We start from the raw sequence: 53,628 nt of genomic DNA on the forward strand, positions 1-53,628 counted from the left end.
TGCCAAGCTCCCAGAGCTTGGTACAGTCGTATAGATCAACAATTTCAACAAATGGGGTTTGTTCGAAGCAACAATGAACCCACTGTCTACAAGAAAGTAAGAAGAAATTCAGATACTTTGCTCCTTTGTTAAATTAATCACCTAATGGGGTGGTCCTCACATGTAGTGCCTTGTCTTCATCTTGGTCACCTGCATTATTTAGAATGGATTCATGGCTTCGAAGTGAGCCACAAAGAGCATCAACAGTAAGGGTGTTAAGGTCCTTGGCCTCAACAATAGAAGATACGACATTTGTGAATCTTGGGGCCAAGCTTCTGAGGATCTTTGTTACAACCGTCTTGTCCGGGACCTCTTCTCCAAGCATCTTGTCTGGTAGACAACATCAAGAACTCTAGTGATATAATCTTCAATCTTCTCTCCATGCTTCATCTTTGTCGCATCTAGTTTTCTGTGCAACGAGTGAAGTCTTACACTAATGTTGTTGGTGTCTCCTTGATAATGAGTCTTCAGCATGTCCCACGCCTGCTTCGTTGTTTTTGCTTCAGTGATTCGCAGAAGAACACGATCGTCCAAGTTTTGTTGAATCAAACATATAGCTTTTGCATATTTCTTCATGATTTCTGTAAGACGATTGTTGTCAGGTTCTTCGGCTATCCCCTTCTCAACAATACTCCATAGATATTTGGATCTGAAGACAGCCTTGATCTTCAAACTCCATAGATTATAGTTCTCTCCCTTGAAGAGTAGAACATTCTGTTGAGAAGAACTTGAGGAACTAGCAGACATTGTCACCAGTTTCTCTGATACCACTGATAATACAAGGTGGATGAACACAGGATCTCTTCTAACAATCCTGCATTACACACAACAACACAAATGAAGAAAGGAACAACACTCAAGTGGAGTCAACTACCTCAATGTTGATACTACCTTACTGATTAACTTAGAACAACTGAATATAAAGAGAAACATAGCTAGCTTTACAGCAAGGATGCTGACAAGCTTTACAAAAAGGCAAACGGTGAACAATAGTGTCCAATCAGCTTCTCAGACTAGATATGCTCTAGTCCAATCCGCATACAAAACTTAATGACCCGGTACACATAGCTGACTCTACTACAAGGTCAACCAAGCATAGCTAACAAGACAGGCCTGGCATTCTTCTGAGTAGAATCACCATCATCTTCAACATCCTCCCCATACTCAGAAGAAGGTTGTGACTCCCAGAGCATGTTGGAAGAACTCAAACTTGTGGTTCGGTAGGGCCTTAGTGAACACATCTGCTACTTGCTCGTTAGTGTGGCAGTAAACAACATTAATTTCACCATTGCTCACCAAGTCCCTGATAAAATGAAATCTAGTGTCAATATGCCTCGATCGACCATGCATGGATGGGTTTCGTGTGATAGAGATAGCTGATTTGTTATCACACTGAATGATAGTTGGTCTTGAAAGCTCAACTCCAAAATCAGTTAACAAACGCCGGAGCCAAACAGCCTCACATGCAGCAGAGGTAGCAGAAATGTACACAGCTTCTGTGCTTGATAAAGCTGTGATCAATTGTTTTTTGGAGCACCAAGCTACAGCAACAGAGCCAAGTGAAAAACACCATCCCGTCGTGCTTCTTCGATCGTCCGGTGAGCCAACCCAATCGCTGTCAGTAAAGCCTTGAAGGCACAGTTCATCAGAATGAGAATACATTAGGCCATGGCTCATAGTTCCGGACAGATAATGCAGAATTCTCTTCACAGCTCCCATGTGATGGGAGGTTGGGGATTGCATGAAGCGAGACACTATCCCAACAGCATACACCAAGGCTGGTCTAGTGTGGGTAAGATATAAGAGACTGCCAACCAACCTTCTATAGCGAGTGGGATCAGTATTCTCTGATCCATCATCCTGAGAGAGCTTTTCATTGCTGTTCACAGGAGTTGATATTGCTCTACATTTTAGCATTCCAGATCTTTTGAGCAGGTCTTCACAATATTTCTGCTGAGAGACAAACAAGGTTCCATTAGATTGTTTTACCTCCAAACGAAGGAAGTATTTGATCGGTCCCATATTAGACATCTCAAAGGTCTTCAACATTTCTTCCTTGAAGTCAGATAACATGTCTTGAGACGAGCCCATATAGATGATGTCATCTACATAGATGCAAAGGAGCAAATTATCTGAATTTCTTCTTACTTTCTTGTAGACAGTGGGTTCATTGTTGCTTCGAACAAACCCCATTTGTTGAAATTGTTGATCTATACGACTGTACCAAGCTCTGGGAGCTTGGCATAGACCATAGAGGGCCTTTCGAAGCTTGTATACATATTGTTCCTTCCCATTGACTATAAACCCTTCTGGTTGCCTTACATAAACTTCTTTAGTTAATTCTCCGTTTAGAAACGCTGTCTTGACATCTAACTGGAAAATATACCAGTTTCTTTGTGCACCGATAGCGAAGAATACACTGATGGTCTCCATCCGAGCCACCGGTGAGTAAACTTCAGAAAAATCAATACTCTCTTGTTGTGCAAACCCTTTGGCAATAATCCTAGCCTTCTTCCTGAGAACTGACCCATCTGGATTGAATTTTGTCTCGTAAATCCATTTGAGACCAATGGCATTCTTCCCTTCTGGTAATTGAGTGAGTTCCCAGGTTTGGTTTTTATGAACAACCTCCATCTCTTCTTTCATGGCTACCAGCCACTCTTCATGTTTTGATGCTTCTTCAAATCGGCCGGTTGGATCTGCAGCAGTTGAGGCAAAAGAGCAATTATAAATGTCTGTGAGTTCTCTATACCTCACTGGAGTCGAAGACGAAGGTGGGGATGGAAATACTCTCTGGCTAGCATTGACCGGAGAATGATATAAGTCATGTGAATCTTTTGTCCGTTCATCAGGAGAAATGGACCGTTGAGAAAGAATGGGTTCATTTATAACTGAAAAGCCATCTAACTCAGCAGGGGGCGCAAAGTTCTGCACATCCCAGTCAGCATCTTTCGTCAAATCCCATTTCATTTTTTCAAAAAAGGTGATCTCCCTACTTACGTGGACCTTTCTCGTCACAGGATCAAGGCATCTATACGCCTTCGAATCTTCGCAATAGCTAATGAAAACTCGTTTAGTTGACTTGGCATCCATCTTCTTCCTTTGCTGCTGATCAACTAGGACAAAACAGGCACACCCAAAAACTCTGAGATGTTCAACACTGGGTTTTCGGCCAGTCAACGCCTCGTACGAGGTCATCATCTTCAAAGCGCTCGTCGGCGACCAATTGAGAACATGAACCGCAGTGGCCATAGCATCTGCCCAGAGCTCTGTGGGTAAGCTCATCTCTTTTAGCATTGTCCTGGCCATCTCCGTCACTATTTTGTTTCTCCGTTCGGCGATGCCATTCTGCTGCGGCGTCCGTGGTGCGGTGAGCTGATGTTTGATGCCCTTAGCTTCACAGAAGATCTTGAAGGCCTTGGAGGTGAACTCTCCCCCTCGATCTGACCGGAAGGCCTTCACATGTAATGAGTACTGCTTCTCAACAGGAACTTTGAAAGTCTTGAATTGATATAGAGCTTCATGTTTGTTCTGAATGAGATAAACCCAACTATATCTTGAATAATCATCTCGTTAGAAGAAAAAAATACAAGTTACCTCCAAGAGATGGGGTTTGCATTGGGCCAACCAAATCTCCATGAATAAGTTCTAATGGAGATGAAGCTCTGAGTGCTTGACCTTTAGGAAACGCCAAGTGAGTTTGTTTCCCCATGGTGCAAGCTTCGCGAGGGTTGTATTTGAGTAATAATAGGAAGACCATTGACGAGACTATGCTCAGATAATTGCTTCAAACTTCGCAGGTTAAGGTGGCCATATCTTTTATGCCAGATCTTTGATGATGTAAGGCAACCTGAAGGGTTTATAGTCAATGGGAAGGAACAATATGTATACAAGCTTCGAAAGGCCCTCTATGGTCTACCCCAAGCTCCTAGAGCTTGGTACAGTCGTATAGATCAACAATTTCAACAAATGGGGTTTGATCAAAGCAACAATGAACCCACTGTCTACAAGAAAGTAAGAAGAAATTCAGATAATTTGCTCCTTTGCATCTATGTAGATGACATCATCTATATGGGCTCGTCTCAAGACATGTTATCTGACTTCAAGGAAGAAATGTTGAAGACCTTTGAGATGTCTAATATGGGACCGATCAAATACTTCCTTCGTTTGGAGGTAAAACAATCTAATGGAACCTTGTTTGTCTCTCAGCAGAAATATTGTGAAGACCTGCTCAAAAGATCTGGAATGCTAAAATGTAGAGCAATATCAACTCCTGTGAACAGCAATGAAAAGCTCTCTCAGGATGATGGATCAGAGAATACTGATCCCACTCGCTATAGAAGGTTGGTTGGCAGTCTCTTATATCTTACCCACACTAGACCAGCCTTGGTGTATGCTGTTGGGATAGTGTCTCGCTTCATGCAATCCCCAACCTCCCATCACATGGGAGCTGTGAAGAGAATTCTGCATTATCTGTCCGGAACTATGAGCCATGGCCTAATGTATTCTCATTCTGATGAACTGTGCCTTCAAGGCTTTACTGACAGCGATTGGGTTGGCTCACCGGACGATCGAAGAAGCACGACGGGATGGTGTTTTTCACTTGGCTCTGTTGCTGTAGCTTGGTGCTCCAAAAAACAATTGATCACAGCTTTATCAAGCACAGAAGCTGTGTACATTTCTGCTACCTCTGCTGCATGTGAGGCTGTTTGGCTCCGGCGTTTGTTAACTGATTTTGGAGTTGAGCTTTCAAGACCAACTATCATTCAGTGTGATAACAAATCAGCTATCTCTATCACACGAAACCCATCCATGCATGGTCGATCGAGGCATATTGACACTAGATTTCATTTTATCAGGGACTTGGTGAGCAATGGTGAAATTAATGTTGTTTACTGCCACACTAACGAGCAAGTAGCAGATGTGTTCACTAAGGCCCTACCGAACCACAAGTTTGAGTTCTTCCAACATGCTCTGGGAGTCACAACCTTCTTCTGAGTATGGGGAGGATGTTGAAGATGATGGTGATTCTACTCAGAAGAATGCCAGGCCTGTCTTGTTAGCTATGCTTGGTTGACCTTGTAGTAGAGTCAGCTATGTGTACCGGGTCATTAAGTTTTGTATGCGGATTGGACTAGAGCATATCTAGTCTGAGAAGCTGATTGGACACTGTTGTTCATCGTTTGCCTTTTTGTAAAGCTTGTCAGCATCCTTGTTGTAAAGCTAGCTATGTTTCTCTTTATATTCAGTTGTTCTAAGTTAATCAGTAAGGTAGTATCAACATTGAGGTAGTTGACTCCACTTGAGTGTTGTTCCTTTCTTCATTTGTGTTGTTGTGTGTAATGCAGGATTGTTAGAAGAGATCTTGTGTTCATCCACCTTGTATTATCAGTTTTGAGAAGTTGAACCTCAAATTAAACCTCTTGCATAATAGTAAAATTACTTACCACTTGCCTATCAATGATTCATCCATAAAAATTGTCACAAACAGTTTCATTGTCATATTATATTTTTTTTAATAATATAGATAATTTTAGAAGGGTTCATCCTTTATTATTATTATTTATAGAAGAGAATTGGTATTTTATTTTATATTTCACATTTTAGGTTGTATATAAAATAAAATTTGAGCTTTTAATAATAAAAATTAAAAATTATGTTTGTATTGCTAAATAGATATATAATTCCATCGGACATAAGTTTACTATTATAGCATGTGACTCATTTAATTAAAAGCAATAATTTAAAAACCGGACTGGGCAGGCAGGTTAAACCAATTCAACTGAGAACCGGCTGATAAACCGGTCCGATTAGTCATATAAAACACTAAAAAACTGGACCGAACCGCTAATGTATTAATTTAAATTATTTAATTGGTTTGTTTATTTTATAATTAAAAACTTAAATAAAGTTAATAAATTCATTAACTCATTCCAAATTAGTAGTAGAGTGTATACTTGTATTTTATTTTATTTCTCATTTGTTGTTGTTGTTGTTGTTGTTACTTGTATACTTATATTTTATTTAATTCTTTATTTTTCAATATTTGTTGTATACTTATATCCTTGTATATTTGTATTTTGAAAATTTTAATTTTATGTAAAGTTGAGACTTTTATAAAGGTAATTTAACTTTGCAATATGTAATTTTGTATTTTTTTTATTATTTTTTCTTATTTTTTTACTTATTTTTTCTATTTTTTAAGTTTTAAATATTTATTTATTTGAAAAATTAAATCCGATTGAACCGGCTAGTTCAACTGATTCAACCGATTGGACCAAAACCAATTACCTAACCGGGTCAACAACCGGTCTGGTTATTAAAACATTGATTAAAAAAATAAATATTAATAATATTTTCAAGTGTGGGATTCCATCCTTATTGTTCGTTATATTCTGATTTTAGTAGAGATTTACTCGGATGTTGTCTGCGTGTCTATTGCCGATGTAAAGATTCTTACGTTATCTTTGATCTTCTGATTACTCTTTTGATCTTCAAGCGGCGGGAGAAGTTTTTACGTTATCTTTTGTTTTGCTGTGATAAGATATGTCCATTTTTAATGGATATTTTATATATTTTTTTAACGTATGTGATTTATCTAATTCTTTTTAATAAAAAATTGACATATACGTAAAAGGCAATCCTAAAATTGATTTTGATTCCTCTTTGCACGGATTCCATTGTCCATTAATTGTTAAGGTGTAACTAATTTAGGTCTGAAATCTCTATTTAATATTTCTCTTGAAAAAGAGTTGTGTAGGTGGGTCGAGCTTGAAGACTTCGGTTAGATTAATTTCATCCAGTAAAACTAATGACAATGTTTAGTATAGAAAAGCACACCTTAATTAGGAGGTCAAACGATTTATTCTAAGAAAGATAAAGGACATACATAAGTATGTGAACTTTTTGTCTATTATCCAATAAAAGATTATTTTTGCTAGGTTTGGATTTAAATGAATCTGGGTCCAACCTAGCTTTAGCAATTGGCCTAGGCTAGCCCAGTTGTAACAAAATTAATTACTAACTTTTAAATTTTTTATTAAAAAAATCAATACTATTAATAAAATTTGTATTTTAAAGAGGTTATTGATTTTTTATGTTTTTTAAACTAAAAATCATTTGCTACGACTTTTTTTTTTAATCATTTATTTGTATAACTATGATGACATATATAGAAACTCTAGAGGGGTTTTGAGATTTTAAATATATAGGTATGTATATATAAATACATATAAGATAGTATATATGTTGATTGCAATTTTGTGAAAATCATTTATTTACAAGGTAAACTGGGTGAGAAATTTTTGTGGGTGTGGGTGTGTGTGTGTGTGTGTGTGTGTGTGTGTGAATTTAACAAGTTGTCTATGGTTTGAGAAATTTGAAGGTGTTTTTAAAGCATTTAAAACAACTCCACTGGGGCAAAGCATGCTTGCTTTTGATATTATATATATATATATATATATATATATATATAATTCATAAACTATCATTAATTCAAATATCTATATGTATAGCTCAAAAAAAAAAATTTCTTGTATAAATCTAACATGCATAAATTCATATAAAATATCTAATGTTTAGAAACATACATGTATACATATATATATATATATATATATATATACTAAAAATATTCACCTCTTTCAGACTTTTTTCAAGGCTACATATGTAAAAATTTAAAATAAAAAAAATCCTAATATTCATATGTGCATTGAAGGTCAGCAACATATTAACCAATAACTCATCACATCAACAATTTTTTTTAAAAAAAAATATCATTAAACCTAAATAAAATTATATAAAATATTAAATGTTTAGAGACATATAAAACCAAAGTGATAAAAAAAATTTCATATATGGAGAATTTTATAAGGGTAAATATGTAATTCTAGATTTTGTAAAGGCTACACATGTAAAAAGCTATCAGTAGTAATAAAAAAAAAAAATCTAGTATTCTTAATCATACCATGAAGTTTAGCCGCATATTCAACAAATAACTTATCACATCAATAATTTTTTTCCCAACCTCAAATATAAAATATCATCTTCTTTATCAAAACCATGAATGCTTGCAAAAAGGAAAAAGAAAAAGTTGTGATGAAGAGTAGTAGTTGAAGATGGTGATGGTTTCACCAATTTGCTTGTCATTCTCACACACACTGTTGAAACAATTGCTGCTCTCTTTCTCCCTGCTTTCTATCAATAATTTCTCAAAACAAGTGGCCATAATTCTTGAAAAGATAGCTAGCAACAAATAAAAAAGCACCAAAGTCTTCATTTTATTATCCAAATTATTCACTATTTATTCCAAATTACTTAAAACTCATCTCCCATTTCATACAATACATCCTCAATTAATTTACAGTATATATATATATATATATATATATATGAATTCTAGATATTAAACAGATGATCCTTGATCAAGCACCATTTCTTGATTGCAACATTCATGGCAGAAAAATACTTTCTCTCCTCTAAAACAAAAAGAAAACAAGAACCAAATGAGTTTCAAAGTGTCAAGATGAAATCCAGAATTAATTAAGCAGAAAAAAAGAAGGAAACAAACCTGTAAATCAAAGAGTGATCTTTGTCCAGGCAAAGGCTCTTCTTGCAAGCAAAACAAGAGGGCAAAAAAGAGTTATGACCAAAGTTCTCAAAAACATAGTCATCAAAGATGTGAATGGTTTTGGGGTTTGGTCCATGAGAAATGACACAAGTGTAATCTTCTGAGAGCTGATCAATGTCTTTAGCTGACAAAGATCTGAGAAAAAGCTGGTTTGAAGATTTATTATTGTTATTGCCACAAGGAGAGAACAAGGATAGGTTTGAGTTTTTGGTTTTGATCCCAAACTCTAATATTGGTGACAAGTGGGATTCTTCAGTAAGAGAGTTGGTTGGTGATGGGATTTGAATCTTGAGTTTTGAGGCAAAGAAAACAAGCCCAGTGTCACCTTTGAGAGCAGCATCAGCAATGCCAAGTCCAACTGGTTTTTCTGCAAAGAAGAGCTTGGATTCTGCTGTAATGCTGCAGTTGGTTTCATTTTCAACTGATCTTGATCTCTTCTTGAACATGCTTTTTCTCTTTTTGTTGGTGAAAAATGAAAATGAAGAAGGAAGATTGGAAGGAGTTGGAAAATATTGGGGTTAGGAGAAGTTTTAGTTTTGAATGGAATTCATTGAAGAAGAAGAAGAAGAAGAAGAAGAAGAAGAAGAAGAAGAAAGAGGAGAAAGAAAAGGGCAACAATAATAATAAAAAGAAAAATTGAAAAGGAAAAAAAGATGAGACCTTTATCACTTCTTTTGGAGTAGAGTGCCCTGCTTTGAGCTTGCGGGGCATTGGGGGTTATTTAAAGAGGTTGGCGTTGGGTTCATAGTTAACTCGGTTTGGGTTTTGTTTTGGTTTTGGTTTTTTAATTTTTTAATTTTTATTTTTATTTTTTTTATCATTGGGTTGGTTTTAGACCGAGTTGGCTCAATAAGGAAAAGATATATTACTAATAAAATAATTTATAAAATTACTAGAAAGTGATTAATTATTTACCAATGATTTTTTGGTCTATTAGCACCAGATTCTATATATAGCATATTCGTATTCAGCTAAGGAGGCAGGCTAGCTCATAGAATGTCATGGTATATATGTGATGAAGTAATAACACTCTATATCTGTGTATGTTTTTGACACTAAATTTATGAACGTTATATAAAAAAATAAATAATGATTTTTTTATATATTTATTTATTTTATATTTATATTTTTATAAAAAATTAATTATAAATTTTATTTTCTTGCTTTATTTTTCAAAATGAATGAGAAGAAAAGGGTAATCATAACTTAATGTTTTATACAAAGTTTTTAGATAGTTTTTGGTTTAAAGGGTTATAAATAAATAAGGATGATATATAGAAGTTTATGAGTAAATATAAATTTTACAATGATATATATATATATATATATATATAATTTATGATTACATGAGAAAAAAATATAAGTAAATATTATTTTTAAGTTTTTTTTTTATAAATATACAAAATCTAAGTGTCAAAGAATTGCGTAAACTTCTTATTTATACCGTGCTCTCTCGGCTTGCTACAACGGGGCATCAAATTTATGACTTCACTTATGCGCAAGGGATTCAAGTGCAAAAAGGCCAAAATACAGTTCACTATTTATAAATTTTGCCATGATAAGAAAAAAACATAAATAAATTTAAAATAAATCTCTTGATGTGAGAATGTAAAATGTAATTAAATTATATATACACACTTATGCATAATGCATAAGTTCTATATATATATATAATTTGTTATAATGGTCTAAATAAATTTAAATGGATTATGCATGTTAAGCACAATCAAATTATATGTTATATTTTATATAATATTACTATATTTAACAATTACAGTAATAGAATATTCTACTTAAATATATATACCCCAACGCTATTAAAAATATTTTACAAAATTAAGGTTAAAAAGTTCATTTAAATTAATTGTATCAAAACCATTGGACCGGGCAAGGGTTCAAGTTGTGAATATGAACCGGTCCGGTTCATAGATCGACCGAACCATGTTCACCGAGAAAACCGAGCCAGCCATGAGGTTGGTCACGGACTCACGGACGTTGTTGCATGGCCGTACGTCTCCATCAACGTCACAACGTGGGGCCCGCACTACTTCTCTAACTCCCAGTTGTGGGCCCCCACCTATTAATGTAATTTAAATTATCTTTTTTTTTTTTTCATTTTTTGAGTAAGTATTATCATTTTATATTCATAAACTTTCATCATTGAAACAATTTTGAGTATTTTAAATTTAAACTTATAAAAATACTTTTATTTAGCTTAAATGTGAAATTAATATATATATATATATATATATATGGCAACACGTTTTTTACAAACGGGAATAAAAAAAAAGAAATACATAAAAAAAAAGTGAAACTAAAATATATAATTTACAACCATTAAATTCAAATGCAATGATCTAAATATGGATTTCTGTAAAATTTAATCTATGGACATTCGTAAAAAGACCAGCCAACTACATTGCAAATTAAATCGATATATAGTTATAAGATAAAAACTGTTAGTTTTTAAAATAATAAAATATAATAATTCTATCACTTTTCATTTCTTTATATTAGTTTAAACAGGATATTTTTAAAAGCATACACATGGAAATTCTAAAACCTATGTATATTAATATTTATTTTATCAATACTTGTTCTTATTCATTATTTTTTAATAAATATTTTCTTTTTTTTTATGCAAAAAGAAAAGCTGGTAGGACAATTTACCCTCAATTTAGTAATAAGATTTTAGTTATACATATATATTATAAAATAATACCTTTAATCTAAGATTTTCAAAAATGAAATAAGCTTTTGACCTGCCTTTTTCATATGCAAATAATTCCTAAAAAATTTAATGAATTAATTGCTTGATATTTATATATCTTTTTATTAATAAATAAACTGTTAATATATATACTAAATAGAAATATATAACCACAATCAAGTTATGACTATATATACTTCGAATAAATAAAAATAGCATACTTTATTGTCTTGTTTAAAGCTTTTTAGTAGAATTATTGATAAACCACCAATGCTTTAAATAGAAATAAACCAACATTAAAAATAAATAATTGGTATTAAAATATAGTTGAAAATAAAATGAGAAAACACATAATAATTAATTGGGTGCGCATGCTCCATTTGACAAAAGAGAAAAATAAAATAAAAAATAATTTTATTATAATACTTCCTCGGTTTTATCATCATGTATAATTAGTCCAAATTTTTGCAAATGATTTTGTTGATAATGACAGCCAAAAGAGTTATACTAATTCCATCACTGACTTCAATTTTAATCATTTCTTCTTCAATTTATAATTTTTTTTATTAGTTGAAAGTTTCACAAACAATTGTTAAGTTTAATTTGATGTAAAGCACTATGGCTATAAGAAATTAAAATAAAAAAAAATGAACTTGTAATTAATTGATCTAAGTTGTCATCAATAAAATTTTGACTCGTTCAACTTGGATGACTTGTAATGCATGTACACTTTTTTTGTTTGAAACCATCCAAAATGTTCAATTTATTTGACTTTAGGAGATGAATATATATAGATAGATAGATAGATACAAACACACTCTCTCTCTAGTCATTCATTTATTTAAGAGTTGATCAAGTCCTTCACTAACTCCATTTATTTCTTTATTTCTTTATTTCTTGCTTGAAAAGGACTCCCATCTTGTATTTTTCTTTCCCATATCCCAACCACTAGTTTAGAGTTTCACCGCATAAAATAAATAAACAATATATATATATATATATATAGGTTTGACGAATTAAATCCATTTAATAAATAACCCATATTTATTTATGATAAAATTAAATTTAATGATAAATCTATCGAAATTTTAAAATTATTTATTTTCATCCGTACGTTTATCATTTTTTTTTTTGGTATTTTGATGTTGTATGTATTGATCCTTTAACTTATATAATTATATCATAATATAATACTAGCACATCTTTTTCTTTTGGAAAAAAATGAATAAATTATAAAATATAATAAAAGAAGAGCATAAGTACAAATATATAAAACATATGTCAACCCCTCAAATTGAGTAAATAGTAGGTTAATAAAATAATTAAGAATAAGATCGAATAGCAAGAAGGAAAGAACACCTAATACATCAAGCTCAATTCTCTAGATCCATGGTTGCATTCATAGGTTGGTCCATGTCCAAAAAAAAAAAAATTCAAGTTTGACGGTGGATCCAGGGCCTCTAGTTTATTTCTTTTTGAACCTAAGGGTCTAAGACTACAGTTAACCAAATCAGAAACATAAAATCAATCTTAATGAAAATTTACAAACAAAGGTTGAAAGAATTATTAAATATGCAGTTATTCTTCTTCAAGCAAATGTTTCCAAAATTGCAAACAGTTCTCTTGTAACATTTATTAAGTCCATATATTTTACAGTTAATATAATACAAAATCTATTATATTCTATTTAAACAAACAATCATTAAGGTCTAAGCAGGGTAATTGAGTTAGTGAAAGCCGCTGATGAGAGATAAACAAAGGTTTGATCACATATATATATATATATATATCATACACATAAACTCTGTTCTTTTTGTTCACTTATATCTTTTGTTGGTCCCAAACAATCATGGGGAGCAAGCATGTAACCCTAAGGCCCCTAACCCTAACCCTAACCTTAACCCTAAGTTGGGTTAAATGACTCCTATACCAAGGCATTCAATGATCAACCAACACAATGTGAGAGTAGTTAATGCCATGACCTAAGATCAATTCTCAAGTCAAAAAAGAACTCACTAACCCTAACCCTAACCCTAAAAGGAAGACATGAAACCCTAGTTAGAGAGAAAGAGATCTTAAAAGGTTTTGGAATTGGACAAGAGAGTTTGGAACATGGAAGCAAGGACCACAACTTCTCTTTTATGTGTGTTCACTTCTTTTGTAAGTGGGGTTGGTCCCTCAACCTCAAGGGGGCATAAGGATAATGAGATATGAAGGTTTATTTATATTTTTATTTGTTTAATATTTTGGCTAATCATTCACAAGCGGGATCCACATATCGGTGGATAAATTGATGCGAACACATCAACTCATATGATAGGTTTGGTTTGAGTGATTTTGGTGGGTTTGATTGGTGGTGCCCATAAATTAATAATGTGATTTTGGATAAGAGGCTTATAATGGAAAAGGAAACATCTGTATATTTATTTTTATTTCATATTATTGTTTCATTGGTTTTGTGTAGAAAAACCACTTGTTTTTTGTATGGAATTGGACATGAGTATATTTGAGATATTTATACATGAATGGCTATATATATATATATATATATATATATATATATATATATATATATGTATGTATACACCGAAGAATCAAATTGAATATGTACTTAGTTGAAATTAATATAAAGCTAATTTTATTTTATTTGATTCAATTATCATCATTTTAGTGTTTAAGAAGTTTTATTATTTACTTATATCAAGTTATGTTGTATCAAATTTTTTATTAATTTTCTTCAATATTGTCAATTACAGTAGATGATATTATGATTAAATTTTCAAGAAATATTTATATATATGAAATATTTTTTGTTGTATTAAGGACATTGAAAATGGATTATTTTTTTTTTTGGAAAACAATGGAATGTTTTTCATTATCAACTTTTTTTATAAAGAGAAATATACCCCAAAAAAACATATCTTATCTTTTTGCATTGTTTTTGAATGGCAAGCACTTTTTTTGAGAAAGAAGTTTAATAACACCAATTTTTCTCATGTTGGCACTAATCAACCAGAGAGTTGGTGTTGATGGAGTGAAATTTCATTAATTCACAGTGGACACACATAAATAATAATAATAAAAAACTCTTGTTTTCCATAACGTCTTTCAAGTTTCAGAAAATAAACATAAGCATCATTTCTCAATACACACCACACATGTATATATATGTAGTTTTTTTCTAAATAAATTTGCTTCAAGAAACACTGAAAGCCTACAAGTCCGTTAATTATTTTAGTTTATCAATAATAATAATGATGATGACAGCAACAACAATAAGAAGAAGAAGAAAAAGAAGAAAAGAGAAAATACTCAAATGAAATGAATGAGTGAATGAAAAGTAGCTATGAGAACCTTTTTATGGCCTAATGGTTCTAGTGAATAAATGCTACAAACTAGTTGGCCTCAAAATTAGCATTGCATCCCTATGAAAGGCCATTAAAGTGAAGGTCCCCATCTCTCAAGGAAACCAATTAGCCATTGCACATCAATATTAATTTCAGTGATTCTTGCCAAAAAGCAACTCCCTCTCAGTTAGCCTTGTGGTTTCACAACATGCATGTGCCATGCTTTGTCTTCATTTATCACATCATTTCCCTTTACAAAAGCCATTCATGGTATCATCTTCCCAGTCTAATACTTTTATTTTTGTATATGTGTTATGAGGTGATATGTTCGAAGAACAACGAAAAAGATATAATATCTATTAACAATTTATAGTCTTAGATGATATCTTCATGAAGCTAGTATTGTTTTCAAGCCCACTGAAAGATTTATAAAGTGTTTGTATTAAAAGAATTAATACATAAATTAAGAGAAAAAAAATGATATATGGTATAAAATATCTTCTAAATGACATTTTTGTAAAGTTACCATAACAGTTTTGTTGATACTAATACATTGGATAAAAGAGGCAGAAAAAATATAAAATATAACGTTAAATCAATAGTTTAAATGACACTTTTGTAAAGTTAGAGGTATCAAACTATCAATAACCAAGTTATTATATGGTTTCTTTGAAAAGGATTACTCTAATTTCTTTTTTTAAACCTACTCATATATACTCTTTTTTTTTATATAAGTACTCATATATACTTTATCACATATCTTATGTTATAATTTTTTTTATGAAAATCCTAATAAAATAACCTTGAGTGCCGAGCCATATAAATTCTATGTATTTTTTTTCTTCTCAATTCACTTTCTAATAATATCGTTAATATATATATATATATATATATAGTTTTAATATTTTTAGAACTGACATATAAATCAAATAGAACAGAAAAAAAATCTTTTCAAGTTCGAATATGAATGATGAGAATAAAAGAATATGATGTAGAGCTAAATTGAAAAACTAGGGCTACGTGTCAAAAGCTGATTGTGTTTATCCAAGAAAGAAGGGCCCACAATGCATGGCCAATTTCTTATCAGAAGAGGACCTCCTTATCCAATGTCCACACAAATGGACGTCTCTTTCTCTCTTGCAAGCAAGGCATCCAAGTCTTTATGCTTAGCTCCATTATTCACTGCCTCTTTTTTCCTTAGATAGTCCCATCAAACTACCACCTTTTAATTATTATCATAAATAGTTCTTTCATAATATTATTTCTAACCTCCTACAAGTTATAGAGTGGAAATCAAACTTTTTCTAATAGATACTTGGACCAAGTGAGTTTATCTAAAACAACAAATTAATATAAAAAGTCTCATGATCCATTAGTATTAGATTCTTGATGTAGAGTAATTCTTACTATTAGCAGGTAAGGATGCGTGATATATTTAAAAAGCCAACACATGTGCCGTGACTTGTTTATAATAATAATAATAATAATAATAATAATAATAATAAACAATGTATGGATTTATATTGTTCTTTTTCTAATATGATTCTTTTTTTAATGTTAATAAGAAACATATATATAAGGTAACTATGTTGAATGATAAATAAGATTTAGTATGGCAACCAAAGATATTAATTTGAATGAATGAGATCACAAATAAACTAGGTTGATCACTGTATTGTTCTTTTTCTAATATGATTCTTTTTTTAATGTTAATAAGAAACATATATACTATGTTGAATGATAAATAAGATTTAGTATGGCAACCAAAGATATTAATTTGAATGAATGAGATCACAAATAAACTAGGTTGATCACTGTAAAAAATATATTATTATTATTATTATTATTATTATTATTATTATTATTATTATTTGTAGTATAGGATTGATCATTAGAACCACAAACATACTAATCTTTTAAAAGAACAAGAGGCCATGAGATGAGTCACCATCTTTATTTTTCAATGAAGCATACCATTTGTCTTTCATCTATCTATTGAAATTGAAGGGTGGTGACACTTTATCTTTTCCTTCCTTGTCTTTTCTTATTCATTTAATCATCAACCCAAGAACCTTTCAATCACTTTTGTTTTGTTTAAAATTTAGCCATCACTGATCTCTTTTTAAATAAAATTATGAAGGTTGAAAATTTGGAGAAATATAGAATTATATAATCTAATTAGCTAATATATGAATATGTATGTGTGTGTATATATATACATATTAAGATAATATATAAAAGATGTTCATTTCATTATCTATGTTCAATTAACATCTTGCATTATTTCATTACCAAAGAAAACATACATTTTAAAACAAAAGGAAATTCAAATTCGACTTTGGAAGAGTTTTATAGTATCTAATAATCCAAAGAACTTCTCATATATATAATGAATCATTTTTCAATAGTTGAAAGAGCTTGAATAGCACTTGGATTCTCCATCACAATTAACTAGGAAAAAGACATTGATATTTTAATAGAAATAAGAAGAGCAGTTTGAGCGTGAATTGCACACAAGGTGATGGATATATATTGATATTTTAATAGAATGAGAGCTCATCAGCTTTAAACCATAATGCATTCTAATAATTTAGAGAAGGTGGCCGTACATTGATGCACCACCATTTTCGCTCTATCGACACTGTGGTCTCTTTACATGGACGTTTGTTTGTAGTAGGATTCTGGGATCAAACCTTATAAAAATCACAGGCTAAGCGTGAGTGCGATGCAAAACCGAACAAAATTATGGTCGTTGAATTAAAATTTAATTTTTTTTATAAATATTAAATGATTTGATTAATTCAAACTTGAGATTATAATAATAAATATTTTAAAAATATAAATATATATCTATCTAAAAATTTTGGTTTAGGTGTAAAACCCCTATCATATCTCCATAATTAGCGATTAACTCAAATAGTTAAGCACTAAATTAACAAATAATGCAATTAAAAAACAACTTTAAAAAAATTCACATCTAATTCAATTATTAAATACAATAATATTTCAACAAATAATCTAATGAATTATCAAAATTTTCATAACAATTAATCACAAGAAATATCTAACATCTTTTCACAACAATTTTCATAACAAATAATGAAACAAATATTCAACAAATATCCAATAATCATTCAATAAATATCAAATATTTTACGTAACAAATAATTACACAAAAATTAAAAAAAATAGATATAAAATAAACATGAAAAAAAGGATAAATCCATATAATGAAAATAAAATATAAACTTGGAAATGATTGAGCAAAGAGAAAAACTCAACAATCAATGCAATCTATAATGGATTTCTTTTTTTTTTTTTAGAGATTTTAAGAGAGCAATTGCATTTTTTAGAATTTTATTTTTAATTTTTTTATTATTACTACATTACATTAATATCCTAAAAATTGATAATTATATATTGATAAGTTCAATAATATATATATATATATATATATAAAATTTAAAAACATAAATATTTGAGGATTCATGTTTTGCTAGCCATGTTATTTATGATTATTACTCAACATCAAATTTATTTAAAATAATAATTTTATTATTTTTGTTTAGTTTATTTTAAATAGTACTAATTTAAAAAAAATAAAGAGTAGTATTTTCTATATCAATTATAATTATTAATATTTTAATTATATATATATATATATATATATATATAATTATGAATATATATGTATCATGGACCAAGGGGCCATTGGGTGGGTTGGGCTAGTTATGAATTCTAGTTTTGGCCCAATCTACATAGAGAATATATATAAATAAATCCTATTTAAAATTTAAAAATAAATTAAAAAAGTATTTCACTTTTATAAGTTTTGATAGGATTTATTTATATATGTTCTCTATGTTCTCTTTCTCTCATAATAAATAATATATTAGTATAATACGCTTCCAAAATAACATTTATGTCATTCTCTTTCTCTCATAATCTCTCTTTCTCTCTCTGTAAAAAAAAAAAAAAAATTCCCCTTCATCTTTTCTTCCTGATAATAAACATTGGGTTTAGGGGTTTAGCATTTAGATTTTACTGTTTACAATTTAAAGTTTAGAGGTTGAGGGTTTTATAGGTTTTTGGATATTTGGTTTAGAGGTTTATGTATATAGTTTAAAGTTTAGATTTAGGAGGTTAGGGTTTAGGATTTAGAGTTTAGGTACAGGAATTTAGTTTTAAGTATAAGTTTTAGAGTTTTATAGTGTTTTAAGGTTTAGGATTTTATTTTGCATTTAGGATTTTATAGTGTTCTATAGGATTATTAGGGTTTGTGGTTTAGGTTAATAGTGTGGATGGCAATTGGCATTAATGTTATTTGGAAACGTTATTATAAAAGCCTATGATGTAAATATAGTAACTACTATATATGACATAAACATAACATTACTCACTTGTGTCCATATACGTACATATTGTTTTTTAATCCACTTTCTTTGTTTTATTAGAAGCTAACGATAATGATTTTAAAATGGCTTATGAGATGTTTCATTTATGGCGTATGTTTTAAGGGAAAAAAAAAAGATAATTATATATGAAATAAAAATTTATAAAGATAATTATTACTTCATTTTGTTTTTATAAATTTAACATCAAAGTTAAATCAACATAAAATTAGGAAAAGGACAGAAGAGGCACGAAATATTTATCACTTTCTAACCAATTTTTAAAATGAAAAGAATGAATTTATTTCAATGAACTTACTTTCTAATAAATTTAGGGCCCGTTTGGAACTTTGCAGGGAAAGTAATTGCATTCAAAGTTTTTCCCTGCAAAGACTTTGTAAACGATTACTTTCCTTCCAAAATAACATTACAATGTTTGGTTATCTCAATCAAAATTGTAATTACTTTGCCTACAAACTTAATTCTCTCATTTGGTATGAATGTGTTTTCAATGTAAAGTTAAATTTATTCTCATTTTTGCCCTTAGTTATTATTACAATATTTGGGTTTTTATTCAACTCTAATAATATTAGTAACATAGTCTAAATAATAATTAACCTATTCTCCATAAATTTTTTTTAAAAAAATTCAAATGGGGGTTTTTATGTTTTTTAGTACACTAAAAAAATATGGATTTAAACCACCATGTGTTCCTAATTGTCCATCATACAATTTTATTTGTTTCAATTCAACATCCATTGTCGTAATTGATATTATCCAACAAACATTCATGACACATTCCATATGAACAATCACACATTAAATAGTTCAAAGTATTACCATAAATTCATAATCCAAACTCATAAATAAGACAGTCTAGACATTTTGTTTAAAATTTCCAAAACATAAATTATGTCCATATCACAGATCAAAGAAACAAAATTAAATAGAACATCTAGATGACACCATCTAAAACACGCTTCACATAAATCAACCTCGCATCATCATCTGGTAATAAGAAAAACAATTCAGTTTTGCCTTTATTTGCTGAAATTTTGCCAATTGCTTGAACTACCTCTTTCTTAGTTAAACCATTGAAATTTGTTATGCTCTTATAGAAAAGTGTCTTTTTGTTTTTTTTCTGTATTTGCATTCAAGTGTTGGAAATAGGTTGTTGCCACTTTACCTATCTCTTGCTTTGCTGCATCATAAATATTGTAAAATCTTTCCATGTGCTTGGAGAAGGAATCATCAGTTAGATCCTTAGTTGATCCTTTTTTCTTCTGTTTTTTTAGAGGAAGACTTGATTCACCTTGCATTTTCTCTTGCGCCTTACTTCTTTTGCATGAAACATTCGAGGAGTCATTGCAAGCGTTTTCAGAGATGAAGATACACTCATTTTCTAACTCAATATCCACACCAAAGTTATCATCTTCAACCATTTTCTTCATTGCTTCATGAGCTTCAGAAGCTGCTTTGGCTACTACAAGTGTTGAGTTCTCCCTTTCTAAAGCTTCCACAGATTCACTTGCGGATTCTGCTCCATCTTCAGTTGCTTGATCCTTCCCAAAAAATGATTATTAACTCATCAAAATAAGGGAATTGCTTGTTTCTAAGCCCAACAACCTCTTTGTGACTCTGAATTATAAGAAGTTATTAGTAACATTGTGCATAAAAATATAATTGTAAAATATCTACTAGAGATGTATTTCATATTGCCTTCAACCAAGAATACTATACATCAACCTTACAGGTTACACATTTGTATGCTTCGTCCCATCCAAACCCATATTGGCTCCTCATCTCCTTTAATTCTCTAAACTGTGCTTTAAGTGTCCTCATCCTAGATTTAATATAAGGATCACCCATGATTTTGCAGTTGGGGATCTTTTCAGCCATCCATTTTTGTAGTTGACTCAAATATCCTATCTTGAAGCCGTTATCTTCTCTCCAACCTTGGTTAACAAGCTCCAAGCAACATTTAATCAAAAAATTTGTCCTCCGCTGGAGTCCACTGATGGTTGTTCCTTCTGTTTGTCTTTACATTTACTTGACTTGTTAAATTCTCCATCTGTATGAAATCAAACATTGTTACCACCAAAACTAGTAATTTTAAAAAAAACTATATTTCATAAATAACATAATAAATAATTTCATAAATAATGGATAAACACAGTATTTACATTGATAAAAAAGGAAAGCTACATAGATTGAGATAACTCTTGATTATATAAAGTATTTTCCAAAATTACATAGACCACCCAAAAGCCATTTAACATATGGTAATAGTTGCCCTTAAAGATAATATCAAAAAAAAAAAAAAAAGAAAGAAAGAAAGAAACTTAATTCAAGCTTGATTCCTAGAAGCTTGCCACTCATTCCACATTTCTTGAGCCAAGTTGCCTCTAAAAGTTGTCCATGCATTAGAAGTCTCAATGTACTGGATGCTTTGTGCACTAGAGAAAGGTTCGAAATCCGCATACGACTCATCTAATTCAGCCTCTAGTGGATCAAGAGCCATCTCCCTCTTGATATGATTATGTAATAGTGCATATGCACTTATAATTTGATAATGTGTTTTAACTGGTACTAAGACCTATCTCTAAGTATTGCCTATCTCATTTTCAACAGTCCAAAACATCTTTCAATAACATTCCGTGCACTTGAGTGCTTGAAGTTGAACAATTTTTATTTTGATTGTGGATGATTGTTTTGTCTCCACTCATTCAAATGGTAACGTTGGCCTCTATACGGAACTAAGATCCCTCCCCATTTGTATAGCCCGCATCACAAAGATAGTAAAAACCTGAAGATAAAAAGTTCTTTTAGATTTTTAAATTTAAATGATAAATGTCACACTATTGTTTTGCTAGTTTGAGAACATAAGCTATTATTACTTTGAGGAACTTTTAAACCATTTGTCCTAGAAAGTGCACTCTGTAGTACCCTAGAATCTGCTGTAGAACCTTCCCACCTAGGTAATATGTATATGAATTGCAAATCTTGTGAACACACACCTAGAACATTAGTGGCAATTTCTCCTTTCCTTATTCTGTATCTAGGCTTGTCAACTTCAGGGACATTGACCTTTATATAAGTCACATCTAAAACACCTAAACAATTTTGAAATTTTGAGTGAAACACAATAATTAGTTTATTAATTAGTTCAAATTTGAAAATATTATATTAACAAATGTTTGATTGAATAAAATATATTTTTACCTTAAACCATTTCCATCGGAGGTCTGTGGAGTCTTAAATCACGAAATCTGGTTTTTTAAATAATTCTGTATGCAACCTCAATACAGAGAGTAAGACAAGACCAAATTTCCTACTTATTGTCTCTCCACTCCTTACAAATTCTCTTTTTATAATCTTATTTTAAGCATGATGAGAATATAGAGGAATAAAGCAACTATTTCCTCAATATTCATATTTTTTGTTGGGATAAGCCTACCAATACTTTGAAGCATATCACATAATTTATAAAAGGATGCCCTATTTATCCTAATGATCTCCATACAAGTCAAATCCTAATCAAACACCTTCCTCCTAAAATTGACTTGCCTAATGAGATGCCTCTCATAATTACAACTCATTCTTCTCTTTCGCTCTCTATTTTTCAACTTTAAGACATAGAACTCCAAAACTGAACCAATTATAGAAAGCAAGTTCTTGAGATGTAGAGTAACTGTATACGCAACCAAGAGTATTGCATGATCTTCTATAATTTCATCCATTTCAGAATTATAACCAAAATAGACCTATAAAAACATATGATAAAAATTAAGGCCTAAAAAGGTTGATGAAATCAAAGCATGTAGAAAAATATTTTTGAATATACAAAAAAGCTTGAAAGTATATAATACAATATTTATATACCTACTGAAAATGCTCGAATATTTGAGTGATAGAAAAAGGCTTTCCTTAAACCAATCTAATGAATGTGCCCTAAACTCTAATAGAAAGAGAATAAATAAATTTTAGAGAAGTAAATAGTTAGCTAAACAAGCTGAACAATGATTAACTTATGTTAAGGTTCACTCTAACAACTTACTATTTTTACTCAACATAACATTTAATAAATGACTATAAAATAATAATACTTATTAATACTTAACATGATATATACTAAAATATAAAAGTAATGTAGTTCAAAATCCCATGAATTTTTCAAGAAAAATGGGACTAGGGCACACAATCCACATATATCTAATCAATAATTCATATGGCATAACAAAATTGACCCTCAATTATGAAAATAATAACATCCACATAAATTTACATTAAAGAGGAGAGCATAGGGATATACCTAGGCAGCTTTGATTGAAGGTGATTACTAAGTCTACTCCTTTTTTATTTTACAAAGCTTCTTCAAATGCTTTAAGAAAATAAATTCAACAATTATAGACATATATATATATATATATATATAACAAACACATTAAAATAAATTCAAATATTTAATCTTGATTTACAAACCGATAAAGCACACACATTAAAATTAGCATTACTGCAGTACGTAGTCATTTTACTCAAACATTTTAGAAATTTTAAAAGTCTTCTGAGTTTTTTGGCATTCAAAAAAATCTCACTTTCTTTTATTGCTTAAGTAAAATATATTTTTATCAATGATTTGGATGCGAAAAAAATTAAGGAGCGAATATAATATTAAGATTTTACAAGGGTTTATACATAAAACAAACCCTCCAAAAATCAATCGAAAACAAAGTTTACCCATTCAAAATGCTCTATAGTTTTATTATCCACACTAGTGTTATATATGGATAGCAAAAAGAACCTTGATATCACATGACTTTTGTTTTCAAAGTAGTTTTATTATTAACATCACATCTATTACTCATGATTTTCTATTAGAATTTTAAATAAATTGAAAATGAACCAACACCAACTAGTTTAGATTCTGAAAAATCTTGAAATCAAACTCACATATACAAACTTGAGATTTTTTTTCTTTTTTCTACCATGAAAACTAACTAAATGATTTATTCCATGTTTTTTCTCTCTAAATGTACACAGAGACAAAGGGAAAATAACAACATTATTAACAAAAGATGAGCCTTCAACATTAGGATAAAAATGTACCATTACTACAGTAAATCCTATAGCTTAACATTACAACAAATAAATTTTATAAAAAGAAGAAGAAGATATATGAAGTTCAACAAACCAGTTTTCAAAAAAAATGTATATATGAAGTTTGCAAGCAAAACCCTAAAATGTTGATGAATTACATTGAATTGAATTAACTTTTTAAATATCATAAGGCATCTTTTTTTATTTACATAAATTTTACCAAGTTAACAATAATTAGCAAAACAAGGAATTTATGAATATAAGAAAAAGGTTTGCGCTATTAATATATCTGCAATAAAATGCCATAAAAATAAAAATATATATTATGCAAGACATGATAAAAGAGACAAGAAATAATATTGTTAAACTAAGAAATTGATATTTTGATTTGAATGTTGCTACTTAATATTTATTTATATGCCTCATAGATTTTAAAACCTTTGATTCACTACAAATACAGAACAATTTTTTGTCGGAATTAATAAAAAACAATCGCAAATAATATATATATATATATATATATATATATATATATATATATATATATATATATATATATATATATATATATGTGTGTCTCAAGTTCTCATCTTATCATGTTGGATTATTATACCAACATAGATTTAATTTAATCAAAACAGAGATTCTCCCATAAAAATATTATTCAAACAAATATGAAATTTATTCGTCTTTGATCCAATTAAACATGAATTTTACACCAAAAAATCCATAACCAAAATTTAAATAATGTAACAAACTTGAGAAAAAAAATTACCAGAATTGTTCTGATTCAGAAGAAGTGACAACTTTCTGCCGAATTGGGGAATACGATCACGTTAGGGTTTTTCCAAAGACAAAAGAAACGCGGAAGAGTTTTATGTCATAAAGGGTATTTTGGTAATTTGGCAATTACCAAACTTTCTCATCTAAGAGTGTAATCACTTTCATCCCCCTTGTAAATTAATCACTTTCTTTGGTCAAATTGAAAGTGATTACAAGGAGGCCATATTTTTTTTTAAGAACCAAATGGTTTAAAAAGATTCATCCCTCTTACTTTGCAGGGCAAGTAACAACTTTACATCATACCATATGGGCCCTTAAATGAAAGCAATGTATAATTTTTTTTAAAAAAGTTAAAATGTATTCAAATGAGAATGAGATTAAAGAATTACAATTTGTGCTTTCTTTTCTTATAGCATTAAACAATTTATTACATCTTATTTAATATTTCTTATGAAATATGTATCGATAAATAGATTATATTTTAAGAAAATCTATTTAATTTATGTGCTTCTTAATACCCTTGTATTTATTTGTGGATTGATTTGTAAATGATGTACTATGCAATTAAAATAGCTTGTGATAGTTGAGTTTGATTAAAGGTGATAGGGACGTAAGTGTACGTGCTGATCGTGAAATAAAGTACTCAAAAATGGGGTATCAGTGCACAGGAAAGATTGAAACTACTAGTACTAATTCCTATCCTGAAAATTAGCCTAATCAAAATAGCGATGTTGTGCAAAAGAACTAGAAAGCTAAAGTAAGAAATACGAAATAAAAGGAGTAGAGAAATCAAGAGAAGTGATGTCCAAGCATAGTATCCTTTAGGATTTTGTTAAGTTCAAGACAAAGATTGTCTAATTATACAATCCTATTTGAATCGAAAAATTTCCTAAAGTATATTAAGCCCTTCTTGCTATGGTGAATAGTAACTAATTTAGTATAGTGCTGATACAGTCACCACACAACCTCTTTACACTCTATAAAATCTTAATATGAATTAACAAGAATTTATGAAAAAGATAATCCCTCTTACGAAGAGATTATTCCTAATCCCATATAGAATAAAAATGCGATTATCCTATAATCCATTCCATATGATTGCAAAGAGCGTGGAAACAACTTGTTAATCTATTCGGGAGGATTGAGGGAGAGAAGAATTCTTCAAAGTACTTTATTGCTAGGCTTATTCACAATCCTTTCTAATAGCGGCATGTCTATGCTAAGTGCATGCGTATTTCTAATTATCACAAAGCACATCAAATATGATAACTAGGGATTTCGCCACAATAGCAATCAAGCAATATAAACACGCAATTAGATTCAAATAACGTGGATTGCAATTAAGAAACAAGTAATTCAACAAAATCCACAACCAATGTCAAATAGGATAAGACCCTAGAGTTTAACTACACTCAAGAATCTACAAAATTAGCCCTCAATTAATGGAGAGCAAGCATTCAAATTACAAGGCACAAAGAAAGTAAAACGAAACATGAAAACCCCCTTCTCAATCATGCCGGAGGTGGATCGCCAGAGAACACCCAAGAACCTTCCGCGAATGCCGCCAAGTTAGTCTTGATGGCTACGATCTCCTTCTCCAATATGGATAAGTTGAATCTCCTCAAATTGCCTCAAGCCTTGGAGATTCGCCTTTCTTCTTCCCTTTGCCTCACCTCCAAAACACAACAAAAGATACTCTAAAAATTCTCATCATAACTATTTATACTGTGCCACTTATGGGCTGCTTGCGGGCGTAAGGACATAGCCTAAGGAGTTGGGGATGATCGGTCCCTAACCTTACGGGATCACTTAAAGCCGCAAATGCAGGACTGTAAATTTCTTTGTGCAGCCCTTGCGACCACTCTTACGAGCATAGGTCATACTCGTAAACTCCTATGGATGATCCTTACGGTCACACTTACAGGAATAAGTACAGCCCGTAAGTCTCTCTGTGTAATCTTTATACTCCTCCTTATTGGTATAAGCATGCTCGCAAGGTTCTCTGCAAGAGGTTTACAGGAATAAGTACAACCCGTACAGCCCGTAAGTCCCTCTGTGTAATCTTTCATAGTAAATAAACAAAGCTTTATAACTTTTATAATGACTGATGTAATCTTATTTTTACCTAGAATTCTTTTGCTGCCCTTTACACATATCAAATTAATATTAAACAAACTTTTTAATTTCTAATACTAAAATTACCTTTATTTCCTATTCTATTCTTAACTCTTCTCCTTCTTCTTTGTTTTTTTCTTTTCTTTTTAAAATGTTTCTCTTATTCTTATTGTTCACATTCTTGTGTTTTTTTTTAAAGATAAGTTGTTAGGCAACTAAAAAAGACAGGGGTGTACATGAGCCTCGGTGGAGCAAGTGGGGACATGACACTTACACACGTGGGCGCCGCTGAGACCACCCATACATAACCACTACTTACACTCTCAAAAATATGTCCATCACCCGTGATTCGAACTCTCACTACTTGTGAATGGTTCGAAGGGGGATCTGAATACTAATAGACCACTTGATCATTGGTTTTTATCCTTTTTCTTAGACATGTTTTTCTTTTAATTGTTCCCCTTCTCCTGCTTTTTTTTTTAAAAGTATTTACTTTTCTTCCTTGTACTTATACGTTTTATTTTATTTTTTCTTTTTATCTAATATTTATTATAGAACTTTATCAATGTTAAAATAAAATAATACCTGGGGATAATATTATATTACTTCCGGAATGTGGACTAGGTAATATTATATTACCTCATTTGGTTATTAAGAGTGGGCGAATATCTTATTCGCAGAGTATGATAACTTGGTCAATATTATCAGAAATTTTATTACCTACTCAATAGGTGGTAATCTCACATCACTCTCGGAATATAAATCTTTTCCAGTTATATCATTCAAATTTAATAAAATCTTAAAAATATCAACTTTCGAAAAAATTGATTGCATTTTTCAAAGGTAGTGATTGAATGTCTTTAATTATTTCTATGATGCTTTAGTAGCTTATTTTGAAACTAGACATATTTTTTATATGAAAATATACTCACCCAAATGTTCGGATCAACATAAAAAATCATTTGAGATTAAATTTTTTAAAATGTAAAATTAGATGAAATTTATATTTATTTAAAATTAATAAGTTTGAGTTAATTAACATCAACAAAAATCAACTATATTAAAATCAAATTTTTATTTTTAATAATAAAAAATATTTATTTTTAAATAATTTTGATATTTACTTCAAAATAAAATGAACTTTGATATATTTAAAACTTAATTATTATATAGAGTATTTTAGTAAAAAAAATAATTTATAATGAAAGATTCTCAATTAAATAAACACGACAATATCACATTCTAGCCACATTACTTCCTTGTCAATCAAACAAAAATTGCCCATATTCCCGTCAATATGACTTGAAAATCATATTCTTAGTAATCCTATTCCCAACAGTAATATAAGATTCCGTGAATCAAACCACCTCTTATTGTATTATTATGAGTTGGCAATATTTATCAAGTCATTAATCAAGAAGATTTAATGTTGATGAGTGACAAAGTTTCATTATTTGAGTTAACTCAAGCCATGAAGCCAACTTGGGAGATTTCCGGCTTAATTTGTGAAGACTTAATTAGCTGGGTCCATTTATGGAAGGGTAATATATTGAAGAGTTGTTTCATCTCAGGAGATATTTATGAATCTGCTGTTTGATCATATAGCTAAATAAGGATGAGATCTACCTTTGGTTGATTAAGTGTGAACTAAATCTAGCTATAAGCTATACACGGAGATTGTTGTAGAAAGTTAATTGAAGGTTATCTTTATTTAGAGCTATATTAGGCGGGTGCCAAGATTACAATCAATTAAAGACTATTTTTGGATTGATTGAAGATTATTTTGGGTTGATTGATGTTTATACATGGTTAAAGATTCATTGAATCTTATTTTGGTATGATTGAATAATGTCAATTTGAGTGTGTGATTGAAGATCGAGTTTGGGTTCATATTGAGTGGGGTGAAGAGCACAATTGGTTAACGGCTTAGCTGAAATTAGTGGGTGATTTAGCTATGTTTGAACTAGACTCAATTTAAAGGGTTGATGGTGTTTCAAGTTCATATTTTAACTTGGATTTATGATGCCAACGACTAAATGGTCTATTGGTATACGGGTCACCGATAGAGCTCTTCACCGAGTGGTGAGAGTTCGATACTCGGCTGAGGGCACATTTCTAGGAGATGTGAGCGGTGGTTGTGTGCGGGTGGTCCCAGGGCCCAAATGTGCCCGGGCCCTGCCCCCACTTGCTCCACCGAGACTTGTACTGCACGCCCCTGACAGTTTAGTAGGGCCTTCGGGCTGTCTGTTCCTCTTGTCAAAAAAAATTGGATTTATGAATCAACTACTTTCAGCAATTATGTCGGGTCATTTCGTAACTATTTTACAACAAAAGTTATGACACTAGATTCAAAAATAATGGAAAATCAAGATCGAAGACGAAAGTTTGAGAGACATTCATGTGAACATCTATATAAGTCTCGTCTTAAGAAGTTAAGATACAAAAAAAAGAGAGGCCTGAGATAGAAGGCAAGAGAGCCCCGAGGTAGAATGCAAGAGCAATGGTTAACTGTGTGTGGGTGTGTGTGAGAGAGAGAGAAAGAGAGAGAGAGAGATTATTACCCAAAGTGATCATAGTAAGATCTTAGGGAAGGTGTGTCGTGCCAACATGAGGTTGGTTAAGGTGAAAGGTGAAGCTTTTAAAATAAGATCATTGATCACCAATATCCTTTGAAAGAGTGAGTGTATTCTTCATTGGTATATAAGACTGTTGTATTTTCTTTGCCTCTTTTAGGGGTTTGATTATCTTTTGCTTTTATTTTTCAAAAGGCTACATTCTATCTACTCATTAAATTCATAAAAGATTGATAACTTGATCATAGGTCCTCTGACCGAACTTGTAAGTAACTATCTAGTTACCAAATTAGTCATTTGGTTTTCGAATTTGTAAAAGATCATGAACCTAATAAATGCTCAAACTCATAAAGAATTACAGGTTTAATAAGTACTTCAACATAACTAGTAAGTGACCATCATTGATTCCAACGAAACTAATAACTGACTAAATAGATGGGATTTGCAAAATATAAATTTGAATATATAAAAATTTAATTTAAATAAAATTATATCACAGTTTGGTGGTTAAGATTTTGGGTTTTAAACAATTGCCTATTGTTGGAATCCCCACATTTATAGTAACATGATAAATGCTCTAACGGAAATGCTAAGTGGCTATTAATCATGAGGCACTATTGCTTGCCTTAAAAGGTATATAGACACCAAAGAAATAAATGCATTTTAAAAATAAAAAATTCATTTATTCTCAAAAATCTTCCCCAAGAGTTGAATATATTATAAAAATATAAGTAACTTGGTTTTTTTTGGGTAAAATATGTAGGTAATCAGCAATTATTAGGTCACCCAATTTATTTATTTCTATTTGTCATATTAAATTATAAAAAATTTTAATTGAACCACCTAATTTTTAGAATTACAATTAATTGGGTTATCGGTGGTCACTCTATTAACAATATGCTGATATGGCGGTACATATCATTTATTTTCTTCTGTCATGCAACTATTAAAAATATAATTTTTTTTTGCCAACACTTCTATGTGGCTAATGATATCATGTAGAATGCTATGTTACTTAACATTATCATGTCAGTTTAGTGTGAAATGGGTGCCATATATCATTAGCGTAACAAAAAATGGGTGACATACAAAGACTGACACATCAGCTCATTATTAATGGCATAGGTGAGTGACCAAAATAATAATAATTATTATTCACATGATCAAATTGAAATTTTTTATAATTCGGTGGCCAAATAAGAATTCGGATAATTTAGTGACTAGTTAAATTTTTATTTAAAAAAATATTAATGGTTTGTTGTATTTTTTTTAATTTTTCTTTTTTTAGATCACCCGTGAGCTAGTGTGCAAGTCAAAGTCAAAATAACTATTTAAAAGGCTCGAGGGCCTTCTCAGTTGATTAAATGAGCAGGTGTCACATATTGATATAAAAATAATAAATCAATGAAAAGACAAGTGATAAATGGCATTGCAACTTGCAACATATAATTCATCACTAACAAGGAATGTGAATGACATGCATCTTGCCCAATTGTGTGATTGGATTGCTTTCTTGATCATGCAATGCGTATGTTCAAATCAAATAATCAAAGTTGAAATAATTAAATAAGTGATCAATCACGCTTAATATATTCTATTAACAAGAATAATACTATTTATATAATCTAAAATCTTCAAATATATTACCATCCATGCAGAACTTCAAAATGCAGTAAACTAGATTATTATTTATTATACTTTTAAAATTAATTTGTATTTGGTTACTACATTCATTTTATAAAATAATCATATTTATAATATGAAACCCTAATATCTTTGGAAAAGGTTTATTTTGAACAATTGAATAAATGTGAAGTTATACTATAATTCTTGGTAAAATAATATTTTCATACAAATTTATATTATTAGAAAATAGTAAAAAAAATTTGATAATATTACAGAAGTATATACGAGACCCGAACCTATAGAGATTAAACGAGAGCATAAACATATTAAATACAAAAAATAATAATCTACAATAGAAAAGTCCTCTATATATTTATTAAGTGCAATTAAATAAAGTAATGACTTAATATGACAGTTCTAATATAATGCACCTGCATAAGATAACATCCTCATATATACATCTAACATGAAAGGCTGTTTGAAAGACAGAAAATCATTATCATCATTATTATTATTGTTATTATTATCATTTTGTTTTTGAAAATATTCATTCTTAGTAAGAACAAAGAATTTTATTTTGTTTCATTTCTAACACATTTTTTCTTTTACGAATTCGACAAATTCATATACAATTGGAAGCGTGTACACACAGGAGGCAATGATGGCCCGCCCATGTATCTTCACCTTGTAGACATGGGGATTGGGCTTGTGCACTATTGCGTCTAACTTATTTCAAAGTTAAACAATGTGCATCTCACAAAAGCAAATATTTTGTAATGGAGTTCGGTGCCACTGGATTAAAGGCCCTCTGGCATTTCAAAGAAATTCTAAGGCAATAAATAAATCACAATGTGCATTCCATTAAAGCTGTTGCTAGTCACAAGTGAGAGTGAATGTTGTATGCAATGTTGCAAAGAAACAGCTTTGTTTCTCTTAAAACAATGTGCTATGTCCCTCTCAAAAGAAACCTCCTTATTTCTTTTTCATGCACCTGGTTTAGGTTCTTTGAAAACCACATAGCTAAAACCTATCATCTCAGTTTATAATTTTTTTTTAAAAAAAAACATATATATTCAAAATAAAGTTGCATGAAAAACACAATGAAGCATTCATTATTCTCTTCATAGAACACATAATTAAATTGATAAGCATCTGTTGTTTCTTCATATTGGTAAGCAATAAATAACAGAAACATTGCCATGTTCAGACTTAAATTTCTCCATGTTTCAAGCCACAAATCTAGTCAACATGTGTGTGCACTCAAAAAGTCTTAATCTTTGTTGGATGACTTCTTCTTTTACTTAAATTGTTTTGTTATTTATATCCTCGACGTAATTGTATTGAATTTAATTCTTTCTTCCTTAGTTCCTTTCATTGGGTAATGGCATTTGAGTTATGAGTTATGTTTAAGAATCTTAAATTAAATAGGCATGATTTAATTTTCTAATTATAGCTTTAGTTTATTTCTTACTTAGCATAAATTCAAGGATTGGAACTACATATAAATTAAGATAATTTTAATTTTGTTGTGACCAACTATAATTTGCCATTTGCTAAAATACTTTGATTAAAGAGTATTTAACCTTCTTGTAAAAATTAACCACACTTTTTTTTTTTAAATTATCTATAGTCCGGAACATTAATAAGCTTAAGCCAGAGGAATCGATGATAATGCCTCAATTTTCTGAGCATTTCTACTAATGTTGAAGGAGACCTTTCCTTACGAGAAATAGACCTGTAATCTGAGACATTCCAGGTTGTAGAATAGCCATGGATGAATAATCCCCTGGGGGCTCATCTTAAGAAGCCATGTCTCACACTCCACCTTCTTGTATTTTTGGTAAGGTCATCGCTAGTGGTTCAGCCCACACCCAACTTTTTTTTTACACAATATATCAACTTCCATCTATTTTTTCTTTCATACCATCTGCACCCAACCTTTTTAAACTGTATCAAGTCTTCCATTTATATTATATCTATAACCTCTTCGTTTTAATACATTTTGGTGATTTATCTATTTTTTTTCGAAAAAAAAAAAATAAGGTTTAAGATAAACCTACATTTATATTCAATCCAAAGTTTCTAAATGTCACTAAATATATTAAGATTTAAGATAAACAATTAAGAAACTTAAATTAAGCAGGTTTTTGCCCCTTTTTATTACTAATTACTTCAACATAAATCAAACTTGATTTAATACCTTCTAAATTTAGTTGTTACATGGCGTTGGAGAACCCTAAATGTAAGTAAGCATGCATACATGGGGTTAGGGATTTAATACTGTAGTGTAGGAGAGGGGATGATTGAAAGGAGGAAATAGGATAGAAGAAGTGGTTGCTTGAAAGAACAAAAGCATGTGAGGGTGCATGTGGGAGGCATTCAGAAATCAATGCCAAACATTAAAATCTGTTGATAGAGCAGCAAAACAAAGAAAACACTTGTCCCATTTGACAAATCATTGAGCCTTTAGAATCACAATCAATTCATACAAAGAAAATTAAAAAAAAAACTTGTATTCTTTGTTTGTATTTTAGAGATTTTGATAATTTAAATAATTCAAACCAAACCCATTATTCAAACATAACTCAACATAAAAGTTTAAGCTAATACCATGTTTCTTAAATAATAGTTGGTTAGGAATCACATGCAAAATATTTATATAAAAAATAATGACAATTTGAGTAATATAGTCTCAATCAATGTGAATTATATATGTGTAATGAACTTCTTTAGTCCCACATCGGTTATGAGATGGAGTCCTTGTGTGTATATAAGTGGTGGGCATCCTTTACCACTAGGCTGGTCTTTTAGTGACACGCTCTCCTCACCACTTGTGTGCATTACATTGGTGCTCTCGTTGAGAGCTGGTGTGGGGCACAGTTGGGCCTGATCCACGTCATGTTTTGGCTGGTTCGCGGAGTGGGTTAAGCGCGGAGCGGGTGAAAACTCTGGTGGGTCCTAGAGTCCGGCCCCAGAGTCCGGTGCACAGATTACCCGGACTGACGAGGGCGTCAATCTTGATCGGTGGGGTATTGCAATGAACTCCTTTAGTCCCACATCGATTATGAGATAGAGTCCTTGTGTGCATATAAGTGGCTTTCTTCAACCATATTATTAATTGAATTCAATGCATTTTGAGAATTTAAACTGATAAAAATCAATGTGAGACGATTATTTATTCCGATATATATAAAACCAAATGTCAAATAGTAGAGGAGATAAATTTGTGTTAATTTTATTAAGTTGAAATAAGAGTTTTAATGTAAAAACTATTAGGTCCAACAAGTAGTGACTAACGCATTATTATACTTAAAATAATAGTCAAATATTATGTGAATTAATGAAGTACTGGATTAAGTGCATGATTAATGGCCAAAATTTCATTAGCTTGTCTTAATTACATAAACTAGACACTATAGAAAACTATCAAATTGAAGGCTTTGCATACTTAAAGCCAAACCAAGCATCCCCAACTTTCCAATCATGCCTTCCGGAATTCCTCAACTTTTGTTGGTTAGTATCAAAGCATCAAACTCAAATTATTGGAGCTTATATGGTATTTATATATTACATATTATAACCACCATTTATTTGATTAACCAATGTGAGAATATAACTTTAAAATATTTTATAAAAAGAATAACAAAACATACATCAAAATCGAGTAGAACATTACATAGTCAAACCCAACATTTACAAAGATGAACCGAAATAAAACTCTAAATTTTCATATGACCAATAAAACAAAGCAAGAACAAGATGCACATACATGTTATACTCAAGCTAACGTGTGTTTTATTTACTTAATCAAAGAGGGACAATATATATATATATATATATAGTTTTAAATGAAAAAAAAAAAAAGAAAGGTAAAGCATGATAGACTCTCCCAACCAACAATGTCTAAAATCTCAACCCCACACTGTCCCCCTACAAATCTTTATTAGTTTCATCATCATCATCAACAAAAGCTCATCATCATATATTATTTATATAAAAATACAACACCACCACCACCACCTTTGAAGGTTGGTTGGAGGTTAGCAATGGAGATAGAAACAGTGAAGTGTGATTGTTGTGGACTTAGAGAGGATTGCACACAAGATTACATAAGTGGAGTGAAAGCAAACTTTGAAGGGAAATGGTTGTGTGGGTTGTGTTCAGAGGCAGTGCAAGATGAGGTTGTTGGTAGAGGGAGGAAGAAGAAGGAGAGTTTTGGAGTTGAGGAAGCTGTGAAAGCTCATATGATGTTTTGTGGCAAGTTTAGAGGGAATCCAGCAGTAAGGGTGGCTGATGGAATGAGGCAGATGCTCCGGCGGAGGTCCGGTGATCAGTTGTCCGTTTCTTCCGGCAAGGGTGGAAGGTCTGCAAGCTCACAACAACAAACACAAAAACAACAACAACAACAACAAGGACAACATGTAGTAGGAGATGAGTCTTCTGTTTCTTTGTTTTGATTATTCATGGAATAATGTTGCCTTTTTCTTTCTTTGTTTTCTGTGTACTTTGTTTCAGTACCACCTTTTCTTTTTCTTTTTTTCTTTCTTTTTGGGTAGAGGCTTTAGTTTTTGTTTCTTTTTTGTTTTTGTTTTTTGGGTTTTGGAGTGAATGATTTTGATTGTTGATGAGTTAGAGGAATGATGATGATGATGATGATGATGAAGTTAGGGAGATTATTTGTTTAATTAGGTGTTTAGTCATGAAGCTGAGGTAGATTGCATGAATGACGTACGGTAGAAGTTTTTCATGTTTTTTTTTTCTTTTTAGCAATTTGAAGGAAAAAAAATATTTATAATCAATTGGTTCAAGTTATAGAGGTTTCGGTTGCCAAACAGTTTCAAATTTAATTATTATAATGTACATAAAAGAAAATTTCAATGAAAGAGATTTATTCGCTTTTGACATCTCGAATTCAAATTTTCATGTATAAAAAAACCACATATTAACGGTGGTTTTTTTCTTTTATAAGATTTTTATTGCATTCTTAAATAAGTTCAAAGCGGTGAGTCCTAAAAAATTAGTGGGTCAAAAGTTCCATTATATATTTCTATTATGTGAAACGAAAATTACACAAGTCAATTTTGCATCAACATATTGGAACTTTTGAGAATTTTTTTATTAAAAATTAATTAATAAAAAAAATTATTTATTTTTTTTCTATCTCGTAAGATTAATACAACACCATTGATTGTTGTTTTAATACTTCTTCCACAGTAAAAATGTTGCCTGATGTATTTTTTTTATAAAATAAATAAATTTTATTTACCTTCAAACAAGGCTCAAATATTTTACTAAATCTTATACTAGCTCTTCAAAAAAAAAATGGCACTTTATTTTCTTAAAAAATAAGAGATTAAATTTTATTTAAAATGTAGACAAGTTTATACATGCATTTTATTTAAATCTTATCATGTATAAGAAAGAATCAATTTTTTTTATTTTTTACATAAAAATCATGTCTTTAATTACTCGACCATTATGATAGAGTAGCAGATTGAAACTTCAATTCTTTTTCACACTAATGATTGAGGCTTGTGGTTTATTTATATTTAAAAAAATAAAAATAAAAACTTTCAACTCTCAACTCACTAGCCTCTTAACAAAAATATTTATATTTATTAAAAATAAAAATATGTTATTTATTTTCTTTAATACAATTCTTGGTAATTTTATAGAAATAAAACCAAATTATTTGTGGTTTAACATAAAACTCATCATGGCGCCCACCCAACAAATAAAAACCCGAATACACATAAGTGAGTGAGTGCATTTTTAATTAAAATATACAATTGAAAAAATATATTCTCAAGATGAGTGCAATAAAAAATAAATTAATTATTATAAATTTATCATCCTTAATGAAAACTATGCATTTGGTGGGGAGTTAGTCAAAGACCTACTAAAGTTAGTGACCAAACAAATTGAGCATAACCATTAAGTTTGTAAGCAATGTTTCAAAAACCTTCACCTTTAATAAAAGTCAGCAAATAATAAGATATACAAAATAATAACATTTAAGTATTACAAGTTTTTTTTTTATATAATTATTCTATTTGAAAGTAAACCATTTTTAAAATTTAAATGTTACTTAAGTGGTTTATATATCTCTCATCATTAAAGGATCCCAGCATGATTTAATTCCTAGTATAATATGAGGGGAATGGATGGTTGTGAAGATGAATCAAGTAAAGTGCAATTTATTTTTCAATTTAAATGAGTAAAATAATGTATTGATAGGAAATAAATCACTTTTAATATGCAATTGCTTTACCTTTTCTTGTTATATAATAGTTTCGCTTTCATTTTTCCTCTTTTTTGTCTATGAACAGTGAACTCTCTGATCCAATAAAGGATGATTTTCAAAATTAAAAGCAAACATATTATATGCAAGCTTTAAATAAAATAAAAAATAAAAACATATTACCATATGAAAGCATTTCATTATTTATAAATAAATTCAAAGTGGTTAAAGTTGGACCTCCTAGTAACAAACCCTCAACAAGGTTATAAACTAGCAAAATAATACAAACGAACCAATCCTTCCTGATGCCACCATATTAATAACCAACGGTTAAAACATTTAATTTCCAGGGTAGAGATTAAAAATTCAACTCACCGATTGAAATCTAAATAAGATGTATAGTATTAGTGACTAAATACACATTATCCAACAAAAAAAAAAATCTTATAGATGGATAAATAAGTTGGTATCACTAATTCTAACATGATCGATCCCATATAGCATACCCAGATTTCACCATTTTTATATCTATTCCCAAAACTTAAGAGGCTTGTTTGATCAAGCAAAAGAAAATGTGAAAACCTAGACTTGAATAAAATAAAAATAAAAATAGATAAATTTGAAGTATGAAATTTATACTCCAGGCTTGCATTAAGATATAATAAAGTTATTCTCTGTATAATAATTTACCCACTAACCTACAGAGAACCAAAGTTTAACATAAACAACTGTATTGTTGCCATTTATCTCCACAGACAATAATAACAGATCCATGCCTTTTTTACTTAGCAATAATTAGTTCATCAAATTTGAGGCAAATGTATTGTTACGTACAGAGTTGCAGTATCAAGCAATAAGCTTTAGATTAAAAAACTCAAAACTACTAACTTTCATGTGAAATTTACGTAAACCTCTTAAATAAAAAATAAGAAAAGGAAAACACACAACATAAAATAAATAAATAAATAAATACATAAATAAAACCACCACAGGAAAGAACCTGCAGTGAAGATTTACAGCATGAACCAACAGAAAAAAAACCCAATTCAAAGCATATCTCTCTCTCAATGATGTTAAAGCATAAAAGATGTACGCTGGGACTATCAACATTTGCAAGAAATATAGGATAACAGCAGATTATAAGTACTGATAAAACCTGAAAGAATATTAACTTACCACTAAGCATAACTTTAAGGGAAATTTGATAAACGTTCAGTAATTGGACACTCAACAAAACTACTAACATCAAACCACTAATAAAACTTATAAGGATCTTATAAGAAAATGAAAAAAAAAAAAAAGATCACACACAAGCAACAATTTAACTATTAGGCATGGGCAGAAGATGCCTCCCAAGCATGAAACATACAATAATTTCAAAAGAATGCAACCCTGAGATGCAGATATGGAGAACATATTATAAATTCAAAGAAATTAGGAGACTTTCACAAACAGCAGAGGTCCTGGGCAGGCTTTAGGAAATACATTACCAGGACCAACCATCACAACTAACCTATTTGCAGTCTATCAGCAGCGGAAATGAATTTGGAATTCTCCTACACAACAGTGGTCAAGAGCAAGCTTCTGTAAATACACTGCAAGTTCAACCATCACAACTTACTCAATTTGCAGTCTATCAGCAATATAGATATACTTTCCAAATTTAATTCAAGTAAGAATTTCATCGCCCAATTGGATCTCAGATTTTGCAAGACCAAGATGCAATTCCACAGGAATAAGTTTCTGGATATTAGGATGAATAAAACTGAACAATGATAGCAACTAGCATGAACATAAGATGCATAGCACATTCATGCGTTCCACACACACATGACACTTGCATATATCAAACCAAATAACATATTCAGCCAAACCAAACAAGATAAGACTCCCATAACACTTCATCGCTTGTACAAAGCAACAAACCAGACTAATCATAATTTTCATAACACCCTGCCGATGCAGATAACCGATAGATGATATATTTGATGCTGCACGAAGGCGAAGAAAACATACTGGCAGAACAATTTGATTTTCATCCAACCACCGTATCAGCAAAGCAATGCCCTGCATCACAAAGGCAGCATTTTAAAGATGCTTAAACCTAATCAGGTATGTATCACGTTGGCAAAAGAAAATACATAGAAAGAAATGTGTACCTTAAAGGACTTATTCAGCAGACTTCCAGTGAGTAAGCCTCACAACACTAAACCTGTAGACATGGCTAAATAGACTCAAACCCTCAGAACATATCCAAGGAAACAGACTCTTGAGCTAAAATACTAACATAGGCACTTTTCACAACTAAAGCTAGAGAGACACCACAAAGAAAAGAACACACCAATAAGAAAAAGAACACACTAATAAGAAAAAGAACACACTGATGAGGACTATGACAGCTAAACACTATATGCTGGAAGATGGACAAGTGAACGTAAAGAGTGAGAAATTCATCCTTTAAGTCCCCCCAACTTTTTCCTTCAAAAAACCAGAAAAATTGGGAAGGGACACTTGATGCCCTCACAAGGCACCATAGATGAGTCAGATAACAGCTAAAGAGCAGGCAATGTAAGAAGAGAAGCTAACACCAACAAAATACAAATATGAAAAGCTAAACAAACAAGAAGTTCATAACTGAGTTCACAAATCTAAAGATCCACCATAAGCAAAGAAGACTCGAAACTTCTACAAGTAGTTAACATATTCAGATCTACTAATCTAACCATTATGAAGATACCAAATTCAAGGGAAAAATATGTTTCTAACCCGAACATAGCAAAGAAGAGATTGTTACTGACCAAAGATGGTGTAAATTCTCCATCTAAAAGGACATACCTATAGATTACCTAGTTACCAGACACAGATTATGTGCATTGCGAATGACACTAGACTTCTGAGACATACTACCCACTTCATCCCGCCAACCGCTTCATCCTACATTTCTTTCCTCCTAAGAAGTCGCCATCCACAACCACACCTATCCGTGTCTTTATTTTGCATACCATATTGATGTACCTAAATTAAATTCTAAGACGAAACATACATACAACCTTATAACATCACAAAGTCCTAAAACTACACCTATATACACATATCTGACACTGAGCAAACTCAGTCATCATTAATGTCAAGGTGGAGGATGCGACGGAGATTCTCCGTCGCAGAGGCAGTGTCACGAAAAAAACCAGAAGCATGTGAGCGGGATGCCCCAGAAGGTGAAGATGGGGCCGACTTCGAAACTGGGTGAGGCTTTATTTCAGCATCAAGATTGGGTAGTTCAAGAGAAATGCTGCGTTTCTGGCGCAGAGAGAACTTCGGGATAGGCAAAGAGCTTGGAGGTGGTGAGTTAGTATAAGCAGGGCCTGCCCAGAGCTCTGAATTAGAGAAGCCATCACCAAAGAGGTTTACTTTGGGAGGAGATTGCTTGCGTTTTATGGCAATAGGGGTACTTCTTTTTCTAGGTTTTGGGGGTTCCGAAAAGGAGAAAGGGGATTTGGGATCTGGAAGGCTGCCATAGGAGTGAAGTTTGGCAGGTGGGGGTGGGAGAATCCCAGGACTCGACTCAAAGCTCCTGCAATTCATCCCTTTGAAGCTTCGCGGTGGAGAGGAATGGAACCCATTTGGTACCCTAGAGTTGTTTCTACCATAGTGCTGATTACGATGCTGCTGCCCAGCAATCACAAGCATCTCCATTTCCAAATCCAGAACTTTTCAGAACAATCAATACGAAATCTTGATCTAAATGGTCTCCTTTGCATGAAACTTAGAACAAACCCTAGAAAAATACATAAAGCAAAAGGATCAACAGATGTAGTCATGCAAAAAGCCTCAAATCCGAAAAAATCGCGTCCCATGAACAACAAACCTTGAGAATCGATCTTGGTGCTCGTGAAATCCGTGACCTTTGATGCCAGGTTAGCGAAAACGACTTCCAAAATATCTCAAAACAGCGTTAAACCCTTGATTTTCCTAGCAATACCAAATGATTCAGGCTCTTTCTTCCTCAAATCAAACAGATCCACGTCTACGAAACCAAAAAAATCCACAGATCCAAAAAAACCCCATCAGATCACCCCAAAAAAAGCTAGAAATCAAGGAAAATAAGAATAAAAACTCACCGAATCAAAGAAAGAAGAGACAACAGCTCGCAACTACAACCAAATCGATCGATTCAACGAGACCACCGCTTCAAATCGAAACCCAGCCGAGATCCCCATTTCAGCGGCCAAATCCTTGCAAAACAGCACCAAATCGAAAGGGAAAACAAGAGGAATCGATCCGAGAGCGAAACTATAAACGATCTAGAGCACCCTCAGCCTATTTCTCTACGAATTAGGGATCTAAGAGATGGAATTTCTCCAGAGACGAACAAAGATATGAGCTTTGGAGCACGGGAAGGAGGCACGGACTTGAACCCACTCACAGTCGGATTTTATAAATATCTTTGGTTCCCGTGCTCGTGTCCTTATATCGGCGTGTCGTGGCCACGTTTTTGTCCAGAATACCCCTATGAACTTGTTATAATTACAAGAGTGCCACTCATGAATTCCAAATTTCCATTTAAAAAATGGGATTGAAAAATAAAGTCGTTCCGCATGTTTCCTTTGACCAAATAAACCTTTTTTTACTTTTTCAACAACCCCCAAAAAAAAAAAAAAAAAATTTACAACAATACCAAACATACCCCTTTAAAATATAATTTCACTCTAATCCTTTTTTTTATATAATTTAAATTTAATTTAATTTTTTAAAAATAATTAATTGACCTTTATCACCTCTTGCCCCAACATGCTCCCGTGAGAGCAATGGCAAACTTAAAAATTTGTTTTAAATTTTTTTTAAAAAATTATATAAAATATAAATGTAAGCAATTATATAATTATGGAATAAGATGGGTCAAATTTAAGCAATACATAATTAAGAAATCTCATAAAAATGGCAATAAGAAGGAATTAAAAATTTTGATTTTTTTATATCACTGAAAATTTACTTAATTATGTGTATATTCTTTAATAAAGTCAAATGCTATTTATATCTTTTAAAATTCAATTTATATGCATATATAACTCATATCCAGCTATCTTACATTCATCATAAAATATATTATTATATGTTAGATGACCAAAAAACCTTCCATACATTTATAATCTTAAAAAATTTCTAAAAATTATTAAATTAGTAATTTTATATATTTATCCAAAAAATAAAGTCTTTTTATTTATTATATATAAATCTTAAAAACTCTCATATTGATTAAGTCAATATTTTCACATATATATAAATTTTATTCATTATATCTACATAAAAATTAACATTGATCAAGAGTGCTTCAAGAATGTCAAAAAAAAAATTTATTTTGTATACAAATTAATATTTAAATAATTTGTGATATATGACTGTAAAATATATTTTAAAGGGCCTTCATGATTTTTTTTTTCATTTTTGATTACATTAAAAGATATACACTAATTAGAATATTTTTTTATGAATGTGGTTAAATTTTTTTAAAATTTTTTTTAAAAAAATATGTATGTAAAATTATATATACATACTATATTAAAATATATACATGAATTGAGAATTAATCATCCAATTCTCTTCAATAGATCTTCTGTTTATTTTATAATTTTTTTAACGCTGGATCCTTAAATCTTGTTTCATGGATGCCGATTTGCAAGGGCATAAACGCCAAAAAAAAGAAAAAATGACTTTTAATATTTAAATTTAAACGCGATGCCGAATCCCCATAACTTCGGACTCGGATTTGCTTCTGTTGTTATTCGGATCCGGGTTTTGAGATCTGATAATCCGGATCCGGATCTGGATCCGGATCCGAACTGTTTCAATAAACCGCGTTCCCAACCTTTGCGTGTCGCCCAAGCAAACTCTTGCCCTATATAAACAACCCGATCGTCATCGTTTCGAAATCATCTCTGAATTTTTCCTTTTCGATCGCTCGCTGGTCTGGATTCCATCAAAAGGGTTTCCACTTCCAGTGGTCTCAATCTCGTCTTCGATCGAAGGTTTCTCCGTTCCGATCTCGTCTTCGATTTGAGGATTCCGGCGTTGCTTTCAAGGGTGCGGGTGTAGGGTTTTCTATTTCGGCTTCGATCGCAGGACGAAGTTGTATCTCTTCTGTTGTTTCAAGGAGGAATTCGCTTCAGAGGTTGGAAGGAAAACAGAGATAAATTCTCAATCTTTTGATTTTGTGGATAGTTGCTTTTGCTTAATTTGTTTTTTTTTTATTCGATTATTGTAATAATGATCATGAGGTCTGTTTGAATCTCTCTGGTCTGAAGTTATTGTGGAGAAAAAAATTGTATGATATTTTGGAAAAAGGAAAAAAAAATTGATTTCTCTTCCTGTTTGGGTTGATTTGTGTGTTTTCTTTTTTGCAATCACTCATTAATTCTAGAAATCGATTAAGAAAAAGAAAGCAAAAAGAAGCACACAAGCGATGGCTATTAAGTGTAGGTTCAAAAGCGAGATAGATTACTTCGTTATCCCCATCGAGGGGGCTTCCATATCTGTTAGAGAATTGAAGGATAGTATAATCAAATTCAAGCGTTTGGATCGTGGCAAGGATTTTGATGTTGTCCTTACCAACGTTCAGTCTAATGAAGGTTCATTGTTCTAACTCTGCTTTTTGATCATCATCTATGTTTCTTCTTGATTTGTGCGAAGTTCTATACCTTACCATTATACTTGCGTTGCATTGTGATGTTAGATTATGATGATGAAGCAGCTCTTATATCGAGACATATGGCAGTCATAGTTCGCCGCGTTCCAGGACTACCTCGGATGCCAATTGTGCCCAAGTAATGTCTTTCTCTCATTTTGAAATTTCATTAGTAACTCGACATACTTTTGGTTGAATTTACTTTTTTGTTTGTTATTTAAACATTGTGATTGTCCATCTAATGATTAGTCTATGAGAAGTGAGAACATGATCAATGGTTGTTGCATTAACAAGTTGGTATTATTTATTTTTGCAGCCACGTAGAAGAAGCCCATGGTCATGCCCGAGGTTGCGAGCATGATGTCCAGGGACCAATGATGGCTAATCATGGTTTTGGTATGCATGAAATTGCTTTCTTGTGTTCTTCAAGTATCATATTTCTTTAACTTTAGTTTCTGTATTGACTGCAATTCTTTATCCTTTGGTAGAGAGTGTTAGTTGATGCGAATAGCTTGGTTCCTTTGTTGATAGCTAGCATCATAATCATGTTATAATGTCTTACCGACAGTAATAAATGTTTCTTCTTTCCAAAAGTAGAAGGTTATATGCTATAAATGGCACAAATGCCATTTCTGTGATTTGTTTTTTATGTGGGCATTATAGCAGATCATTGTATATGGTTTCTGATACTCGATCTCCTTTATCTGAATATGTTCGACATGTGTTTTACATCTTCACCATCAAGTTCCTCTAACATGGGTGATGATTTACTGGATTCTAACCTAATTGTGGTGTTCATCATTGAAGGTCACTTGGAAACACCTCCTCAAGGCTATGTTTGCCACAGATGCGGTGTTGCTGGTATGCTATTAATATATGAATTCTTGAGACATTTAGTTTTATACCTTTTTTAACTTTGTGTGCATTAAAGTTATGTTCCTGTACTCATGGTTACATTGCTCATTGTTATTTATAATTTGTAGGCCATTTTATTCATCATTGTCCTACAAATGGTGACCCAGAGTTTGACAACAAAAGGTTTACACCCCAATTTAGAAATTTAAGCCCTATGCCGATGTCAACTTCAAATGGTTCTTGTGTATTGCAAAGCGGAGTGGTTTCTGCCAGGCCTGATGAGTAAGATATTTTTTTGCATACTTCACTTGATTCGTACTACAATTATGCTTTTTTTCTAAATGTTAAAGCTTTTAACTGCATGAACCTTTTTCAGGGCTACACATCTTAAAGAATCTGGCAGTCTTTCTTCATCTCGTTCTGTTTCTGGCCTTCCACCTGAGCTGCATTGCCCATTGTGCAAGGAAGTAATGAAAGATGCTGTATTTACAAGCAACTGTTGTTTCAACAGTTTCTGTGACAAATGTAAGTGGTGGAATAGGTACCAAATTATATTGTTCAGTCTTTACATGAGATCAGTATTAATAGTGCCTTTTGCATGACTTTTTTTTTTTTTAGTTTTAATGGTTAAAATTAATGTTCTTTTTTGGAAATTTGTTGAATGCTTGGCCTTGAAAAGAAAAATGCAAAAGGTCTGCTGCTTTTATGATCTTTCACTTTCTTTTACCACTGATTAATGTTTTTTTGACAAAATTTACCACCAGCACTTATTAATTAGAAACTTACCCATTTACTTGATTTTTTCTGATCAGGCATAAGGGAGCACATAATTTCCAACTTAACATGCATGTGTGGGTCAACAAATATCTTAGTGGACAGCCTTGTGCCGAACAAAACTCTTAGAGACACCATTAATAGAATGCTAGAATCAGCAAGCCACAGTTCAGGAGATAGTAAAAGTGTGGTGCAAGGTTGAGACAGTTCTGAAATGCCTCCTTTTCCTTGTATTGATTATGGTTCACTTTCATCAGTGCATTAATACTGTTTTGATCTTTCAGATCCCTCATCTGTGTGTGATGTACAGCAAGCACCTCCAACAATCTCTCTTCCTATTTCTTCTGAGGATGAGAACAGGGAAATTTTCATGGAGGATGTTCCTGATGTAAAAGAGAAAGACAATCACTGTATGTTGAACGCTGCGGTACAGAATTTAGAGGATGCTGTCAAAAAATCAAATGTATCTGATGTGACAGCTGAAGATGTGAATGTGAAGGAAACAACAGCAAAGGAGAATGCTGCAATGACTGAACAAATTCATGGAATAATGCTCAATGCTGGACAAGGTAGATAATCTTTGTGCCACGATAAAGTGAGAGGAAATTAAATTTCATGGATTACTTCCACTTGGAATATCATTCATGGATTACTTCCACTTGGAATATCACCTTCCTAACTTATTTCTCAAATCTTTTAACCTCTGTTTTTCAGGAGAGAAGAAGAAGAAGAAGGGAGAGACAAAGATTCTTCAACCTGGAAATGGTTAGTCCTCTTTCTTCTTGGATTATAACAGTTGTCAACTAAAAGCATCTTTTCTATTTTCAGAATTAGTATAAGATGAATTACAAACCTTTGTCTATTTTCTGTTGTAGTAGCAGCTAGCATGCAATGGAGCTACCCTGCAATGCCATCTGACCCTTCATCCCACTATCAGTACTGGGGTAATGATGCACTGCCATGGGAAATGAATCATTTTGTGCAAGCATTCAGTGGGGTGACACCCTACATGGATTATCAGCAATTTCAACATCAATACTCGTTTGGAGCTCAAGGATATAAATTGCCATACGGACCATACCTTCCTCAGAGGTCTGAATTTGTCTTTTTATTTATTAATATTTTACTGTATTCTAAATGAGAATCACTAGCTCAAGGACTGACCTGTTTTTCATACCCCAAATTTCACTAGTATGAAATTTGTTTGGCTCTGAAACATCTGAGCTTACACTGTGAACAGAATACTTTGTGATGTTGTTATTTTTTGAATCAAAAATCTGTTTGGTTTGACCCTGTTTTATATGGTATGGCATGGATGTTTTACTCCCATCCATTTGCTGGTAACACTTAATATTGTTTGCAGGGATATTTCTGAATTACCTATGAACAAGAAAGCTATAAATCAGGAGCAGCCAGTAAATAGTGCAGACAACGCCGATATGGTTGAACCTAGGAACAGCCTGCATGATAAAGGGTACTTCATTAGATGTTCCATTTTGTGCCTTTAGTTGATTATGATCTATGTTTCGTTTGTTACCTTTCCTTGATTGTCTAATTTGAGTTTTAACATCATATATAAGCTATTATTATTGCCTCTAAATTCAGACATGGTCCATTACTGGCTATGATCTTTTCATTGTCCTTCAAGCGCTTCAAACTTTCCAGTCAGTGTTTGGCAACTGGGATCACAGAGTGCACACATTAATCAGTGCAGTTCTTTGAATGTTTTTCCTCATGCTTCATGAGGCTATCATGCCTCAGTTTTGTAATTTTTGTCATCCTTTAATGAGTTTATGATGCTAAAAGCTGAGTAATTTTCTTGGTTGTGTTCAGTTGGTACTATAATTTCAGATACTATCGTGTTGCTTCATGTATTTTGTTTCGGATGACTTATCTTTTTGCATCTTCAATCTTTAGACATGTATCTTGGGCTCAACTTTTAGTTTAATTACAGTCCATTTTGTACTCTATTAAGACCACACATTGAATTTTTTTCACCTTGAAGTAGATTGTATTTATTAATTTCTCTTTCAAGTAGCTCTTGTTAGAATTTGCGTCTTTGTATCATTATAACATATTGGCCTCATTGTCGTGCATTGTATAACAAAGGTTGTCTTTTTTTAACAGGCTGAGCTCCCTTGTCCAAACAGAGAGGGATTACTTCTCTAGAAAACCAGCGAGAATGGCATGGCAAGTCCTATCTAGAGAACGTAAACATCATTCACCGCACCGTTCGCCTCATAGAAGACAAATCGATTGTCAGTCAAATCACTCTGCCCATCCTTACAATGATCATGCGGAAGAGCTCAATAAGAGGAAAAGCAGTGCGCACTCACACATACTAGTCACAGATTCAGAGAGGCCGAACTGGAGCAACAAGAAGAGGAAGTACCAAACTCACTAGACTAGAGTTATGTTTTTAAAGATGGCTCAATCATTTCCCAGTACTAATTAATAGTGCATAACGTGCTCATATTAAAATGAATAGAGATTTTGTTGTACAGTTTAACAGTGTAATTCTTGAAAGTGCTCTATTTCATTCTTCTGTTGTTTGTTGATGTATAAAACATTTACATATTGTGGATACTGCTACTTTCATTGTTTTGTTCTCATTGATGATAGATGGTCTTTCTTTTCAAGTTAAACTTTGGAGATTTATTATTTTTTTCATGGTTAATTGTGAATAAGCTTTAACTGTTTGGTTGCAAAGAGTGGAATGGGATTAGATTGGGAATGAATTTAGTCCGTGGTTTGGTTGGTAGGCATGCTGATGAGGAAGGATTGTTTGTAGAATGAGATGAGAGGAGAAGCATGATTGATTTTCATTCAAAAAAACTCAAGGATTGCTCGATCTTGAACAGAAAATGACTATTTTACCCCTTTTATCAATTGTTTAATAGTTGTTCATTCAATTGTTATCCAATGAAAACAAAATTTTTTTTCTTCCCAAGTTCCAGCATGCACTGTAAATTGAGATGAATTTTTTCTTTTTATTTGTTACATTTTGGAGCCCTTATATGTTTTTCTTATTTGTCAAATTAAAAATTTTATGCAGCATTAAATATTTTTTCCAAATTTACCCTTTATTTAAATGTATTTGTACAATTTTCAATAAATCACAATCAACTAAGCATTAAATTACATATTCCACTAGTGGAGTTTTAAATAGGGAAAATTTTGGAAAGTAATGGAATTTTTTATAAAATATAGGTAATCAACTAATTTTAACTAATATTTTTTAATCGGTGTGAATTAAATAAATATGACAACTAAAAAGGAACGGACGGAGTATTTATTTATTATTTAATGAAGTCTCGCCACACAAATGCACACAAATTGAGGATGAATTTTTTTTATTATTTAAATTATGTATGTTAAAATTTTAAAATTTAAAATTAATAATAATAAACATTATTTTATAATAATAATAATTATTATTATTATTCAATTAATTATAAAAATTAAAAAGATATAAATTATAAAAATAATGATAACATAATACAAATAAAATAATATTATTGGCTAAAATATTTATTTATTTGATATTTACTCTATAAAGACAAAAAATATTTCCCACATATTTCTTCTATTTATTTTTCCCATTTTCAATGAATTACTTTCCAATACTCTCCAACCAAATATAATTTTCCTTCCATTGTTAATTCATTCCTCTTTATTCTCATTCCTATCTTATTCCTCAACTCCACTCCTTGCAAACAAACAACCTCTTAATCATTGAAGTGAAATGGAACTCTAGAAGAGTTAGGGAATGATATACTCTACTCTACAAGGAAAATAAAAAAAATATTTGAAAGTTAATAACATATATATATATATATATATATATATATATATATATATATATATATTAATGTAAAAGTAGAAGATGAATAGATTGCACTGACCTTTGGAGTCGGGAAAAAATGCATAAGCCCTTTCATACTTCTGTCAGTCTGTCTTTTCTCTGTTTTAATATATGTGGTTTATTCATTTTGAAAACCTTTTTTCACTTCACATTAAGTTTTTTTTTATTATTATTTGATTTCAATATCAAAATTTAACATTTTATTTTACAAAACATGAACATTAACAAAAAAGTAATAATAATAAAACTCATAAAAGAGAAATTCAAGGTCTTTCCATATACAACAACCATCATAAGGATATCTTTTCTATCCTAATAATTGATTGTTCTTCATTTGCGCTTGAGCGAAATGTTCCAATATAAGTTCCATCACAAGGATATCTTTTCTATTCTCACAATTGATAGTTCTTCAATTCCGTTTGAGCGAAATGTCCCAATATAAGTTACATCATACAAATTGTGCTATCCTTCCTCATCTTTATAAGTGGATTTTGATAATAATTATTGAAGTTTTAAGAAGTGGATTTGCAATTATATTCTATATACCACCCTTAAACAGACTGACTAACTATAGTGTACAGACTAAGACTCGTCATTGATCATAAAATTGTGTGATCATATAATTCATCCTTCAATCCAAGATTCATCACAGACTGTAATGTGTTCCTGTTAATATTGAAAGTATTAAATGATGTTTTGAAGAGAATTTGTAACGTCTAACCAGGTAAATGGTGGGGAATTCCAAAGAAAGGGTGCTGAAGACAAGGATGAAGTTGAAACTCCAAGACGCTACAGACGTACCAATAGAAGGCCAACAGCTGTAACCAAGTTTAAAGACTATGTAATGTGACTTTTATGTGGGAGTTAGCACTGATGTTTGCATTGAGATTGATGGGGAAGAACATGAGGTAGTGGGGTGAAGTATGACCAATGAGTTAGCTCGTTATGCTGTAGTATGTATGCTGTAAGGCTTAAAAGCCACCACTGATGAATGAAAAGGCAGCTAGTAATTGCCTCATTCTCATCCCTTTTCTCTCTTCTCTTATTTTATTCTCCTCTTCTTCTCTTTTCCCACTACTTTCACTACTTGGTCCTCTTCAATAAAAACCCAAAGAACCTCGCAGGAATCGCCACAGAATTAGTCTCGTAAAAGTATTGCACATTCAAGGCAAATATACAAACAATTTGAGTAAATTTCGGCAACATATTCCCATAATTTTTCTTTACAAATATCGTCAAATCTCCAACACAAGTTTCCACACTATTTTGTATTCCCGAATCACACATATCATCTCCTAATTTTGCTAATTGACAAAAAATAAAAATAAAAAAACTCATTAAAAAAAATTCAAGATCTTTCCAATAAGAAAAATATTATCCATAGACATTTCGTTCAAACCAAGAAATTATATATAACAACCATCATAAGAATATCTTGCATTGCTCAACCTCGAGCAAAATGTCCCAATATAAGTTGTGTATCACACAAACTATGTTTTCTTTACCCATCTTTATCAGTGAATTTTGACAATAATTATTGAAGTTTCAAGAAGTGTCCGGTTACAAAGAAATGGGTTTGCAATTATGTTCTTCACAAAAGGAATAGATTAAAGCGCATGGATTAACTCTTCATTGAAGTTTTAATAATTATAAAATTCAAAATAAAATAGTCTATCTGTGTTTCTGGCCTTTTTGTTTGCCTTTACTAAAAAAAAATATAGTTTATTTTCATCTGCCTTAATAGCTTCCGACTTATCAAAAGGAATGAGTCACAAATCAATTTTTTTAATATTTATATTTTAAAATAATTGTGAAATCATAACAATGATGGGAATCTCCTAAGTAAGAAGTGTGAATAAGACCAATCTCATCTAAAGAACAAGTAGATCTCCTCCATCATATCAGTGTCTCTGTTTTTCTTTTATTTTTGAAAACCAAACACAACGATCCATTAGAGCTAAGGGACAATTCCTAATTGAGTAAAAGAAGACCTCACTCTTGAAATTTCTTTTGGCAAAAGCATAGACTCTATTGTAGACAAATATAAAAACAATTTGAATAAATTTTTGCGAGATATTTCCATAACGTATCTTTAGACAGGTATTGCCAAACCTCCAACACAAGTTTCCATGATTCTTATACAATATTGTATTCTTTGATCACACATACCATCTCATAATCTTGCCAATTGATTAAAAGCAGACACAACACCAAAGTCTTCCCAAGAGCACACACAAGACCAATGATGATAAGGCACTCGGAGACAGTTATAACTTATAACCACCTTCATGAACAGAATATAAATTACAAAATTCAAAATAAGATGGTATTTCTTCTGTATTTATAACCTCTTTTGCCTTTCCTTTACCAAAAAATCCGCAAATTATTTTATTTTTATCCTCCTTAATAATTTTTGACCTATCAAAATTAATAAGTCACAAACAATTTTTCTATTATTTATATTCTCAAATAATTGTGGGTTCATGACTATGATAGGAACCTCTTGACTAAGAATTGTGAATGAAACTAGTCTCCATGTTCTCCAATGGTTTGAGATGTGCCTCATATCAATTGGTTAAAGGATCAAAAATTAGTATAAACAAAAAAAAAGTGCGAATGAGAGATGAAGAATAAAATAACAAATTAATTTTACTTTACTAGAATTATTAAGATTAGAAACCAAATTTTTCTCCATATTTTTTTTTTCTTCACATAATTTGAGTCTCTTCGAAAGGAGGGGAAAGCGATGCTCCATTTTCTTTTCTTTTCTTTCTTTTCTTTTGGAAAAAGTGGATAAATCATATCCATTGCAAAAGATAACGCAGTACAAGCCTCTACCAAAAATAAAGGAGGAAAGATACCACCAACAGACAAATAGGACCACTAGAAGTGATAACAAAAGAAAACCACAAAGTACCCAACAGAGGCAGAAAGAAGACACTTCCTCCGAAGACCAACACCCATGTCGCTACTCCTCGCTCGGCTCATGTGTCTCCCCGGGCCCCGAGGTCACAGGCAGCTCCTCGGTATGGGTCCCAAAAACTCCAGGCTATGACGGATACTGGTTAACGAGTCGCCCATCACTCTTGAGAGCGATCCGACACTGAAGAACACCAGAGCAAAACCATGCGATCAATTCTCAAGATAACAGTATGGACATGGAGAACAGTGGCATTAAAAATACAGTCATTCCTAGCAAGCCAAACATTCCACACCATAGCTTTTATCACAATATCGCCAACGTCCCTCAGAGAATGTCGCCCTGACATCCTCCAAGAGTCTCAAAGGTTGGCCAAAGAGGTCGGTGGCTCAGGTAAGTGCAACAAACTAATGAAGTAATTCTAGATACGACGAACAAAAGGGCAGTGGATGAAGAGATGATCCATAGATTCAATGCCCAAGTGGCATAACACACAAGTTGTCGTTGACAGTCTATTACACCTCCTCTTCTCAAGGTTATCCAGTGTTAGAATTTTATTTTTCCATGCCAACCAATTTAAAAGATTTATCTTTTTTGGACAATTGTTTCACCAAAAGAACCTAGACACAGGGCAGCACAACCCCCCACCAATCAGAAAATTGTAAAACGACTTTACTGAAAAAGCGCCATTCCCCATGAGCTTCCATGATTTAACATCCTCATTACCATCACTACTACTCCTTATCCGATCCTTAAACCAGGGAACTCAGAGTAGGGGGCCACAATCAACAAATGAGCACAGTCAAGCACAGTCCCATTGTGATGCTAGGAGTTCCCATAACTCTCCGGCCAAATATATATGGGGGCAACACCATTAAGCCAGGGATCTTTCCAAAAGAGTGTTTCATGCCCAGAGCGAATCTCGTGAGATATACAGGCCCGCAGAGCAGGAACGCAGCTGATTACCCCTCTCCAAGATAAAGA

General features: G+C 31.6%; 4 protein-coding genes across 6 annotated transcripts; 2 read left to right on the plus strand and 2 right to left on the minus strand.

Moving 5' to 3' along the window:
* Nucleotides 1-8,292: 8,292 nt before the first annotated feature.
* LOC120277529 (FCS-Like Zinc finger 8-like) lies at nt 8,293-9,291 on the minus strand. The gene is made up of 2 exons (XM_039284389.1): nt 8,609-9,291; nt 8,293-8,516 (listed from the first exon to the last, which is right to left on the minus strand). The coding sequence occupies exons 1-2, from the start codon at nt 9,112-9,114 to the stop codon at nt 8,444-8,446; spliced, it is 579 nt and encodes a 192-aa protein (XP_039140323.1). The 5' UTR covers nt 9,115-9,291; the 3' UTR covers nt 8,293-8,443.
* Nucleotides 9,292-35,209: 25,918 nt separating this feature from the next.
* LOC120278028 lies at nt 35,210-35,799 on the plus strand. Its single transcript, XM_039284917.1, has one exon. The coding sequence runs from the start codon at nt 35,357-35,359 to the stop codon at nt 35,765-35,767; it is 411 nt and encodes a 136-aa protein (XP_039140851.1). The 5' UTR covers nt 35,210-35,356; the 3' UTR covers nt 35,768-35,799.
* A 3,405-nt stretch (nt 35,800-39,204) lies between these two features.
* On the minus strand, nt 39,205-41,974 carry LOC120277356. Its single transcript, XM_039284166.1, has 4 exons — nt 41,670-41,974; nt 41,417-41,575; nt 39,711-41,326; nt 39,205-39,618 (listed from the first exon to the last, which is right to left on the minus strand). The coding sequence occupies exon 3, from the start codon at nt 41,242-41,244 to the stop codon at nt 40,663-40,665; it is 582 nt and encodes a 193-aa protein (XP_039140100.1). The 5' UTR covers nt 41,245-41,326; nt 41,417-41,575; nt 41,670-41,974; the 3' UTR covers nt 39,205-39,618; nt 39,711-40,662.
* Nucleotides 41,975-43,449: 1,475 nt separating this feature from the next.
* LOC120278012 (E3 ubiquitin ligase PQT3-like) lies at nt 43,450-48,504 on the plus strand. 3 transcript variants are annotated; one of them, XM_039284897.1, is made up of 12 exons: nt 43,450-44,174; nt 44,279-44,369; nt 44,547-44,626; nt 45,038-45,091; nt 45,214-45,367; nt 45,462-45,610; nt 45,898-46,056; nt 46,144-46,428; nt 46,574-46,624; nt 46,735-46,951; nt 47,223-47,333; nt 47,987-48,504. In XM_039284897.1, the coding sequence occupies exons 1-12, from the start codon at nt 44,009-44,011 to the stop codon at nt 48,261-48,263; spliced, it is 1,794 nt and encodes a 597-aa protein (XP_039140831.1). In that variant the 5' UTR covers nt 43,450-44,008; the 3' UTR covers nt 48,264-48,504. The 3 variants fall into 3 exon arrangements, with proteins under 3 accessions (XP_039140831.1, XP_039140832.1, XP_039140833.1); XM_039284898.1 differs by having other exon boundaries at nt 46,738-46,951; XM_039284899.1 differs by having other exon boundaries at nt 46,741-46,951.
* Nucleotides 48,505-53,628: the final 5,124 nt, after the last annotated feature.

This window comes from Dioscorea cayenensis, chromosome 15 (genome assembly GCF_009730915.1).
Source record: "Dioscorea cayenensis subsp. rotundata cultivar TDr96_F1 chromosome 15, TDr96_F1_v2_PseudoChromosome.rev07_lg8_w22 25.fasta, whole genome shotgun sequence".
In the NCBI taxonomy this organism is placed as follows: Eukaryota; Viridiplantae; Streptophyta; class Magnoliopsida; order Dioscoreales; family Dioscoreaceae; genus Dioscorea; species Dioscorea cayenensis.

Bases quoted from the DNA above. Each gene is read 5' to 3' on its own strand.
- LOC120277529 (XM_039284389.1), bottom strand. From the start codon at position 9,114: ATGTTCAAGAAGAGATCAAGATCAGTTGAAAATGAAACCAACTGCAGC. The intron at 8,517-8,608 runs GTTTGTTTCCTT...TTTTTGTTTTAG, and splicing joins GATCACTCTTTGATTTACAG to AGGAGAGAAAGTATTTTTCT.
- LOC120278028 (XM_039284917.1), top strand. From the start codon at position 35,357: ATGGAGATAGAAACAGTGAAGTGTGATTGTTGTGGACTTAGAGAGGAT.
- LOC120277356 (XM_039284166.1), bottom strand. From the start codon at position 41,244: ATGGAGATGCTTGTGATTGCTGGGCAGCAGCATCGTAATCAGCACTAT.
- LOC120278012 (XM_039284897.1), top strand. From the start codon at position 44,009: ATGGCTATTAAGTGTAGGTTCAAAAGCGAGATAGATTACTTCGTTATC. The intron at 44,370-44,546 runs GTAATGTCTTTC...TTATTTTTGCAG, and splicing joins CGGATGCCAATTGTGCCCAA to CCACGTAGAAGAAGCCCATG. The intron at 46,952-47,222 runs GTCTGAATTTGT...TATTGTTTGCAG, and splicing joins GGACCATACCTTCCTCAGAG to GGATATTTCTGAATTACCTA.